This window comes from Bidens hawaiensis, unplaced genomic scaffold (assembly GCF_021521415.1).
Source record: "Bidens hawaiensis isolate Kalapana, Puna unplaced genomic scaffold, B.hawaiensis_p1.1 tig00012685_1, whole genome shotgun sequence".
Classification (NCBI taxonomy): Eukaryota; Viridiplantae; Streptophyta; class Magnoliopsida; order Asterales; family Asteraceae; genus Bidens; species Bidens hawaiensis.
The window spans coordinates 286,033-358,121 of record NW_027492050.1 but is presented as its reverse complement, the minus strand read 5'-3'; the positions used below and the strand labels follow the sequence as shown (position 1 = coordinate 358,121).

The 72,089-nt window shown below is 38.2% G+C and overlaps 1 pseudogene across 1 annotated transcript; it reads right to left on the bottom strand.

Annotated features, from left to right (window-relative positions):
• Positions 1-17,822: 17,822 nt before the first annotated feature.
• On the bottom strand, positions 17,823-38,216 carry LOC143541872 (protein DETOXIFICATION 19-like; annotated as a pseudogene). Its single transcript, XR_013136822.1, has 8 exons — positions 37,974-38,216; positions 30,106-30,650; positions 29,318-29,396; positions 29,209-29,216; positions 28,929-28,985; positions 28,599-28,837; positions 18,156-18,262; positions 17,823-18,061 (listed from the first exon to the last, which is right to left on the bottom strand). The product of XR_013136822.1 is annotated as a protein DETOXIFICATION 19-like (transcript).
• Between the last annotated feature and the right edge of the window lie 33,873 nt (positions 38,217-72,089).

Genomic DNA, 72,089 nt, shown 5'->3' with positions numbered 1-72,089 from the left:
AATTAGCTTAAATATTTCATTACTCATTAGGTCTATAGACCTTTTATTTCGACTCGGTCAAGGTATTTAAATATTTGGAGACGGCCCTCCTACTTACTCTCGAATAAAATATATATTCAAGTTTTAAATAAAACATGTTTTTAGGTTGAAGCTCTTAAAGGGCTTTGATAAAACATGTCACACAATGATTAGTTAGTGGAGACGTATATAAAAGGTTTCTTTTATTAAAGAGTTAGATGCACAAAAAAGTTTTACAATCAAGCAAGGTTGGTTATGTTTCGTTTTCTATATTTTTAATTAGGGTCATTTCCAGTAGTGAAGTTTGGGCTAAGTCATAGGGTGATTGAAGTCACTGAGTGATGAACCGACTCAATACCTATAAAACTTTTGCAGACGAAATCACGAAATTTTACCCTACGAAGTGGAAAAAAGAAAAAAATGGCTCATGTATAAAAATATTTTTCTCAAAAAAGTTATATTACTTATTTTCTTGTAGCATATATAAAGTTAAGCAATTAACAAAATTAAACGAGTTGAGCGAATCTTTTAGAATACTTTGAAGCAAAGTTGTTGATCAAACACTCACACAAACAAAAAAAAATGTTCTTTTATTGGCATCTTACCCTAGACGTCGTCCGAGATATGTTGGTGTCAAAGACATCCCTATTTTTAATTTGATGGTTTGTTTATATTTAAATGCATTATGGCATATTCATTTTTATATTATAAAATCCTAATTAACAAAAAAAAAGTTATGTTTTAGAGAGACATAATTATATTTACATCTTAAAAAGTAATTAAAGTAATTGCGCGATGTCTTAAGACTTCCAACTCATGTAAATAAATTATTAAAGTTTAAAAGTTAAAAAAGTATTTGTAAAGTAACTCATGAGGTTTAAAAGAAAAGAAATTAAAGAGGAATTTACTAACGAGGAGTTTCCAAAATAATAAATAAATGAAATTATAAGGGTTCAACTTGTTCAGTAATGGGTTTCGCAAAGTTCAGCGGGGGTTTAGAAAGTTTAGAACCGGCTTCCAAAATAGGCTTCAGAAATATAAATGGGGTTTATAATTGACTAGCACTACTATGTATTAACCAAAAATTTCAGATTTTATTTTGAAGGTACAGAAATCCACATATTAAACAGAAAAATATTAAAAGACGTGTTCAAAAATAAACAAAATGTCTTAAATAACTAGTTTTGTTAAACGGGCATTTAACAATTCGATCAATCTTTTAACACATATATACATATAAACTTTACACTAGTTAATATTGTCTTTAATATGAATTAGCACTTTTATCCATTACTATTAATATATTATTATTCAAAATGGTAACAATATAAGATTTATAAATACCTTAGTTGGTTGTGATGGTGACTTATCAAAATAGTAGCTTATCAAAGGTATGTATTCAAATAAGTAAACGTTATACATCTCATATTATACTTGTTTTAGTTTGCTGAAGCATGAAAGCATTTTGGTACATGATGTAAACGGGCAAGGTTTACTATAACAATTATGATATGTTGTGCGTTAAAATAGTATAGGTATATGGTAATCTATACTATATATAAAGAGAATCTTAAGGACCTCTTAATTTTTAAGAGGTCCTACAAACATTGCTAAGTTTGCAAGTCTTAATGCATGTCTTAACTTCTTTTTGGGGGTAAAGATGTCTTTCAAACAATACTTACATCTTTTGCCCCTCAATTTTTATCAAGTTTTGCTATATAAACAATAATTACATTTTTGGCCCCTTAAGTTAAACTAACTACCCCTCACAATTTTTTAAAGATCATAACCATTTCATACGTTAATATTTAAAAGAAGAAATTACACCATAAAAACGAGAATTTTGTTCTCTTTAATTTGAGTATAGTAATGTTATACTTTGTAATTTTAAAAAATTCACATGTTACATTTTACGACTGACAACCGGGTTCTGGCAAGGCGTTTAACGTCACCGGGTTACACCGACACTGGTTAAGTGTTCGATGTCAGGTTACATGCGTACTGATATCGGTTACAAGTCGGATGTCGCGCTACACACGTGGCGATGCTAGATTTCATGCGTTCAAACGCGGGTTATCCGTGTATCGAATCTGGTTACGCACCGGATGATGCATTATACGTTTATCGTCGTCAATTTACGCTCGTACCAGTAACGACTATGTGGCCGATGTTGCGTTCGTTACATGTGTATCAACATTTGTTACAAGTTTGATATCGCTTTATGCGTCATATGTGGGTTTGTGTGCGATCCAAAGTTGGCTAACGCGCATTACGAGCCTGACATGCATTATGCGCCTACTAACGTCGGGTTGTGTGTGCCATATCAGCCTATTCTGATCAGTTGAAAAATAACACCACCTAATTCTAACCCGTTTGAAAAATAACACCAACCCATTTTGACACGTACATAATCATGCAATATATGTTTGCAATTTTAAACATACTTAATTACGCATAAAGAAAAATAATTACACGCCTTATATGATAATTGCGCAACATATTTTCATAATTAAGCAAAACTATATATTTTTACATATTATACGCACAACACACCTAGGTATATAGAAAATCATTTTTTTTTCTTTGAAAAAAATAGTATAGCAAAAGAAAAAAGTAGTTTGTTTTTTTAGAAAAAAAATACTTATGTAGTTTTTTTTAAATGCTTGATTTTATGGTGGTGTTTTTTTATATAATAATGCCATATAGAAAACTTATCAATGTTTTAAAAGTCGAAGAATTATGCTTAATTAAGGTTCTCGTATAAGGAGGAGAAAAATATAAATGCATATAAACTTCAATAGTTTAAGTAAATACAAGTGTTAAAACACATTAGGAATCTTGTAAATAATTATATTTTTGTTTAACGTTAAACATTTATTATTGATTCTCTGTCCCATATGAATGGAGAAACAATATGGGAGAGACTATATACTCTATAAATACAAGTTCGGTTCTTATAACAAGCAACTAACTTACTCAACTATTTGGTTAAGTAAAGTCTTAGAATTAATCCATCGACATGATTAAGTTATATGTGTGATATTTATGATAATAAATTGTGAAGTTGAGCCAAATTGAGTCAATGAGAAAATGTATGGTCCTCTTGCACGATCTAATCGCATAACATGATACGTACACGAGACGATTATGTTAACAATATTTTATCGATTTACGTTAATGTTCATACATTACATACGTTAAACCTAGAGAGAATCCGGCATGGTAACATTACACGGAGAATAAATATGGCACCGATCTCTATGCATGTTCACTAGGAAATGCCTATTTATAAGCTACCCTCATTCGTTAATCATAACTAACGAATGATGTCTCTCATTCGTTAGACACACCTAACGACTAAGGCTCCCATAGCAAATGACCTCCCATTCGTTAAGCATCTTCAACGAATGGGCACTACATTAACGAATGAGCCTTCATTCGCTAAATCCCTTAGCGAATGAGCCATATTACATTAAAGATAAAGACTAAACTACCCTTAACTTATTTGATCAGCTGCGCACAACAAATCTTGCACTGGTAGTCAAGCAGACCATCACAAGTTTAATTTGAAGCCTAGCAAATTCAACTTGGAATGAAGTTCGAGTCCAGTTCGAGCTAGCCCTGGTTTGGATTAGATTAGCTCATTAACAACCTTTAAATATTTCGCCGCATCACGCGGGCACTCTACTAGTTTAAAACAGTATCAAAAAAGTATTGGTAAGAATATGTCAAACACTATTGGATACAAATAATTAGGATAGTAAAATAATTATGATTAAAAATGTAGTAATATATTTATGTTTATTTGATAGTAAAACGACTATGGTTAAATGATTAATAGAATGACTATAGTAGTAAAATAGTTACGACATATAATGGTGTATACGGTTATAAAACAATAAGTTAAAATTAGTTACCGCATTAGGTACTAAAATGGTTAAGGTGAAAATATAGTTTAATAGTTATTTAAAACGTGGTATAGTAGTTCAAGCAGTACATAAAAATAGTGGCAGTAACTTGTAATAGATAATCAAAGAAGCATCAGACTCGACATCTGTAAGGATAGGCAATTTAATAAAAATATTTAAATGGATTTGATTGTATCTTAATAAAAATATTTAAATAAAAGAGTTAGTTATTAATAAAAACTTTATAACGAAAAAAGTTGTGTGTGACTTATCGGTTGCAGAATGAATACTTATTTATTTATTAAGCTCGAGGTGTTTTCAAAATAATAGTAAAAGCACTGAACATGTTACCCTTTTCTTATAGAACATGTTTTAAATCCGTGAGCCTAGAGCGTTAACTTCTTCCAATTAAGTGTTTTATCATATCACTTATTAATTTCAAATTCAAAACCATTTGGTTACAATTTTAATATTATACAAACGTGGTTTGCAGAATCGAGGTCATGTGATATTCACCTACGTGAGAAAGGTTTGGTAATAGCTCAACGGTGGTTGTTACGGAATTAAAGGTAACAGACATATACTAGCAGAAACACGTGGCTATAATAACGAAGATGGATAAGAAAAGACATCTACCTAAATCCTAACTTATTAAAATCCCAAAATACCTAAGTCCTAATCTACCCATTCCTCACAGACTTAATTACTTTGTTTAAGTTTTCTACAGAAAAGAGACTTTGCTCTAATACCATAGTTGTAACACCCCGGCCCGGAAGGGCTGACGTGTCACAATAAACATGGTTTCTGAACAAAAGACATAATCATTATTTATTTACTTGTAAAAGTTATAATACGTTAGACAAGACACACAAGGCTAATTAACAATCTAACACGGTTAAAAGATATTTTATTAGGACCCAGATACTTTATTGTTCTCTCTTAACATCGCAGAAAATAAGTTGTGTACCTGTATACAAAATATAAATAACGAAATGAGCTGAATGCTCAGTGCGGAATTATAGGCTCAAATAATTAATGATTTAATGAAACGTAATTTAGATCGAACTTACGGTAAATGATACGATGAAAAGTAACCTTACTAAATATATTAAATCTATCATACGAATGTACCCATGAGCGAACATAAAATTGGACAATATACATGTGTCTACACCTGCATATTTATCATAGGAGATGGCGAGTTGGCATACCCATTATCCATCTCTTTGATAATTTATTCTAAGATTGATCCATACGCCTCCTAATAGCCATATGTACCACACTTGTATTTAAGAGACGTCGTGAACTGATCTCACAGTCGCGGTTGTTGCACATGTTGTCGATTCCGCAACAACATGCTCGTTGGACACTCCACGAGAAGCGAAACTCAGGGTATCAGAATATAGATGATCTTATTCACATAACTCATAGCAAATATTTTATCGTAACATATATCGGAATATGCGATAATGAGTATAATTAAACATAATAATGTCGTAAGACATGAAAACTAAATCCAATGTTATAATATGAATTGGAATCCAACGGATAGTCAAATGAGTTGATAGTACAAAGACTTGAGGTGTTTTAATATATATATATATATATATATATATATATATATATATATAAACTCAAACGGCTTTATATCAATTAAATATGAAGCAACTGTACCTTTTATGTTCCAAAGTGATGCTAACTTGTTTATGAGTAGTCTAATTATCTAAACACAAGTTATTTTCTTATTATAATTATATTTGGGATTATTGATAAAGTAATGAACTTGACAGTAAACGGGTTAGTTGGTTTGTTTCGGGTAAAACGAGTAGTGTTCGGTTCGTGAAAAGGACGGGTAAACGAAGTCGGTTTTGCATGAAACTTATTAGGATAGTAAATTGGGCCTTATTATACAAGAAAAATATAAACTTGAACGTAAACGAGATATTGGAATGAAACGGGAAATACGGATGACGTTTGGGCCAAGTTAAAGGACGAAAAAGAACTCGTTATGGCTCATAACCTGTTTTATCTTTTAAACGTGCAAAATGAGTCAAAAAGAAATGTTGGAAAGTGATAAGAATTGAAACCATATATGAATCGAGCACTTAAGAAACTTGATTCAGTAGAAAAGTAATCGAATAAAAAAGTATTCAAATAGAAAAGTATTTGAATCGAATAGAAAAGTATTCGATCGAATGAACAAAGTAATCGAATCGAATGGTCATTCTATTAGAATATGTCAGTCGATTAGTTGCCATTCGAATAGAACTGTCATTCGATTAGATATGTCATTCGATTAGAGCTGTCATTCGATTAGAACTATCATTCGATTAATATGGTCATTCGATTAGAATGGTCTTTCGATTAGGATTGTCATTCGACTAGAATGATGATTCGATTAGATGATATAGTTAGAGGTAGTTAATTGATACTTATAATTTTTACACAGTTAGTCGTGCCTAACTGAATAAATGTGATAAAATCAATTCCAAAAGAAGCAGGACCCAGGTGGGTTTCTAGCCCCATTTCCTTGTTATGTTTTCAGGGTTATGTGCATAATCAACGTGAATGTTAATACACTTACCTTAAGTGGTAAGTGTGATGTGATAGTTATACTTAATGATGTTATGAAGGAATGCTTGTCATGACGTGAACGATCTTCGAATATTGCACTTATTGTCAAGGAAAGTGACGTGTAATTATAATTATCGATGTTATGAACGAATGCTTGTCAATAAGTGAACGATCTTCGGATATTGCACGTATTGCTAAGGAAAACAAAGTGTAGTATGTATGGAATGAGTATGTATAGAATGAGAATGTAAAGAAGAGTATGTATGGAATGAGTATGTATGGAAGAGTATGAGAGAGTGAATAGATAGAAGGGACCAGACCCTAATAATATCTTAATAATATCTGAGATAGAAGGGACCAGACCCTAACAATATAGGAGACAGAAGGGACCAGACACTAATAATATCTGAGACAGAAGGGACCAGACCCTAAAAATATCTGAGACAGAATAGATGGTATGAAAGTGTGATAGTGTGATGATATGAAAGAATGTATGAATATATGTATGTACATATGAATGTAAGGAAGAAACCTAACAGGTAAAGTATTGAAATTGTATCTTCGGATACATATATGAAAGTATGTGTATGAACGTATGTTACCTGATTAACTAGAACTCACTCAGCGTAGCTAACTTTTAGTATGCACGCAGGTGAGTAGGATGAGGCAGCTGGCTTGAGGGGGACACGTGGCAGAAGAATAAGAAGCTGGCATCCGAAGACTTATGATGTATTTATGAATGATGTTTTATTAGGAAAGACAAAAGATGTTTGTTTAAGACAAGTTCTTGAAATGATGTGAAATGTTTATTGAAATTTTTATATTCTGTGAAAGTTTTAATTGACTCTGATATTTAGAACTGTGTTTATGAGTAAATACAATGTCCAAAGTGAGGCACCGGGACCGGGGCCTTACAGCCCAAGAAAGAGTAGCAGCATAAGTGTCTCATCCTTTGACTTGATTATGGCCTTCCCACCAAGTTTGTGCATCATCTTCTAGTTTGTAGGTGGCTAGTTTGACTTTGTACTGATCGGCAACTCCTAATATTTCAAATATATTCTCAATGTGTGCTATCCAGTTTCGTGCTTCCAAAGGAGTAGCAGCATGACTAAAAGATCTGGGCTTCTATTTTTGGAATCTATGGAGCCACACATGGATGCCTTCAGCAATGGCATTCTCGTCAATCACAGCTCCAGAGTTAGGAGTATTATTAGCGCGTCCTTCAGAACAAGTTTGTTGCATAACTGCCTCCACGGTTTGTGCAACAAGGTTCAGAAGTAGTCCGTCAAAAGCTTGATTAATAGTAGAAACCATGTTTTGATCAACCGGGGTTTCATTCGAAGCCGAATAATTAGTTGCGCGAGTGGTCTTGCGGGTTTGACGACGAGGCGGCATCTAAAAAGATGTATACATAGTTCCCCAAACCGGATGGGCTGACGTGTACACTGTACGGAGGTATACATAGACAAAAGACATAATTCCATTACTTCATTGGAGTCAAAAGTACATACTACTGATAGTTCAGATACTAAGTCCCAAAATACATGTTATTTACATAACATAAGCTTAGCATACATCTTCCAATTATTCATAAGTTTTAGGCTTCTCTCTTGATCCCGCCCAAAGTATCCTGTGAACCAGAAGTGTAAAAAGATTTACGAATGAGCCGAATGCCCAATACGGAATATTAAGGCTCAAAAGAAAGTAATAATTAATTGAATACATTATCGCAACATATTATAACATATAACTGATTAAAATCATATAACTAAAAAAACTGAATTGAGACATATTATATGGATGTACCCATAAGCATAACTGAGTCTAATAATATATGACGACATACAGGGAGGCCACTCCTATATGCCAATCACCCGAAATGGCTTAAGTTGGCATACACACAACCATTTCCTGAAACTGTAACTGAAACCGAAAAACTGAACTAGGATAAATTCATACGCCACCTAATAGATATGTACCACACTTGTACTGTACTTAAGAGACTCTGTGAACTGATCTCTCCGTCACGGAAGGAGCATAATATCGATGCCACAATGTTTTGCCCGTGGGACACTCCACGGGAAGCGAGCGCTCAGGGTAACAGAGTACTGATAATCTGAGTTATACAATAAAAATTCATATCTCAACAACTCACGGAACATGCGATAATGAGTACAATTGAATAATAAATATATCGCATGCTAACAAGTCAAATAACAAATCATAATCTGAACATGAATCGAACGGACGGCCAAATGAATCGAGGTGTCAAAGACGTTAGGAGTTCCAAAGGTATATAATATCAACAGAGTTTATAACAATCGAATATGATAACAACAGGGAGGGGTTAGGATCCGTACCTTTGTTGATTGGTTATCTTACAGATAAAAGTAACATAAGTGGCGCTCTTTTAATCAACCTACATCGTATGCATGTAGCTCATAAGGGTGTGTACGGTTTATAAAAGGTTAAAGTCGAATTTTATCTTATATATGAAAACATAAAGTCGCTTGATTAAGTAAGTATTGTTTAGCGAGGTCGATATCTATTACTTATATATTTTAATAATATCATTTTAAGTGTTAAAAATGGTGATGGATGAACTAGGTATCAAAAATGGTGTCATGAATGCGGTTTGAGCTCTTGGCCTATTGTTTATAAATGCAAGTACATAACCAGTGAACTAGCAAACAAAATGTATTAGCACTTGTTTTTCAGATTCATTCTACATTTAATAAGAGTAGTTTAATTTGTAAAAAAACAATAATAGACACAAGAAGCATGATCAGTTTGTTTATGAATAGATGTTTTAAGCAGTTGGACAACTCAATATTTGTTAAAAATTTCAGAAACAGTTAAACAAAGTATAAGAAGAGCTGTTAAACTATTTAAAAAAACGAATTCTGCCAAAGGGTTTCACACCTGCATCCTTCTGTTACATCCCAAACGACTTAACCAACAGTCAATTTTGTGTATTACTTGAGACAGTTAACTATTAAATATAGTGAGCTGTTAATTATTAAAAAGAAAACAGATGCAACAAACCGGTTTCGAACTCAAGACCTGCTGTTTAGAAGTGTTATGACAAAACCAGTTACACCCTTGCTTAATAACTAAATAGTTAATTATATAATAACTATAATCTTGTAAATTATAATCTTGTTTGAAGTAATGTTCTTTATGTTGACCACATTTGTAATTTGTGAATTGGGTAATTATGAATCAAGATTCTTGTGCTTCATATTTGTTGGATGATCACATTGCAATAGACAAACAATTAACATATTCAAAAGTCAAAACACCGAAAGAAAGGACGAAAATCACAGAATCAAACCCATGAATCATCATCATCACATTCTCACTTTCAATCTCTTTGAAGGTTCAATAGCATGACACTCTTGGCACGTTGTCACAAGCCACCCAAAAAACCTCCGGCAAACCCCCTTTCGACCGCCTGCGTCTCGCTTCCCTTTACCTCCCTTTCTCTTATTCGAAGTTCTACGGCGGTGCAACAAGGGTACCGGAGAAATAAACTGCCATCTCTGAGAATGCCCATAATCGTTAGGACAGTTACGAGTTTGCCAATCCTTACTGGCAATTCTTCTTGTGGTGTCTGTTGACTTAACCGCTATGGATCTGACATGATTAGTGGTTGATAACTTCTTTCTTGATGAAGCTGCACTAGTGCATGTCCGTGCACTACTGTTACTGCTACTGCTACTACTGTTATGACTGCTTGTGCTGTTACTCCTAGACGACATCAACGAACCGGCCTTGCTACTAAAACTGCTCGCTCGGGTTAATATCATGGATTTGGAAAGGGTAACGTTTGTGGGTTGAACTGGGAAGGCATGAATGACGAATTTTCCATTAGCGAATAACTGATCGGCCAACTCAGACTCGAAATCCAAATCATGTGACAAAGAAGGAAATGTGAACATGTCTCCGGTGGATTTAGCTTTCTGCCTACGGTGATTTGCCATAATGTTGGTCGTAAATTATATGATCTGAATTTATATTGGCATGTAATGAGGGTTGGGTCCGGTTTGAAGTTTGACGTCTTTATTTGGTCGCTAAAGTGGAGGTCATATGGGACCAATATCACAAGCTTAACGTGGCCAACCCGTTCTTATGAACTCGATCGGGTCGCTTTTAGATAACGTTTTTCTTATTTTATTTGAGGTGAAAAACAATAAACTAATTACCAAATTTATTAATAATAGCAATAAACTATTATTGCCGTTCCAAAAAGAAAAAAAAAATCCAAATTCTAGACACTAAATCTTAAATTCTACTTCAACACATTAGATAAATCAAACCGCTATTATGAAGCTAAATGTTGTGCATACGTATCTAATATAATCAAATTTTCCAGGTCAAGTTCCTCGCGCGAGTTTGATAATTTATATCTAGAACCAAAACCCGATCTTTATATGTCCCGGGTTCTTTGAGTTCGGGTTAAGGTTTTATCAGGTTGGATTAATTAGGTTTAGAATATATGACTCAAAAAACCAAAAAAAGAAAAAACCATAAATAAATAAATGCTAGATTTAAAACAACATTATCATCTCTTGTAATATAAACAAGCAAATAATAAACAACATAATTTAAAATCACAAGCCATAAAATTAAAGCAACCTTATTATATTCACATGTATAATCAAACGGACTTGAAATCAATTAGAATTAGTAGAATAATAAGAAATTATAACTTGGAAGTAGAATAGCTATAAAATTTTGAAATATATGGATTGCCAAACAAAGAATTTGTGGTAGAATACTAAACAATTGAACGCGTCATGCACTAATAGTATTAGGGTATAAAACGCATAACAATCTTTTTTAGTATACCCAAAATCTTTAAACAAGTAACCAGTAAACAAACCAAGTTTGAACGATTCGGCTTTGGTGAATTTGGGTCCGGTTCCATGGTTACGAGTACTTTAAAATTTAGGTTAATAGTTTCTCATGTCAGGTTTCGAGTTACAGATAAAAATAATAGGCGTAGTGTCTAGTGTAAATAACATTATTATGTCAAACTATTTGCACATGTAATTGCATAATACTTAACTATTATGTTCAGATTTCTTCTGGTCTAGTTTATATATATGTATATATATATATATATATATATTTTGTAACTTTAAAAGAAAGTTTGTATAATCTGTTGTCATTGTTCAGATTTCTTTGTAAATGCAAATTAGTCGTATGTGTATGGATGAGTGTTGGGGCTGTTTGACATGGCAACCTGTTTGAGAAGATGTCTAACTGATTAAAAGGTAATTTTGAATCAGTCAACATTTTTTTAAATATTTATTAAAAGACTTCATAAATCGTTAAGAAATGTCTTTTAAATGAACCAAACACACTATACCTTTAGGATGATGGGTGTGGTTAATTTAAACCATTTCCACTCATTCGTCACGTCTGCGCCAATAACAATTCAAATGTAGCCAACCAATAACAGTTTTACACTAATTATTAGGAATTATATTTGAATTATATCATGTAAATCAAATTGTACTGTAAATTGAATGCGTTGAATATAGTATCCATGATATCTTACGGGTCATGGGGAATTCAACTTTAAGGCTACCTTGTGCCATTGACCAAGCCATTGAGTGATAAGCAAGAGCCATTGAATTTGAAACACTAGGAAATCATTAGTGCAACAAAGTACCTTTGAATTATTAAAACATGCCTTATTGTTGTTATTTATTTTGCCTTTCCAAAACTGTTCATTCTTTGTACTTGAGTGGGCTTGTTACTCAACCATTTTACTACACCTCATTTTGTTGTGTAAGTTATAAAGTTATGTATCACAAAGAATGGTTAGACGAGAGTTATAAATTAAGAAACAACTAAATCTTGTCGTATTTCGATCATATTTCAATTAATGGTTGAAATCTCTTTCATTTGTCTTTTTGTGTGCGTGAATTGTGAATTCGTGATCATTTCATACCTTTTTTTATGATCGATGGCTAAAAGTAATTGTTACTCATTTCATACTTAGTTATTCTCATTCGAACTATACATGTTGAAACTTGAAACTTATACTTTCATTTTTTACATTAATGACAAAGATGCATAATTCTGATGTTTTATAAAAATATAATCGATTTTATATGTAAACAAAATGCTGAGCCTTAACATCATTTGATCAAAACTTGAAAGGCACACTTGTCATGTCACAAACCAAACTGGAGACAACTCAAAGTCCTAACATAGCCATTGTCACACTTTTGGGGCATAAATACTTTGTTCCCACGGGTTATGTGGCATGCTTTTTGGACCAACTTACCAACCATTAATGCAATTTCATATTATTTTTTATTCTTGACTTATACAGTTATACTATACTAATATTTTCTTTATATTTATTTTTTCATGAACATTTATAAACTTTTTTTATACATATCTATGACTAGAAATTGATTAACCTGTCAATATAATTTGTCCTTACTTTTATGTTTTTCTTTTTTTTATAAGTTAACAATAAGATTTAGTGATAGTGATATTATTAGGCCATGGGTACATATTCATACCCGTTAACTCTATGTAGTCATTACATAACTAACTTTATTCATTTTTCTCCATCTCACATAAAGAAAATAGTTTAATGACCTCACCTGACCAACCCCCACCCCTTCCCCCTTCAATTTAATTTAAAAATAGATTATAAAATTATTATGTGTGAGTGTAAGTTAACATTTTAACCAATCTTGTTTTTAACGTCCCTTAACTCATGAAGGAAGTGGTTTGCTTCTCGTTAACATTTACCGAATTAGTTTTAACACCATAAACGTTAAGGTATTCCCCAAGGCCAACTATGAATGTTATGTCAAAATATGTCTTATATTTATGATCTTTCAGTTTTACGATGTTTTAACACCATCAACATTTCGTTTCCTTTCAGTTTTACGATGTTTTGAAATTTCACTGGTTTTATTAATCAAACATGAAAGTTCACCTTACTGTTTTATTTGAAATATTTCTTATATTTATGATCTTCTGATTTTACCTTTAAATTAAAACTTGTACTTTCTCATAGAGTTATGTCTTTAAAATGTTTTTGTAACTCATATGATGAAATTAATTATGTGGACCATCCGACAATACAAGTAATTATTGTCTAGAACATAATTGTCCAATTCCTCGCAAGCACATCATAGTACGTACAATTGTGTGTCATAATTTAGAACCCAAAGTGGTTTTTGGGTAACGATACAAATGTTATGATCATAAGGACATGGTGGATACGCCACTGGTACATCCTATATATAAGTGCTCTTATCGGATTTTCATTTGGAGTGTTGCTCCGACTGCTTAAAGTTCCATGTTATGTTAAATTTATTTAAAAAGGTTATTCCTTGGAATTTAGTTATTTTTTTACTTATTTTATTTTTTACACTACAATTATGTTTTAGTTTTTCTTGATTTTGAGACGAAATTGCCAAAAGTAGGGTATATTGTAACATCTCGGATTTTTCGTATTTGAATTCGTATTCGTTTACCCAACTCGAGAAAGTAATTCAAATCTTTCTTATTTATAAATTCTTAATTTTATTAGTATTTAGCTTTATTAAACTTAATTTATATTCTTTTAAGTTTCAAACTCGTCAAACAACTGTTAAAAACCCTTAAGATCGCTTAAAACAACTAGAAATCACAGTTTTAAAAGTACATGGATTATTTTTGCCAAATATTGAAGTTATGAAACCCCCTCACCACGTCGCCTCACGCGTGGAGAGAGTCTCATGTAGGCCACATGACGTGGGCTACTATCTGTATCAACTTGTGTTTTCGTTTGACTCGCTTATTCATTTTTAATGCTAAATCAAGTCTATGTTGACCTAATTACGAAACTTAAGCCCCAAGATAAGTCCTATAATGTTATAATAGGTCCAAACTTGTTTTCTTGGTGTTAAAGTCAAAATTTCTAGGTTAATGGATAATAAGTTTATTTAGATTCCTTAAACGGACTATTTCCTAATAAACGATTTTGGTGTATAATAGTTAATCATAATGCATCCATAAACCCTAAAATCTTCTGTAACTCAACCACCACCTCTTCATATCACGAAATCCTTTCCACCATTTTCAGTTCCTTCAAATTTGTTCAAGAACTTTAAGCTTTAGTTTAACTTCGTTGTTCAAGACTCCTTTGACCTCGATTATTTCCTAGTTATAATTATTTTTCTGGTAAGTTGTCATCTGTGTTTTTTTATGCTTTCATTCATTTAACAAAAAACCTCAATCAATTTCAGTGATTGAGGAAGTTTTGATAGTCAGTTTGATCCCGGCTCATTTTAGGGCGTAATAGTCAAAACATTTTACTATTCAATTTCTCTGCCTTCTGTTCAAAATTAGCTTTCAGACCAGAATACTTTTATGTTTGTTTTAAAATTTTGAGTGTACTGGTCATAACCTGAATCCCGACTCAGTGTTCGTATTCTGAACAATACCAGCTCGCTTAAATATTTAAAACCTCATAACTTGAGTTTTGCACATTCGTTTGATCTGATTCTAGTGGTTATATTCTAGTCTTTAATTCTAGTTTGATGCCTTAAAGTTCCAAGTCAGTTCGTGTTAGATCAGTCAGCACGTTAAGTCTCAGGATTCGTTTATTATTCTTATTTTATTGTTTAGCTCACCAATCATTAAGATTAGTAATCACCTCCCTTTTTTTACTATTTTCAAACACAATTGGGGACTTTATACCTACTTTATACTCATTTTTTACATTAAACTAGCAAATCATGACTTGTTGTGCTGAACGATTAAATGCTAAATGCTTACTTGTTTATTTTATCGCATTCGGAGAAGTCCATTAGATGTCTAGTAAGTTAGTATGATCATACGTCGTCTTAGTGTCCATAGACCGATTCACAAGGCAATGGTCAACCGACACCATTGTTTGTATTTATTTCGTCTTAGTAGCCGTAGCCCAATTTACAAGGCAATGATCAAACAACATCAGTATTCGCTCATTATTTAATTGTTGATACTCACAACATTGATTTGCTTATTTATTTTTACATATTATATTCATTATCAAATTGTATGTGAAATTAGGTTATGATGCTAATTTACTCTCTCTCTCTCTCTCTCTAATACATACACACACACACACACACACACACACCAAATGAGAAACCATTTATTAGTTAGTAAGGGTAATATGTCACATCAATAATTACCAAACTAATATATGTATTAAGGTATAATTAATATTTGATCTATTATAATATAAATGATTATAATGACCATATATATATATACTAGTTTTTATCCCCCGTATTACGGGGGTTGTTTTATATTGTTTGTTCTAATATTTATTTGTTTTTTTAATTTATATTTTTTTATTGTATGAAAGTTAATAATATACTTATGGTTTGATGGTAAATTGTTTCACAAATAAATGAGATGTTATAACCCGGTTTAAAAGCTATATGGTTTTGATGAGACCCAATACCCATTTATCTTTTTTTACTATGAAATTGGTTTTTTAATTATAAATAATATTTATGAAAGTTAATAATATACTTATGGTTTGATGACACCCAAGACCCGTTTATTTTTTTTACTATCAAATTGGTTTTTTAATTTAAATAATATATATATATATATATATATATAGGGGTGGGTTAACGTACAATAATAGCTTATTGTACATTACGTACGCGAGAACCTGCACCACCTGATCCTAATTGCAATTAGAACTACGCGGTGGCATAATTGTAATTAACCTAAAAATACTTAACGCATACCCGTCAAAGTCCACCGTCACAACCATCGTCTACTGTCATGAGCACCACCATCGTCCGTCACCACCATCGATCGTTGGTCACAAGTCAGTTAAGCAATTTTCAATTGAAATTGAAATTGAAATTTTGATGAGCCTAATTGATCAATCAACCTTGAAATTGATCTAATTAATCATCAATTTGAAGCTTCCGTCGATCAATTTTGAGTTTTTGAGATCTGGGTTTTGACATTGAACGTATTAACATTAAGTTTATACTTTCTAATTATACGTTCTGTTTAAACGTTCAGAACAAAATCAATTAAACTTTAAAAAGTTCAGTACAAAAAGTTTATACGTTCTGTTTATACGTTTTTAAATACTGTTGTTTATAAGTTTAGTACAAATATTATGTTTAAACGTTCTGAAACAAAACTGAATACCTTTAAACGTTCTGAAAAAGAACATCTTTAAACGTTCTAATACATTCAAAGAAGATCTGGGTGTTAAAAAAAATGAACATATTTAAACATTCTAATACGTTCTAAGAAGTTCAGGTTGTTAAAAAAAGTTTAGAAGTTCTGATAAAATTTAAAAGTTCTAAGAAGTTCTGGGTGTTCAGAACTTCTAAAACTAACAAAAAAAAAAATAATAAACACCTGTAAACATGAAATTGAACACTGAAATTACTTCATATAATCTCATAATCATCAAACAATCGTCAATCGACCGTTAATTTGATCATTGATTCGATCATATGAACAAAATATAGAGCGTCTGCAACTGGGTTTCTCCAAAACTCAAAATTGATTAATTGAAACTTCAAATTGATGATTAATTGGACCAATTTCAAAGTTTAATTAATCAATTAGTTCAACAATTTCAATTTCAATTGGGCAATTTTATCAACTGACATGCGAGCAACGATTGATGGTTGTGTCCGAAGAAGATGGTGGTCGCGAAGGTGGATGGTGGACGGAATCGTTGAACGATGATGGTGAAGGTGGACGGAATCGACGGGAGAAGAGGTTGACGAAGGCCGGCTCGCGTAATTGTGATTTTAAGATTAGGATGGTTATTGAAGATGGACGTTCCAGATGGCCGCGTACGTATTGTACGATAAAGGATTTGCGTATTCTATCCTTTATATATATATATATATATATATATATATATATATATCTTTTTTTTAAAATAAATAAGATATTATTTTTTGTTATATCCTATTTTATAGGATTTTTACATAAATAATTTGGTGACAATAATTTTTAATTTAATGAGATGTTATAACCCGTTAAAGGAATATCTGGGTTTGGTAAGACCCATACCCATGAATTCGGGTCAAATGCATGAGAAGCCTCCATTTAAAAATCAAGCAAATCTGGTGACTCCAAAAAAAGGGGGAGCGACCACATTGCGACACGTAGGATTTTTATGTCTTCGTTTATATATATTATTATATATATATATATATATATATATATATATAATTATATATTTAATCTTACAAATTATACTCATTGTCCTTTGATATAACGAAATTTCATCTTTCATTCTCAACTTACGAAATTTCATCTTTCTTTCTTTTGGTCTAGTTATATGTCATACATATATAGAACAAACACGAATTCCTACCCAAAATCTTCTTTGTTCTTTTATTTTTGAAAGAAATACCGGTTTCTAGTCAAACCAGAAACTTGTATTCTAAATTGTTGAGGCCATTTAGTTCCGCTCGCGTCCACTTGTTAAGATACACGAGTAGTAGAAGACTACCTGTTTGACACGAGAGCCCGCATATCAAACCAACCCACAACCCCTACAAATCACATATTCAGAATATAATGTTAGAATAGAGATACGATCAAGCAAACAGGCATATTCTTGAACAATTTATATGATAATAGTATCACCTTCGTGTATAGTTTCAATAGAAAAGCTAGGGCAATGCCAATGAGATAAAACATTGCTAAGTCGATGAACACGACCAGATGTTGCCAACCACATCCCCTAGCCACTCCTGTAAAATATTAAATTTCAACCCGTTTACTTATAAATATATTAATGTATGTTTTATACTTTATAGGTTACTTTTAAAATAAAATGTGAAGTATAATGAATGGGTCGAATGGGTGGTGAAACATGTTAATAGGTAAAAAAGTGAAATGTAAACAATATATCCGAACAAGAAAACCAACGAGTTTGTTTTATATTTTCGTAAAATTGAATTTTTGGTTTGATTTTGGTTCTGCGTATCATTAAAACAGAAACAAACTGACCAAAATGTATAAATTTTCATTTTTACCTTTCGAATTATAAGAAATTTATAGGGATATTGGTTTTTAATACTCTTAACTTTTACTCATTGGACAATAACACTCTCAACTAACAATTTGTCTCCCACCACTCCCAACTTGTAACTTATTTCTTCTATCACTCCCGAACTTAACGGACCCTAACTCCGTTAGTTTTTTTTGCTGGCGTGACATGTTTTTGTAGATGTGGCATGTTATGTGGAAAATGACTTCTTTAAAAACAAAAATTAAAATAACAAATACTACATACATACATACACACTGCTACAAATATAATCATCATTCCATCACCACCTATCATGCATCATCATTCCATCACCACCACATCGGCCTCCAACACCGCCGGTTTCTACCACCGCCGCCATCCTCCGCTACCTTCACCATCACCACCAAACCCTACACTAACCCAGATTACTTTGCTAAATTCAATTCTCTTGTTTACAATTGAATACATTATCATAGGCCTTTTGATCGGAATAAAGAAACGAGTATAATGCACTGTTTATTACCTTGAATCGATGCTCTACTGTTAATGGCGGAACTCGCCTGAAAAACGCGATGGCGGCGACACATGAAGATTACTTATTACATTAGCATGTCGGCGATGTTTGTTTTGAACAACACAGAAACAAAGGATAATACAAGTAATGGAGATTCATAATAAAATTAAGGAGGCTGGCGATTTCCGCTGCCACAACGTTTTTCCAGTGACAACCACTGCTGGAGGTGGTGAAGACAGCGAGGCTGGCGATGGTGGTGAAGGTGGCTCCGGTGGTGAAGGTGATGATAGAGGAATGGAGTGGTGGAGGTCTGTGGTGGTGTACACAGTGGTTAGAAACATGGTGGTGTTTGTGTCTGTATATATATATATATATATATATGTATACGTTAGTGTATATTGTGTATGTATATATGTATATAGTATTTGTTGTTTTTAAGTTTTTGTTTTTATTTTTAAAGAAGGTATTTTCCACGTAACATGCCACGTCTGCAAAAACATGCCACGTCAAAAAAAATACTAACAGAGTTAGGATCCGTTAAGTTCGGGAGTGATAGAAGAAAACAAGTTACAAGTTGGGAGTGATGGGAGACAAATCGTTAGTTGGGAGTGTTATTGTCCAATGAGTGAAAGTTGGGAGTATGAAGAAACACTAATCGACCCCGGGCAGATTACGGATAATCTGGGGGTTAAATAGATGTTTCCCATGAGGGGTTAGATCAGGCAAAGATGGTTCTTCTGATAACCTGCAAAACAGACATCGTAAGCTCGTCATTGAGAAGGGGGGGTTCCTCCTTGTGACCACCCTCCGGCGTGAGAATCAGACTAGATTGCTCTTGAATATAAATGTATATTAAGAGATTGCTAGAGCAGATATCAGGTATATAATGTAAGATACAAGATAAGATGAGATGATCATACCATTTGGGGTATTTATAGCCGAAGGTAGGTTTCCAAGAGGGTATAGCCGGCTGAATAGTATTCCTGTTCTACCAACTGTGGCCTACGCACGCGCCATGCTGGCAGTTGGTGGGTAGGCAGCGGCTGACAATGACCAGGCCTGCTGTGTACTATTCCTTTTCCACCAACTGCAGGCTATGCACGTGGTATGACAGGAGTTGGTGAGTAGGTAGCGGCTAATAGTGACATACAGTACAAGAGCATGCTGCTCGCCATACTGTTGTCAATGGGCTGTCGTATCTCTGGTCAGATCTTTTGCCCATACCTCGTCAGATACAGTACAAAAGATCTTCCAGTATCGTACGGACTGGCTCATTTGGGCGGGAGTATTCCCCCTCCCGCCTTTGTGCGGGATTCTCCCCGGCTTTGCTCATTCCTTCAGGTGACTACTGAATTATTGAGAGCTAAGTGCCTTGTGCGTGTAGCCTTGCTGCGCGGGTGGCTTTCCCTGATGGCTTGTATCCGCAGCTGCGGGAACAGGCGGAGTACTTCACCATTGGGAGGCATTTCTTGCGGGAACAGCTTGCGTACTGCGCGTAAAGACGTCACGTCTCTGAGCATGGTGGGTCCTGCGGATCCAGTTGGTTTCTGCGCAGACGTCTCTCTTCAAGGTGAGTCCTGCGGGTCCAACTGGGCTCTGCTGGGACCTACCTCTTCAAGTCCCCCCAGTCCAATGTTCTTCTCATGAATGTTTAATAAAGTGAGGTGAACTTTTGGACTTAAGCAAAGGGTTCTGAAAAGGGTTTAGTTTTAAGGTTTTCCATGGGGATTCTTCCCGCGGAAGTCCTTATGTCACTTGCAGAAATTCCAGACTTTCCTGCTTGATCTTTGGGTATGATGCGGGTAGGTCTGTAACCTCCTCGCAAGTCAGGAGCGTTGAGTCCCACTTGTGTGGATTCTCCATGAGGTTTTGGTAGTTCTGAACATAGTGATCAATTATGTTAAAACCACCAATTCCATCTTGAAGCTTCAAACAATGTAGTTCTCGACGTTCCCGCTATGCGGGGATGCTATTCCCGTTTCCGCAAGCATTGCCCAGAGGATCCTTCTTGGTTTCAATTCCCTGCGGAGCGCTAGGTATGTGAAGGGTTTTGCCTTAACACTACCCGCACTCGTCTTACGGTTACTTTACTTCCAAGGTATTCCTGGCGTCAATTCCCTGCGGGTGCTAAGTATGTGAAGGGTTTTTCCTTAACACTGTACCCGCACCCGTCTTATAGTTACTTGGTTGCCGAGGAATTCTTGGCTTCAATTCCTTGCAGGTGCTAAGTATGTGAAGGGTTTTGCCTTAACACTGTACCCGCACCTGTCTTACAGTTACTTGGTTGCCAAGGTAAGGGGTATTTTCCCGCTTTTAAATTTTTTTTTTTTTTTTTTTTTTTTTTTTTGAAATTTTGAAATTCGAAGAGTTGGTGAAAGGATAAGAACAGTCCAAACTACTGAAACGTCGTCCGACGGTTTCTTCTGACTGTGTCAGGACGTGCAGGAAGTTATGGCGACGTGACAGTATATGGTCATTCCAGGCGCTTTTTCAGGCGCGTGGGCGCGAATTTTCGGGCGCGTGGCCTCGAAATTACTGGCACGCGTCCTTTCAACAGCTGTTGCCAGCTTGTTTTTTGCCACGTGTCATAGTTTCATTGCACCTGCGATTTCTCTCTCTTCCGCATTAAATTTATCGCATTAATTGCGATTAGTATATAAAGGGGGAGAGGGTTCTTTGTAATCCACACTTTCACTTTTCTCTTCATCTTCAAAACGATTTCCGGCGAATACTCACCTTTTCAGTCGAGCATTCTCTTGAAATCGTTCTCTTCTTTCATACCTGCAAGATGTCTTCTCACGATCTTGAGGCTACAGCCCAGGAGGCTGGGGTGTACGCCGATGACAAGAGTACTGCTGGCGAGTGCCAGTGTGCTCTGCCTGTCGATCTATATCAGTACATCGTCAGGAAGTTCATGCTCGAGTCTCTCGAGCCTGAGTTTCCTGAACCTCATCAGACGGTGTATGATGCCCCCATAGGCAAGATCGGGGTATATGCTGCATTCTTTGTCTATGGGAATCTTAGGTTCCCGTTGACAAAGTTTGTGTACCGTGTCCTAGAGAGGCACGGTGTACACCTGACCGAGGTGCACCCGATGGCGATCGCGAAGATTCGCCACTTCGAGTGGGTGTGCCGGATTCTGGGCATTGAGCCCTTCGTCGACCGCCTGATGACCTTCTACTCTTGGAGGAGCATCCAGGGGTCGTATACCCTGATAACCCGGATCAAGGGTTTGAACATTTGCGCAACCGAGCGCAGTCTTCGTTCATGGAAGCGGGAGTTCTTTTTTATCTCCGCTCGCGCCATCCCCCTTGCCATGAAGGTCAAGAATGGGCAAGCACTCCCCAGCCTTCACGCCTCCAACTACCAGGAGGCGGAATGGTTCTCGAAGATATCCCGAGTCCAATCTCCGGTTTACCGCTTTGCGGAGTCCGGGATGGTGATGCTCGGGATGAGCCGGGTGTGGAAGGATGCGGATGCGCAAAAGATCCCGATCGTCCTCGAATACGGTTTGAACTCTATTCCTTACGGTATGCTCTGTTTACTTTGTTTATATAGGTTTGTCTTCTAACTGTTTTTCTTTTATTTCAGAGGGGAACGACTTGCAGTCGCTCCTGTATCCGAGGGAGGCTGACAGTCCCGCCCGGATGGGTACTCGTGCTCTAGATGAGAACGAGTTGCCCATCCTTGAACAGACGGCGGAACGGTTCGTGGAGGTCTACCCGCCAGGACACGAGATCCTGAGCGCCAGGCGGCCAGGTAAGGCGCTATTCAACCCTTGACCCCTCAATGCTGAAACCTCTGCTGGAATTCCTCTAATCTTGTGTTCTGATGAGGAATACGCAGATGGTCCCCCGTTGGTGCGGAAGAAGAAGGCTGCCGGCGGGAAGGGGAAGGCGAAGGTGGCCTCCACAGCCGATCCGGTGCCTCGGTCTGATTCAGAGACCGAGAGCGAAGAGGTGGCGGGGAACCCCGGTGGTGATAAGACCACTGCTCCGGAGGCTGCGACGATTGTCACCTCCGGAGAGCCCAGGATGACAACGGTGAGCGGCGTGAAGAGGCCGGCTCCATCGGGTTCATCCCCGCCTGTCCGCACTTTTAGGCTCAAGAAAACCCGTAAGTACAAACTTTATTTTTAACTTCATAGCTTTCCCTCATTAATACTTGTCTTCTTTGTGCAGGCGTGAATGCTACCGCATTCCAGGGTGGAGCGGGGAGGAGTACCTCCCCGCCCATAACGGTAGGCTTGGTCAGCCTACCTCAGGCGACGACCTAGGCGGCTGCGCCTGCGCCTGCTTCCGCTGGTTCAGTTGCTCACTCCGTTGAGCCAACTGTTCCAGCTGTGATGACATCACCGCCGGCTGTCAGTGCCATATTTACCGCATCTTTCACTGAGCTGGCGGTTACTTTTGCTGCGGACTCCGCAGCAGCGACCGCGGCGGCCTTTACCATGCCTCCTCCGTCATCGGCAACGACGGCCGATCCTTCAGGTATGCATGGGGCTTCTCGCCAACCTCTGCCTCCTTCCCATCTACCTGACCTCTTGGACGGATTTCCCTTGGGTTCAGGTGATGGGTTTGGCGGCTATCGGCCTGTTATTGACCCTACAGGTGCGTAGGGTTCTTTTGGCCTTTTTTTTTTTTTTTATATATCATCTTTTCCTAACTGCTTTTTGTTTTTGCAGTGTCGGATTCCAACGAAGTGTATGTTCCACGATGGAACATCCGCCGAGGAACAACCCTTTGCACACCTGTGGAGTGCGTGGAGTGGGCTCGTCACGCAGCTCCCAGTGGTGCGTTGAGGGAAGCCATGGCTAGCTACCAGGAGGGTAGGCTAACCAATGAGCTTCGGGTTCTCCTGGCCCGGATGCAGCCGCGCGTCGAGCTGCTTTGTCGTGAAAACGACAAGTTAAAAGCAGCTCGCATTCAAGAAGTAGCTCAGGCGCGGGCTGTCCGGGAGGAGAATAGGAGGCTCTCTGCCGCGGTTGCGGAGAAGGAGAAGGCGTTCAAGGCCCTTGAAGTTGAGGTTCAGGCCCGTCTCGAGGCCCGTTCCAAGGCTGCCCAAGCTGTTAACGAACAGCTTCGGCTGGCTAAGGAAACTGCTAGGAACACAACTGAAAGGGCCACCAAGGCTGAAGCTGTTGCTGAGCCTCTATGCCTCGAGAATGAGGAACTTAAAGCTAAATTAGAGGCGCTCCAACAGGCTCATGATGCCTTGGCGATGGAGGACGCGAAGAAGCTCCAAGAGATCCTGGACCAGAGGGGCGTGCTTGACCACACTGAGCGGAAGCTAAAGGGCGTTGAAGAGGCTGCTGCAAAGGAAGTGTTGCTTGCCAACCTCAATAAAAGTGAAGCCGAACGCGCCTGTAACCAAGCTCAAGCCGCCCTCCAAGAAGCTCTGGTTGCCAAGGAATGGCTTCTTCGAGAAGCGTTGTCTCAGGTAAGCTTTTCATGTCTTTACGCTTTTCTTTGTAAATAGAAAAGGTTTTGATACTTGTATTTTTTCTTCTTTGTAGGTTGTGCATCGGGTCTTCACGGAGACGTCTTATGACGATGCTATGAGCGCAGCCCTCAACGCTTCTCATGAGGATGGGGAAAAGGCCGGCTTCCTGCTTGGTCTAGGGTTCGTTGAGAAAGGCATCCCGCCTTCCAACTTCCCTTTATTTGATGTGGATACTGAAGCTGTATACGACCAAGCAGTGAATCAGTATGCCGCCTTCCCGCATCCGGTGGTGGAGAAGGTAAACGAAGTTGCCGCTGCTGATGATGGGCTAGCTATCCTTAAAGCTTTCCTTGAACCGCCACGCTCTACTGATGGTGCGGGTCCAAGTGGAAGTGGTCCTGAAGCATGATCCTGAAGATCCCTTTCCACCATTATAGATTTTTGTTTTTGTATAGCTTCTTTTGTATGCGGGTATGTACCCAGCAATCTTTGTAATAATTGAATTTCGATGGAATAAAGATTATTTGCCAATCCTTTGCCTTGTTTATTTCACGCATATTCTGATTTAACTTAGCAACTTCTTTAGTACTTAGATAATTTAACTTTTCAACGTGGTAGATAATAAGTTAAAGTTTTGCGTCCTCTTTCATGATTGTGCGGATAAGACCGTCACTTGCACTTAGTAGGATGGCTAAACTTTACCTATATCTGACCTGCGTGGAAGTTTTCCTCATCTTTTCCTTTGAAATTTTCTAAGTGTTTAGAATAAGTTAACCTTTGAACGTGGTAGATAATAGGTTGAAGTTTTGCTTCCTCGTTCGTGATTGTGCGGGTAAGACCGTCACTTGCACTTAGTAGGATGGCTAAACTTTACCTATATCTAACCTGCGTGGAGGTTTACCGTTTTTTGGGTTTATGCGGGTTTTGCCGCCTTCCCCACGCAACGACTTACTACATAATTATGCGGTGAGTACCGGCATCAGTGTTGAATAAATTAACCGTTCGACGCGCGGTTGTTAATAGGTTGTGTTCAGTTTCCTCTTATCATGATTCGTGCGGATAGACCGGCACTTTCATTTAGTGGGATAACTGAACTTTACCTTTAACTGACCTGCGTGAAGGTTTGCCGTTTTTTGGGTTTATGCGGGTTTTGCCGCCTTCCCCACGCAACGACTTTCCCCGTAATTATGCGGTGAAAACCGGCACATTCGTGTGGAAAGTTCATAAGTATAAATGTAAAATCATCAGCGTCGATGTTCTAAGGAGAATCATTTCCATTAGAAGTGGCTCTGGGCCTTTTCTTTACAAATTTGGAATTGATCTACATGCAAACTGTGTAATTGAGCTCCCTTCCATGTTGTTGGGATGGGAGTGCCATCGAGCCGATATGCACCTGGTTCGGGATCTCGTTGTTTACGCAGTATGTAGTCTCCAACATCGAAGCTGCAATTTTATTCGTGTTTTCCCCAACTGGGGTTCTACACGCATCAGCCTGCTCAGCGTTCATTGCGCCACGAGGTGTGCGAGCGTCCCATCTCTGACAAATGCTTCGACCATGTCCTTTACGTCTGTGCATTCTTCAGTGTTGTGGCCTTTTGTCCTGTGAAAGTCACAGTATTTGCTCCGATCAGCACTGTGACGATGTCGGATTATTGGAGCCTTTGGCCATGGGAGCTCCTCAGTGGCGAATATCTCGGTGACGCTTTTGGTGAGTGGCGTCCATCTGGAGTTATGGTTCGACTGTACGTTATCCCTTCCGCCTAACCGATGTTGCAAGCCGGATGAGGTGTCAAAGTTTACCCTTGACTGCCAAATGCCTAGCTTTCGCTTTTTGTTTAGTCGGGCGGCAAGGACGTTGTCTTCTCTTGTTTTCTGGGTGTAGAGGTTTGTGCTCTGGGGGAGATCTCTACCCAGTTGCTTCTCCGTTTCCACAAAGCGTTTTGATGCTGTCATGATGGCATCCCATGTGGATGGCATGCCATCTTTACCCGTTAAGGTGCGGATGAGCTCTGGGTCGTTCGCACCCTGGATGAAAGCAGCGCGAACAAGATCTTCGCTGATATTACCCAGACTTAGCTTCTTTGAGTTGAAGCGAGTGATGAAGTCTGGCAAAGATTCATCTTCCTCTCGAATGCATTTGAGGATTGTCCATTGCTCCTCGGTATACTTTCTTTGCTGGCTGAAGTGTTGGCTAAACTTCTGTTGGAAGTCTGCCCAGTCGTAGATGTGGTTGACCGGTAGACGATCGAACCACGCTCTAGCTGGCCCAACAAGCGTCATTTGGAACATGTAACACCACGTAGGTTCCGTCCAACTACTGACGGTTGCCCCCGCTATGAACCTGTTCAAATGATCGTCTGGATCGGATATACCATCGTAAGTGCCGATGTTGGACATCTGTTTGGAACTTTTTGGGACGATTGCTTCCGCAATGTCCCTTGCGAATTTGGACATTCCCGCCTTTGCAGCAGCTGGTGTAAATGTTTTGGAGAAGTCACGTGGGTTTCCACCCACGTTTTTTGGTTTGAAGGTTTCTCCAAAATGCCTTCTTGGTTGGGAGTCAGTTTCCTTACGCTTCCCTTTCGCCCTATGACGAGGGTTTGCGTCACTATCGGATTCCTCCGAATCATCGTCTAAGTATTCTTCGAATTCCTCAGGCTGTTGGAGTGAACGTAAGCGTTCATCCAACTCAGCTTGGAATTCTTTTTGACGTGCTTCCGCCCACGCTTTGACTTCATCGAGTGTTTGGCGAGGGAGCCTCGTTCTTTGTCTCCCTAACTGGGTATCGGTGAATCCCAGTGAGCGATTATTTACTGCACTTGCCCCAGCTTGGGTAACTAGGGTAGTGTTCGTAAAATTTACTGCACTTGCCCCGGCTTGGGTAACCGGGGTAGTGTTCGTAAAAACTGTGTAGTCGCCGGTATTCCCCCCAGTAGCTGGGGTTGTGGTTACCGGAGTTTCTTTAACCATCTTTCCAGAAGTTTGAAAAAACTGAAAAAAAAAAAATGAAGTTCTAGCTTTTATGCACGGATGGCGCCAATGAAGAAACACTAATCGACCCCGGGCAGATTACGGATAATCTGGGGGTTAAATAGATGTTTCCCACTAGGGGTTAGATCCGGCAAAGATGGTTCTTCTGATAACCTGCAAAACAGACACCGTAAGCTCGTCACTGAGAAGGGGGGGTTCCTCCTTGTGACCACCCTCCGGCGTGAGAATCAGACTAGATTGCTCTTGAATATAAATGTATATTAAGAGATTGCTAGAGCAGATATCAGGTATATAATGTAAGATACAAGATAAGATGAGATGATCATACCATTTGGGGTATTTATAGCCGAAGGTAGGTTTCCAAGAGGGTATAGCCGGCTGAATAGTATTCCTGTTCTACCAACTGTGGCCTACGCACGCGCCATGCTGGCAGTTGGTGGGTAGGCAGCGGCTGACAATGACCAGGCCTGCTGTGTACTATTCCTTTTCCACCAACTGCAGGCTATGCACGTGGTATGACAGGAGTTGGTGAGTAGGTAGCGGCTAATAGTGACATACAGTACAAGAGCATGCTGCTCGCCATACTGTTGTCAATGGGCTGTCGTATCTCTGGTCAGATCTTTTGCCCATACCTCGTCAGGTACAGTACCAAAGATCTTCCAGTATCGTACGGACTGGCTCATTTGGGCGGGAGTATTCCGCCTCCCGCCTTTGTGCGGGATTGTCCCCGGCTTTGCTCATTCCTTCAGGTGGCTACTGAATTATTGAGAGCTAAGTGCCTTGTGCGTGTAGCCTTGCTGCGCGGGTGGCCTTCCTTGATGGCTTGTATCCGCAGCTGCGGGAACATGCGGAGTACTTCACCATTGGGAGGCATTTCCTGCGGGAACAGCTTGCGTACTGCGCGTAAGGACGTCACGTCTCTGAGCATGGTGGGTCCTGCGGATCCAGTTGGTTTCTGCGCAGACGTCTCTCTTCAAGGTGAGTCCTGCGGGTCCAACTAGGCTCTGCTGGGACCTACCTCTTCAGAGTATTAAAAACCAATATCCCAAATTTATAAGATCTTAAGAAGCATTATATGTTACAACAATAAATTAGGATTTATGCACACCTGATAATACTCCTTGGATGGAATCAAGAACGATGGTGATCATCAAGAGGGGAGTCACTGACGTGTATTTATTTATGATCGTGTGACTATCACTGAAAAAACTGGCCCAAATATCATGACCGAATCCCAATGCTAAAACAACAACAAATGCAAGGATGATAGAAAGCTTTAGGGTCACAGCCATGGCATGCTTAGCTCTATCAATATTGTTAGCTCCCAGCTCGTTTAACACACGCGTGCTGTCAAGTTAATAATGTTGCTAAATTAGGCTGAGTTTAAAAGCTGAAATGTTGATTCCTATTTGGAACGAATAAGATCACTGCATCTAACCTTGCGGCAGCACTGAGCCCGTAAGTTAACATGTATGCGATTGCTTCTGTATTTACGCTGACATGCAAACATTTGATCATAGATGTGTGGTTAGAAAGAATAAAAATCAAATAAAGAGTGAGCAGATAAAAGTATATTAATTCTAGACAATAAGATATCATAATGATTAAGGTTCAACATAAAACTGAATAAATCAACACCTTTTTTACTCTTTACATTTGACATAAAACTTGATTGAGTTTATTAACGAATGATTAATCATACGAAGTTTCCCAATAACCAAATTATCTGAATCGTTTGTAAATGAAACCGAGTTATATATATGAGCTATAATTTAACTGAACCATGCTCACGCCTAATAAGCATACATAATCAAGACATTCTTATGCAATCAAGGAAGTTGTTATTTCTGAATCGGGCAAAACTCCTGCTAGTAACACAAGTAACTCAAAAGCACAATACTCCAAGCTATAAGAAATAAACACAAACAAAAAGATGTCAAATTCGGTGGAGACGAACAAGGCAGAAGGATCGTTTGTTCACGGAATTCAATGAAATTTGAATTGTGTGTTTGGTTTGGATAATTTGTTGGAATTGTAATCTAAATTCCGTTTTTAATTTTCTGATTCTTACAATTTGTTATTGAAATCTAAATTTAAATCCCTAAGAGCATTCTCATCATATCCCCAAAAATTATGTGAGGGGGTTTACAAATTATAGGGTGAGGTTTTGAGTGGTTGTGAGTGAAAATTATATGATGAAGAGAGAAAAGGTAATGATTTTTTTTTGTAAATTTGGGCAAACAAAGTTTGCTCATATTTATTTTTTAATATTTGTTGAATTGGTTGCGAGTAGAAAAGACAGAAAACAGTAATGATAAAAGTATAAAAAAATATTATTTAATTAAAAAAGAGAGAGAAATGTAGTGTTTTTTAGTGTAATTATAAAAATAGAGATGAGGGTTAGAGATGAGGGACAGGTTGAGAATGCTCTAGGCCATTAAAATTATTTCAAATCCTTTTTGTCAAATTTCAGTATAAATCAAATTATTTCAATTCCAGTTCCTTTTAACATATTTTAATTTCTAAAAAAAATATGGCCAACTAAACACACCCATATATTCATTGAATTACATGCATGTGCTTTGAAAACTTTAAAAATTTAAGAAATTATTAACCAAACCATAGCAGTAGAGGGAAGAGCCAACTTTAAAGTGGCAAAAACATGATCAAATGACTCCATGGAAAAACCTTGCCATGTTTCCTTAAACCTTCTGCTAAAAAGCGCATACCCTGCCAGCATAACTACCGCGATCCACAAAGAAAAAGAATCACCTATTCCCGCTCCAGTGAAAGCTAGAGACGTGTGATACACGAATACATAAGTTATACCGATATGGAGGATCAAAGGGATGAGTGAACACAATACTAAAGGGTATACAACAGATTATGTTTGGAGAAATCTTAGAATGTTTTGTAAAACCGCGTATGCAAACAGTCCAGGGACAAGATGTTTAAGGTAGATAGCCGCCATTTTGGAGATTTGAGGATCTTGATGGAGTAAAATGAGGATAGGTTCTGTGAAGAACCAAAGGATTGAGATGAGGAAGGAGAAGAAGATGGAAATTAAACATGATGATTGGAGATATATTCCTAACATTTTGTAAAGTTTTGCTCCAAATCCTTGACCACATAATGTCTCTAGTGCACCACTTAGACCAACCTGATCAAAGAAGTAGCAATTAACTCATATATCAATTTGTGTATCTGAACATTGTTGGGGGTAATTTTGCCTATGAGAAAACCCAACAAATATTTTATCCTATATGGGTATTTTATTATTATTATTATTATTATTATTATTATTATTATTATTATTGTTGTTGTTGTTGTTTTAATTAAAAAAAAAGAAAAAGAAAAGAAAAGAAAAATATGGCATGCATCCATCCGTCTATGTACACACAAACTACCTTGTGTAATTTTACTTTGGGCCCATTCAAATATATGTTAATGGGTATTGTGTGGGCTACGTAACTTGCTCAACAAACAAAAAGAAGGTATTATTATTGGGTGTTTAGTATTCTGCCGACACAACAATACATACGAAAAGTTATTTTGTGGGGTTTTCTTCCTTTTGGTCGACATCAGCAAACAGAAGACTATTAGTGCTTCATGTTTTGGTTGTTTTGAGAAGATAAGAGACACGCCAGAGATCGATTCATTCTCTCGTTGGTGATACCTCTTACTCGTATTATTTTGTAGTTTGATTCCTTATACTTGAAGTTAGTTTGTACCAAATATATGATGATTTGTGTATGCCTCTAGTTTTATCTAGAGAAGAACTTTGTATTGCTCATTTTTGGTGATAGTGAATTTGAAGCGGCTCTAGTAGTCCCGTGGTTTTTTACTCTCGCCTTGAAAGGTTTTCCACGCTAAAATTTATTGTGTCACTTTTACTTTTGAATTACCCTATTTTTTGCATCCTCATTGGTTCATTTGGGTCGGGAAAAAGTTTAGCCAAACGAAATTTAATTCCGCACTTTTTTGTATACCGTTCGTGGCTAAGTGGTCGTTTTTCCCAACAGAGTGGTATCAGAGCTTCGGCTCTTGTTATTGGGTTTAGACTTGATTGAACGATGAAAGCTAATACGGGTAGGATGGTGAGTTTGAATGGTTTTAATTATCATGTTTGGAAAGGCAAGATGGAACACCTTCTTTATGTGAAGGATTATTATTTGCCTGTTTTTAGTACCGATAAACCTGAAAATAAAACTGATGAAGAATGATATATTTTGCATCGGAAGGTTTGCGGGTATATTCGGCAATGGGTTGATGATAATGTTTTGAACCATATTAGCGGGGAGAGTCATGCTCGTACTTTATGGACCAAGCTTGAAGAGTTGTATGCTCGAAAGACTGGGAATAATAAGTTGTTCTTGATTAAACAGTTGATAAACTTGAAATACCGTGATGGAACTCCTGTTACTGATCATCTGAATGTTTTTCAGGGTGTTATTAATCAGCTTGCAGGTATGGGTATTAAGTTTGAAGACGAGATACAAGGTTTATGGCTTCTTGGTACTTTACCGGATTCTTGGGAGACTTTTAGGACATCGTTGTCCAACTCCGCGGCTAATGGTATTATTACTATGTAATTGGCTAAAGGTAATATTATAAATGAAGAGATGAGAAGAAAGTCACAAGGTTCCTCTTCACAGTCAGATGCCTTGGTTACCGAAAGTAGGGGAAGAAGCCATAGCAGAGGTCCGAGTAATAGAGCAAAACACCGCAGTAAGTCCAAAGGGAAGTTTGAAGAATATGAGTGTCATCATTGTGGTAGAAAAGGGCACACAATAAAGTATTGCAGACAAGTGAAAAAGGAGAACAAGAAGGCTAATTACAGCAATAAAAAGAACAACTACAAGAAAGATGACGGTGATGAAGGTACTTCTGAAACTTACACTGCCACCGAAGAGTTTTATATTTGTTGTGATTATGATAGGGTGAACATTGCACGTGATGATTCGAGTTGGGTTGTTGACAATGGTGCTACTTGTCATGTGACATCACAAAGGGATTTTTATTCGTCTTATACTCCTGGTGATTTTGGGAATGTCAAGATGGGTAATAATGGGCTATCAAAGATCGTTGGTGTTGGGGATGTTTGTTTGAAGTTTGATACTAGGATGGATTTGGTTTTACACAATGTGAAACATGTTCCGGATATTAGAATTGATTTGATCTCCGCAGGAACATTAGATGATGATGGTTTCCACAGTACCTTTGGTGGTGGAATTTGGAAACTCACTCGTGGTTCGTTGATTGTGGCAAGAGGTGAAAGAACTTCAAAGTTGTACATGGCACATCCAAATATGTCCAGAGACTAGGTTAATTCATTGACGAATTCTGATGCGACTGATATGTGGCATAAGAGACTTGCTCACATGAGTGAAAGGGGGATGTCTATTTTATTGAAGAAAGATGCCTTATCCGGTGTGAAAGATGTTCATTTGAAGAAGTGTTCTCATTGTATGAATGGTAAGCAAAAGATAGTTTCTTTTCATAGTCATCCGCCTCATAGAAAAGAAAGTATACTTGACTTGGTGCATTCAGACGTATGTGGTCCTATGAAGACTAGAACACTTGGGGGCTGCTTATATTTTGTCACATTTATAGACGATCATTCGAGGAAGGTATGGGTTTATACTTTAAAGTCTAAAGATCAAGTATTTGATGTGTTTAAGCAGTTTCATGCCCTAGTTGAGAGACAGACTGGGAAGAAGCTCAAGTGTGTTCGTACAGATAATGGAGGTGATTGGTCTTTTCAATGCTTATTGTAGAGAGAAAGGAATTCGACACCAAAGGCCACCTCCAAAGACACCACAGTTGAATGGTTTAGCAGAACAGATGAACAGAACCTTGGTTGAATGGTTTAAGTGTTTGCTCTCACATGCAGGGTTGCCTAATTCCTTTTGGGGAGAAGCTTTACATACAGAGGTACATGTTATTAATCTTACTCCTTGTATTCTTTTGCATAATGATGTTCCAGACAAGGTTTGGAGTGGCAAAGATGTTTCGTATTGTCATTTGCGGGTCTTTGGATGCAAAGCATTTGTGCATATTCCCAAAGTTGAAAGATCAAAGCTTGATGTGAAGTCTAGACAATGTGTATTCCTTGGTTATGGGCAAGATGAGTTTGGATACAGGCTATTTGATTCGATTTCAAAGAAGCTTGTTAGAAGTCTTGATGTTGTGTTTGTGGAAGACGAGAGTTTGAAAGATATTGAGAAGACACAGGTAGTTCCTCAGTATATTGATGATCTCTTTGATTTGGATCCTATTCCTACTCAGAAATCTGAGCCACAAGACGAAGATGATATTCAAAATGACGAACAACATGGTACCGATAATGTTGATAATCAAGAGTAGGTGGATTTGGATGAGGATATTCATCCCGAATTACCAGTAGATATGTCTGCATTTGTTACACTCAGGCGGTCTACGAGAGATCGTCAACCTTCTACTCGTTATTCGGCTGGTGAGTATGTCTTACTCACTGATGGGGGAGAGCCCGAGTATTATAAAGAGGCCATGGAACATAAGCATAAAAGAGAGTGGTTTGAAGCCATGCAAGATGAGATGAATTCCTTGTATGAGAACAATACCTTTGAGTTGGTGAAGTTGCATAAGGGCGAAAGATCTTTGAAGAACAAGTGGGTCTACAAGTTGAAGACTGAAGAGCATACATCACGGCCTAGGTACAAGGAAAGATTGGTGGTCAAAGGGTTCAGTCAAAGAGAAGGTATTGATTTTGATGAGATTTTTTCTCCAGTTGTGAAGATGAGTTCCATCAGGGTGATCCTTGGTTTAGCTGCTAGTTTTGATCTTGAGGTTGAGCAAATGGATGTCAAGACAGCATTCCTTTATGGTGATCTCGATAAGGAGATCTATATGGAGCAACCTGAAGGTTTTCAGGTTAAAGGTAAAGAAGATTATGTTTGTAAACTTCATAAAAGTCTTTATGGGTTGAAGCAAGCACCGAGACAGTGGTACAAGAAATTTGAGTCAGTTATGGGGAAGCAAGGCTACCGAAAGACTGCGTCTGACCATTGTGTTTTCTTTAAGAGGTTTGGTGATGAGGATTTCATCATTTTATTGCTTTATGTTGATGATATGTTTATTGTTGGCAAGAATGCGGAAAGAATTGTCCAGCTGAAGAAAGAGTTAGCAAGTCGTTTTCTATGAAAGACTTGGGGCCAGCTAAGAATATTCTTGGTATTTGGATTACTAGAGATAGAGCTTCAAAGAAGTTGCACAAGTCACAAGAGCAATACATTGAAAAGGTGCTTAGCAGATTTAAGATGTCTAAAGTTAATGTGGTTAGTACACCTCTTACTCCCAACTTTAAGTTAACTGAAAAAGATTACCCTACTTATGAGAAAGAGATTGAAGAGATGGATGGTGTTCCATATGCATCAGTGGTTGGAAGCTTGATGTATGCAATGGTATGTACACCGCCTGATATTGCCCATGCTGTTGGTGTTGTTTGTCGGTTCTTGTCAAATCCGGGTAGGAAGCACTGGGAAGCAGTTAAGTGGATACTTAGATATTTACGAGGTACTTCCAAATTGGGTATAACATTTGGAAATGGGGAGCCGATGCTTGTTGGTTACACGGATTCTGATATGGCAGGAAATAAGGACAACATGAAATCCATTTCTGGATATTTGATGTTATTTGCAGGGGGAGCTGTCATGGCAGTCAAGACTGCAAAAGTGTGTTGCTTTGTCTACCACCGAGGCAGAGCATATGGCAGCAACAGAAGCATGCAAAGAATTATTGTAGTTGAAAAGATTTATGCAAGAGTTTGGCTTTATGCAACAGTGCTACATGGTTCTTTGTGATAATCAAAGTTCTATTCACCTTGCTAAGAACTCTATGTATCATAAGAGAACAAAACATATTGATGTGAGGTATCATTGGATTAGAGATGCTATTGAAGACAAGTTATTTGAACTTGATAAAGTTCATACCGATGATAATTGTTCCGATATGTTGACCAAAACTTTGGCAAGGGAGAAGTTGAAGATATGTTGCTCACTCGCCGGGGTGGTGAGTTCTTTCTCATAGACAAAAAAGGGGAGATTTGTTGGGGTATTTTTGCCCATGAGAAAACCCAACAAGTATTTTATCCTACATTATTATTATTATTATTATTATTGTTGTTGTTGTTTTTTTTTTTTTAATTAAAAGAAAGAAAAGAAAAGAAAAATATGGGATGCATCCATCCGTCTATGTACACACAAACTACCTTGTGTAATTTTACTTTGGGCCCATTCAAATATATATTAATGGGTATTGTGTGGGCTACGTAACTTGCTCAACAAACAAAAAGAAAGTATTATTTTTGGGTGTTTAGTATTCTTCCGACACAACAATACATACGAAAAGTTATTTTGTGGGGTTTTCTTCCTTTTGGTCGACACCAGCAAACAGAAGAATATTAGTGCTCCATGTTTTGGTTGTTTTAAGAAGATAAGAGACACACCAGAGATCGATTCATTCTCTCGTTGGTGATACCTCTTACTCGTATTATTTTGTAGTTTGATTCCATATATTAGTTTGTACCAAGTATATGATGATTTGTGTATGCCTCTAGTTTTATCTAGAGAAGAACTTTGTATTGCTATACAAAGTGTGGCACTAGGTCACGTGCTATTCATACGAACTCGTAATGTCGAATTCGCATTACAGTACGTGGGTGTAGCTGGGATAAATGAATTCCGTAGGCAGTTAATACCTTCATAAAGAATTTCGTCTAGGGACGACGAAAATTCCCACAGGTAAAATAATTGGCATAAACAGCCATTTTACCAGGGGAGATAAACTGGCTATGGAACCGGGAGAAGGAAACTCCGGCTCCCACTCTGGTGGAATGCCATACGTCTCTAGCAATTTCTCGTATTCTGAATAGTTCCATGAAACTTCTATCTCGTCAATTTCAGTTTGAACATTCGACATTATCGAAGGATTTGATAAGAAAATATGAGAAAGTTTAGTGATTTATCAGAGAGAAATCAAAGGAGATAATCAACAAATAAAGGCGATAAACTCTTAGTCAGAAAATTTCTCTCCCTATTTATACCCATCGCAATTAATGCGATGGGATATGAACAGTGGAGAGAGAAAGTCATCGCCTAATCATCAACCGCCACGTCACGCCGGAAATTCGAGAAAGAGAAAAAATTGCACAGTCGGATACAGTGACAGCCGTAAAAAACGTTCCATCACCGATTCACGCGCCTACGAGTGGCCAACTTGTCCTTTTTTCATGATTATCTATACCAATAGAAGATATTTTCTACCTAACTTCAAAATTCAAAAAACCCCAAAATACATTAAGTCCAGAATTTCACCCGCATAAAGATTTCACACGGAAGAAACACTGGACTGGAGGACTTATAGTGGTAGGGTGCCAAAAAGACCCAAATACCCTTAAGTACCACCCGCGGGTCATAGAAGAACCTCTTACATATCACCCACAGGACATATGGATCACCCGCATATCACGGTAGAGGAAGAACGTCCTCATACCACGCGCAGAAGCATCCTGGCACCCTCAGAAGTCGTCCGCAGGACAAGACATTGGTCCGCCAATATGACAAGAGGGTAATGCCAATTAGACAGCTGTCAATAACTAACTACACTCTAGAAGAACGTCCACGATTGTTACTTGAGGAGTACGTGACTTACCCACCAATGAAAGAAGGACACCTAGCCAGTTTGTTATAACCGTGCACATGGCCAGGGTGCAATTCGTCCTATCATTAGGTGACATGTGTCCAGGTTTTTATACCCATGAACATGGGACGTATAGCTCAAGCTATCATAAGAGGACACGCGTCCAGACAGTTATTAAGATATTTTGGAAGAGGACAACTGGCCCAATCACCTTCCTACATCATTCGGCTATAAATACCTTGTCAACCTGCATAAGGTATCCATTCACATTCACTCACCGGTATTCTTACTTGCATATATTCTGACTACTCTTAGTCTGTGGTACTCCAGTACTTCTCTCTTTACGAACGTTACTGATTCTCACGTCGGAGGTGGTTACAGGTAGACCCCCCCTCTTGTCCTTCCTGTAACGAGACTCACGGTGTCTGTTTTGCAGATTTCAGTCATTGGACTTTGAGAAGTTGTGCTCATACTGTGTTAGTAGTTATCATATTTTACCCTGTGGAATCATTGGATCAAGGACCCATATCAGGGGATCGGATCCGTATTTCTTCACAACCGAACACTACCGAGTAAGACATGGCATCTAAAACTTAATTATTTCCCTGTTAGTCTTAATCACCACCACTAATTAATCACAATGCTAATAGATGATTTTAATATCTAACTCTCGTATTAGACCAATTCCCTACAAATCCCACGAATTGGCTGGCATATAACAGTCAACTATGTTATAAAATTACACATGACTACTAGTTCATGTCTAGCGTGTTTTTATACAGATAATATCTGAAGATTAACTAACCATGAAGGAGAATCCGGTAGCGGTGGCCCACGAGTTGGCGAGGTTAGCCGCAGCTAGCTCAACTTCACCGAGGTGGCCGGAGAACATGACGGATACTAGTGGTATCGCATAATAAGCAAGATTGGTTAGTATCATAGGCAGGGAAAATAATATATGAAATTTAGCCTCTTCACAATCCACCACCTTCTTCCACCACCGATCACGACCGCTGTAGAAACATGAAATGAATCTGACCTGATCCATGACGATGTTCCCGGTCTTCGAGATGAACGAACCACGACTCGATCTTCTTCTCCGGTAGCTTGAGATCTGCAATGGTTTTTGGGGGTGTGGAGGTGACTGCTAAGAAATCTCGAGGATCTCTTGTTTACAGACACAAAAATGGTTATATGGTGGTGGCTCTTATTGAGGACCTTTTTTAATAATGAGGTGGAGACTTCCTTATATAGGGAGCCTCATGGCCACCATCATGGTACCCTAATGGGCCTAGCCCAGTTAGGGTTACCTCCACAAAACCCCCTCAGCCCAATAATATTGTATTAGTCCATATAATAAAATAAGCCAAACACAATAAATTAAGGTCGTAAGCCGGGTTTAGTACCATACCCCTACAACCCCCCCAAGTCCAGTGTTGCTCCAGTGTTGCTCCTAGGCGTGCAAGCGTTTAGGTGGACTTCATAAGGTGTGTTAGGATAGGAGGCGGTTTTTTCCCCTTTCTTCGGCCTTGTCTTTATTGTCTTTGAGTTTTGAGAGGTTTTCTCCATGATGGTGACATGTTGTGATCCTTATGATAATAATGGTGCACTGGCATGAATAAGATATAGCGCGCATCATAACAACAGTGGCGCGGGGCCTGATAAAAGATAGAGTGCGCATCTCGATAATAATGTAATGCAACTTGCGTGCGAGGCAGCTTACGAGCTATAAAAATAATAAAGCTTGCGCGCGAGGCGACTTACGAGCTATTAAATAATGAAGCATGCGCGAGTTGCGGCTTATGAGCTATAATATGATGATAATGACTGGCCCAAAAGGGCCTCTTCTACGCAGGATGACTATCCCGGCTTGTCTTTAAAATAATAATGTCATAGGTGCTTGTGCGACTCGTAGCCGAACCTGCAAAAACATATAAACTAAAAGTGGATGTATTACAAGGTTCCCATCCTCGGGCAAATTATGAGGTGTGCCCAACCTACGTTGGCGCGTGGCCGTTTGGGATATTATTAGGCTCCCGACCTTTATGTTTGGCGCGTGGCCATGTGGGATATTATTAGGCTCCCGACCTTTATGTTTGGCGCGTAGCCGTGTGGGTTTGAGGATTCCCAACCTTTAAGTTTGGCGCGTAGCCATATGGGTTTATGAGGATTCCCAACCTTTTAGTTTGGCGCATGGCCGTATGGGTTTGAGGATTCCCAACCTTTAAGTTTGGCGCGTAGCCATATGGGTTTATGAGGATTCCCATCCTTTTAGTTTGGCGCATGGCCGTATGGGTTTATGAGGATTCCCAACCTTTTAGTTTGGCGCATGGCCGTATGGGTTTATGAGGATTCCCAACCTTTTAGTTTGGCGCATGGCCGTATATTTATACATCAAGAAAACACCATTCATCATACGAAAGACACCCATATCGCTTCTTCAGTCCCCGATGATGGTAGTGAATTTCATCCATGCGGAAGCGTGACGAGCCCCGGTAGTAACCCACAAAAGTTGTTTACGGACGCGGAATGGCACGAATCAATCCGCTATGGAACTCTCTCGTGATCTGCGGGAGCCAGAAATGACCCGCGATACATCCATGATGGCTGAAGTTAACTTGTGGGAGTGCGCATGATGCCTGCGGGAGGTGTTGATACGCGGGTCGTGGCTATGATCCGTGGGTGGCGTTGCCAACCCGCAGGTGTTGATGGCATTGCCAACCCGCATGTGTTGATACGCGGATTGCCTTCCCGCAGGTGTTGATGGCATTGCCAACCCGTGGGTGGCGTTGCCTTCCCGCAGGTGTTGATGGCATTGCCAACCTGCAGGTGTTGATACGCGGATTGCCTTCCCGCAGGTGTTGATGGCATTGCCAACCCGTGGGTGGCGTTGCCTTCTCGCAGGTTAACTTCTCTTCCCGCAGGTGTTTCCCGCAGGTTAACTTCTCTTCCCGCAGGTTAACTTCTCTTCCCGCAGGTGTTTCCCGGAGGTTAACTTCTCTTCCCGCAGGTGTTTCCCGCAGGTTAACTTCTCTTCCCGCAGGTGTTGATGGCATTGCCAACCTGCAGGTGTTGATACGCGAATCGCGACTATGATCTGTGGGTGGCGTTGCTAACCCGCAGGTGTTGATACCCGTATTGCGGTTATAAACGGGTTTTTCCTTCGCACGTGTATAAACTTTCTTGGACATTTTATACTTTGTAAAATTTGCTTTTTATCAAGCGCGGTGCAGACAAGCGGACTCCGTGGATCTAACAAGTTAGAGGCGCGGCTCCTCGGCGGAGGTGGTGGGTGATCCTAAACGGTGTGCATGCATGGAAGCGGAGACTTGATCTCCGAAATGCCTTTGCATGGCGGCGGAGTGGTGACTCGCGGGCGCGCATGCATGGTGGCGAAGTCTTCTGCGCAAAACCAAAGGCTGCGGAGTGAGGCTGCGGAGTGAGGATCCGCGGGCGCGCGTGCATGGCGGCGGAATGATGATCCAAGGTCGCATATGCATGGCGACGGAGTGGTGATCCGCGGGTGCGCATGCATAGCGGCAGAAAGTTGGGCGCGCATGCATGTCGGGAGTTGAGCGCGAATGCGTGGCGGAGAGTTGAGCGCGCATGCATTGCGGGAGTTGTATTTTCTTGCTTGCCTCCAACTGTGGAGGCGGCCTAGTATTTATAGTGCTAGGGTTTCCAATGATTGGGCTCAGACCCAATTAGGGCCTTTTTGGCCTCCTCCTATTGCTTCGCGCCACGTGTACTTAGGACACCTGGTGCTCTTTCGTTGATTATTCTCTGACCAAGGTATTTCACCTGACCCATGTGCCATCACGTGGTGGCACATGGGCTTTGCTGAGTTGTCCACCCTTCATTGGCAGCTGTCAACATCAGCACATTCTTTATTCCTTAAAAGATACCTTCCGGAAGGTTGTCTGATGAGTACAATCATGGTTGTCCTTATCCTGATTCGGATTAGGCTATTGTCTCATTTGTTGTGTTGCTTACGCGCGGCCTTTATGCGCCCATCCCGGGGATGTGCATGTGATATGCGCTACGCGCAGATGTTTCATGCGCTTGCGCATAGGTTTTGGCTTTGTGTCTTCATGACATCCTGATTTCAAACCTCTTGTCTATATCTTGTGGGTTGACCCGCCCCGCTCGATGTTAAGGCGGGTGCGTACCCCTTCAAGCCCCCTCAGTCTAATGCGTGTCTTGTCTCGCGCGAGCGAGGTAAGATAGATATTAGACTTAATAGTTTGCTTTTTCAAATAGGGCTTGTTTTTCCTTTTTCTTTTCTTGTACACGCGTTGCGCGAAATTCCATCCCTTTGGTTAAAACGAATCGTCAATGCACGTGGTTGGTTGGTGTTGACATGCATCAGAGATGGAGACGTTACGTGTCAGACCTTTCGTGTGCTCGAGGTGCTATAAGCTTGATCCCCGACAGTGTGCTGCATGGCAGGGGAATCTTGATCCTCGGCAGTGTGCATGCATGGCGGTTGATCCGCGGGCGCATGCATGGCGGCGGAATCTTCTGCGCAAAACCAAAGGCATAGAGTCGTCTTCCGACCCACATGGTGGTTTCTGCGGGCGCGCATGCATGGCGGCGAAGTGATGACTCGCGGGCGCGCATGCATGGCGGTGGGGTCTTCTGCGCAAAACCAAAGGCATAGAGTCGTCTTCCGACCCACATGGTGGTTTCCGCGGGCGCGCATGCATGGCGGCGAAGTGATGACTCGCGGGCGCGCATGCATGGCGGTGGGGTCTTCTGCGTAAAACCAAGGACATGGATTCGTCTTTCGACCCACATAATGGTTTCCGCGGGCGCGCATGCATGGCGAAGGGTTGAGCGCGCAGATAGCCGCGCTTGCTTACCAGCCCGATATTGGCGCTTTAAAGAAGTTACTTGAATGTGAAGGGACTGGTTGCAATGATGACGGGGCGGGCAACGCTACCTCTGCCAGCGGCTCTGGCGTGGCCAAATGACCTACTCCTGACGCCATTGAAACTTGATCAAGGCTGTAAGGAAATTATTTTCTTAATCCTTAACAGTTGCCATATTTCAAGTTATTTTGCGATATTCTGAATATGCTGACTCGTGCCTTGGCATTTCATTATTCCTCTTTTGCACGACGTTATCGTGCATTTATTATAGGGAATTACGAATGAGTTTTTTAGCCTTTACGTGTCAGTATGTGTTATTCTGCCTATATCCATTATAATCTCATGCGCGGCCCCGACCTGAGACCTTAACAACTATGCTTTAGCATGTGCTTTGCCTTAGTTGTGCTTAGGTATTTTTATGGTCCAGCTGCGCAATACGTAGGATGGATGCTATGAGTAATTTGAGCTAAGGCTCATATTATTGGGCTAAGGCCCTGACGTTTTAGAGTTAAAACTCGTTAACGCGTCTGAGCTTGAAGCTCGCGCATGTATGTTTTACTTCGTTTTATTTTTAGTTTGATGTCAATACAATGTTGTCATATTGCTCACAATTAATAAAGGGAAGTGTGAAACATGTATGCAAAAGGTAATAGAACGCATATTACGAAAAAATATAGCGTATCATTATTCATAATGGCTTAAAAAGCCTTGATTACGAACTTGACAACTTTTACATGAAACATTTTCTAAGTTGTGTTGCGTTCCATGTGCGCGGGATGGCGATCCAAGGTCGCATATGCATGGCGGCGGAGTGGTGATCCGTGGGCGCGCATGCATAGCGGCAGAAAGTTGAGCGCGCATGCATGGCGGGAGTTGAGCGCGCATGCATGGCGGGAGTTGCGTGCGTATGCATGGCGGAGAGTTGCGCGCGCATGCATGGCAGCGTATTGATGACCCGCGGATGCGCATACATGGCAGCAGAATGCTGATTCGCGGCGCGCAAGCATAGATATTTCCGTAGTGGCGGTGTATGGAACCGCGGTGGCGCATGCGTGATGGCGGTGTATCGAACCGCGGTGGCGCATGCGAGATGGCGGTGTATCGAACCGCGGTGGCGCATGCGTGATGGCGGTGTATCGCACCGCGGTGGCGCATGCGTGATGGCGGTGTATCGAACCACGGTGGCGCATGCGTGATGGCGGTGTATCGCACCGTGGTGGCGCATGCGTGATGGCGGTGTATTGAACCGCGGTGGCGCATGCGTGATGGCGGTGTATTGAACCGCGGTGGCGCACGTATTGAGGCGGAGTCTTCCACGGTCGGTGGAGTGTTCTTTGCAAAGCGAAGAAATGGAGTCGTCTTACGACCCACATAGTGGTTTCCGCGGGGGCACATGCATGGTGGCGGAGTGATGACTCGCGGGCGCGCATGCACGGCGTCGGGAGTCTTGTTCGCTAGATTTATAACCTAGATCTAGATCTGTAAACCAGATCTAGATAGATCTGAAGCTCGGAGTGGAGAGAATTTAAAACCATCACAGATCCGGAGGCTTGACCGTCCGAATCCGGTAGTTTCTTTTTTGGATCTACAAATCATTTTCAGCTTCATTTTTGCACAGATCTGGAAGCATCTTTTAGATCTATGGATCTTTTTGATCTTTAATAGAACAAATCTTGAAGCATCTTTCTGTAAACTTCCAGATCTGGATTTTTCTTGGATGAACAGATCTGAGAACCGAGATGAAATCGAAGGGTAGCTCGTTGCCGTCCCACGGATGGCGCCAATGTAGAAACTTGAAATGAATCTGACCTGATCCATGACGATGTTCCCGGTCTTCGAGATGAACGAACCACGACTCGATCTTCTTCTCCGGTAGCTTGAGATCTGCAATTGTTTTTGGGGGTGTGGAGGTGACTGCTAAGAAATCTCGAGGATCTCTTGTTTACAGACACAAAAATGGTTATATGGTGGTGGCTCTTATTGAGGACCTTTTTTATTAAGGAGGTGGAGACCTCCTTATATAGGGAGCCTCTAGGCCACCATCATGGTACCCTAATGGGCCTAGCCCAGTTAGGGTTACCTCCACAAAACCCCCTCAACCCAATAATATTGTATTAGTCCATATAATAAAATAAGCCAAACACAATAAATTAAGGTCGTAAGCCGGGTTTAGTACCATACCCCTACAACCGCCATTATCATCTGCTATCAATGGAGTAGTGTTTTCCGGCATCTCCAGAATTATTAGTTAACGAAACATGTAAGTAGTTGGTATTTATTATTATTAATAATAAGAGGGATAATAAGGTAAACGGTGTTGTGTGGCCAATAGAACCAATCAAATGAACTTGCGTCTTTCTTTTATTTATTGCATGTACCTGACATATTCTAGGAATCGGTATTTATTTTATTTTCCTTATCCTCTCTTTAGATCGTATGGATGGAGAATGCCCTTTACTTTAGTAGATTCAAAAAACAAACAAACAAAAACAAACAAACACCCACATATATATACCCACACTAGTTTGATCCTCCCGTGTAACGGGAGTTTATTTAAAGTTTTTTGTTTTTAATCGTTTTCTATTTTATGATGATTTATTTTATTTTTAACGTAGTTTTGTTTTAAATTTAATATATATATATATATTAGTTTGTTATTATATTTTTTAACGTTTGGGTTTTATCAGTTGAAATGTTTAGGTTTTTTAGATTTTTAACGAACAAACATAAACGAACACGAGCATGTTGATTTTTTTAAACGTACAAACATGAACACAAATATTTGTCTAATGAAAAAAGAGGCGTTGATGTAGTTGACGATGGTGGGTAGTATCGAAAGTTAACCGAAGATGGAGATGATAGATCAACAACGAAGAACATGTAAAACAAATAAATTAAATTAGGGTTTGATAATGAAAGTGTCAATAAATAAGATCTTATAACTCATTGAGGGCTAATAAAGTTTGGTAAGACACATAACCCGTGAAAATTATTCTTTGATAATTAAGGGGTATCTCACAAATAAATGAGATGTTATAACCCGTTTAAGGGTTATCCGGGTTTGGTGAGACCCATGACCCGTGAAAATTATTGTTTGCTTATGAAATAATTTACAAATAGATGAGATGTTATAACCCATTTAAAGACTATCCGGGTTTGGTGAGACCCATACCCGCGAATTCGGGTCAAATACATGATAAGCCTCCATTTATAAATCAAGCAATCTGGTGGCTTTAGAGAATGAGGGGAATAACCTGAGAGCGACACCTATGATTTTATGGTAAACAATTATATAGATAATTATATATATATATATAGGATTTGGTTCATTTAAAAAATGTTTCTTAGTGTGAAAGTGCAAGAAGAGATTATAACCAATCACATGATTTTTTTTTTATTTATGATTATTTAAATACAAGGGTATGTTAGTAAAATATAAAATGTTTTGTTTTGTATTAATGGTTTAATTAATAATAAGTTACTACCAAATGGAAACTTATTATTATTATTATTGTTATTTATTTATTTCATCTATATTTTGAACCATTAAAATCCGTAGGATCTAAAATCATTTTATTCTAACAAATGGCTAATTAATTTTTATTTGATCTCAAATGTGAAATTTTTTTTGTTCGATTTTATACAACTAATACAATGTAAGCTTATCTCATGTAATGTAGATATAGTTGCGTAATGTTGTGTATGTACACTTTTAAATTTTGCGTAGTCATCACTATTGTAGTGTAGACATATCATATGTAGTGTAGGAAAAACTAATGCAATATAGGCTCTCATCCAAATGATGTGTAGTCATAACTAATTAGTGTAGATCTATCAAATGTAGTGTAGGCAAAACTAATGTAGTGTATGTACACTTTCAAGAGTTGTATAATCATAACTAATGTGGAGTAGACATATCATATGTAGTGTAGGCAAAACTGATGTAATGTAGTCTCACTTTCAAATGTTGTGTAGTCATAATTAATGTAGTGTAGGGAAAACTGATGTGGTGTAGTCACACTTTCAAGTGTTACAAAGTCATAACTAATGCAATGTAGATATATCTAATGTTTGTGTAGGCAAAACTAATGTAGTATAGTGTAGGTACCCTTTCAAATGTTGTGTAGCCATAACTAATATATTTTAAATATATCTAATGTAGTGTAGGCAAAATAGTGTAGTGTATGGACACTTTTAAATGATATGTTATCATAACAAGTGGAGTGTAGAAATATTTAATGTAATGTAGGTAAAACTAATGTCGTGTAGTCACTTAAGACAAGTTAGTATATGTTTTTATGTGTCATGCTTATGTATTAAACTAGTATATGAGTAAATCAACTATTCTATTATGAAATATAATAAAAGAATTTAGCCTTGGATATTATTAGTTTACATACAAATAAAATTACTTTGTAATCAGAATAGAATTCAAACTAAAAAAAAAGTTGTTTTCAAATGAATAAGATCGTGGAAGTAAAATACATTAGTGGCTGAAAGTTTCAAGTTAAAGAAATACTAAGAGACAGTTTGAAGTAAAATAAGGGATTGTCATTAATAATATACTTTTTATATTAAAATGTGTGACATTCGTGACAAAACGAGGTATACCTTATTCATTACGTAGCGAGTAAACGATAAATCGGTTAATTCGTAGCGATTAAGCGAGTAACCGACCGATACTAATTATGACCTGTAAATATACTGAGGGGTCATTTATGAGTTATATATGTATTATAGTGGCTAACATATTGATATTTAGGCCTCAGTACGTTTAAAACCATTTAAACGAAGAAGGTTTCGTTTATCGATACGCTATGAGTTTAAACGCAATCGTTAACATCAAAACGAGCATTGTAGCATTCGTCAAGCCAAAAAAGATTTATACAACATGTTATAAGTAATCCATGAAAATATTTTGGATTTTTACAACAAGTCATTATGTTTTTCTTATTTTACAAAAATGGGCTGATAAACACTCATTTTCGCGCTGTTTTTCGCACTCGAACTAGTTTTCTTATGAAAAACCGAACCTGAATTAAATTTTGGACAGATGCTTACGCGTGGAACAGAAACCAAGGCATTAATGGGCCAAAAGGAGGCCCAAAGGGCCCCTTATATGGGCAGGCCACAAATGGTGGAACTCCCCACCCTTTCTAGTTTGTTGTATAAGTTAAAGAAATAGAGATATTTTGGCACCAAAATCAATCAAGTTCATTCTCTGCTGATCTTCTTCATCTTTCAGCCAAAATTACCAAGGTAACAATCAAATTTTCATAATATTTTGCTTGATTAACAAAGTTTAAACATGGAAAATTAAGTCTTAATTAGTTTTAAACATGTTTAACCATGCAAAAACCATAAAAATCAACTAAGATCATGTTTTGAAGTTAAACATGTTTACAAAGCAGAAACATATAGATTTTTGACCAAAAACATGGATTAGAACCTGAGTAAGTCATTTTTACGGTTCAAAAGTTCGGTTTGAAACCAAAACCGAAACCCTAATTAACAAGGCTGGTTCATGGATGTTTTATGCTTGGTTTTGTGTTATATGATTTGTATATACAATGAGTTTGTGACCCAAGACATGGAGAGTTGTTTAAACCATTGAAAACTACCGAAACCGACAAGGTATTACCGCATTACTCGTTTAGGGGCTGTTTAGTATAAGGTTATGACGTTCTTGTTGTTAGCTTGTGGAACTTTTCAGGGACATTAGAGATCATGTAAATGAGTCCCTGTTCAAATATGCTAGTTTTTATATGAACGGAGAATATTTGGCGAATTTATTACCGTTTATTGGCGTTTATTTGGGAAAAATAGTTAAACCTCTTGAAAAATTATGAAATTTGGCTTGGAACTTAGTAATGTTATTTTAAGATTACTGGCAAAATTTGGGATGATATGGAGATGTCTAAGTATTTTTTGTGCAATTGTGTTTTAATCGAGTTTTAACAACCGAAAAATACGCAAAAAGCATTTTTTCCAAATAATTAGATTCTGGAGATTTTAAAGGAGCTATGTCATGGTATTGTGACCACTTGGAAAAATTATCGGAATTTTCAGATGTCGTTTGGTATAAACGAGTTATTTATTACTTAATTATAACACATTAAATGATTTTTTATAAGTAGGTAATTAAGAATAAAAATTCTGAAAATATTTCAATAAAATTATACATATTTTAATTTATTTTTACAAAAATTCTCATAATTTATATAGAATTGCATAAATAGTTATGAATATTTAAAGATTTAAATTATATTTGTTTTAACGAAACCGGTAGTTTTGTGTTTAATGAACTGACTGGTATATCAAATCGTCAAAAGTCGTCAAATATTGTATTATTGGATGAATTTGATAAAAACGAACTTTTTACGAAATTTCTGGACAATTCAGGTGGATTGTATGCGTTTTGTATAATTAAACCCGTATGAAAACGGAAACGAACCCTGTGATTAATCCAGATAACGAAACTTCAAAATTCTTTCATAAATCAAATCATTTCATCAATCAATATGTTTACTTAAGTTTGTGTGATCTTACCTAATCCCGAAACGTATAAATGATCAACTTGGCTAGGCTTGGAAAACGGTGAAACTGAGACAAATCTGGTTTTGAACATTTCATAGTGTACAACGTCACAATCTAAGACTATGGCCATGTTTTGGGCCTAACATCTATACCCAGACTAGTTATACAGCCCGATTTAGTTTAAACATTGTACTAGTATTAACAGTACTATACCGGTTATAGGACTCAAGCTATAATCGAGGCACTCTAGTTACTGATACGTACTACCATCTAGAACTACACTAAGGTGAGTTTCATGACCCCACTTTTTAAATTGTTTTACGAACTTTTGTGGTGGAAAGCGTGTTTACATATACGTACATACTTGAAAACTTGTGATGATATGAATTATCTAAGTACTAACACTTGAAAGTCCCCACAAACACAAATGATTAACTTCGCGTCGGTGACGTGTGGATAGTACTATCGGTTTGACAAACCCAACTGACAGGGCCGGAGGGGTATACCGGAACATGTTAACCCAGTTGCACAGTGTCATTTAATCTTATTACATTCTGCTATGTGGTGTTAGACATAGTACATACTTTGGGGCAAAGTGGCTATTAAATGCCAACGGGAGTGCATGGGCAGGGGTGGCCATGTGTTTTAGCTCGTTTCGGTTTCACTTGTGGCTTAGTATAAAAACATCATACACCTACATACATACATACATACATACATACATACATACATACATACATACATACATACGTACATACATACATACATACGTATTGTAAACTTTACGAACTCGTATACTGATTTTCGTTCGTACTCGTGAAACTTGAAACTCACCAACTATACGTTGTAACATGCTTTTCAGGTGAGCCTAAGTTGGAATAATTTGCTTATGTGCTCGGTGCTAGAAGGGAAGTGAATTGATGTACATAGACGCTAGTATATATTAACGAATAAGCATCCACAAGAACTGGTTATGTGATTTTCATCTAGTTTGTAAACTTAGTACATACCAATGTAATATGATGTAAATTAGTTTGTTAAATTTCTTTATAAACAATGTGGTTGATACCAGAGTAATCTGTTACATTCCCGTATTACGCTTCCACATTGACCTAGTCGGGGTGTGACAAAATGCCTACACTTGGATGACCGAATTGCCCTTTTTATTAATAATCTTGGACTCTTTCTTTCATATTTATTAAAAGTTTGTCACTTTTTTTATAAACCATTGATTGACATATTGAATGGTTCAGATCTATTTTCTCACACTTCTCTCTATAATATCACTTCTCGCACGATCCATCCCCTATATATAAGATCAGGATATGTGAGAACTATTTTGAAATTGAAAAATTTGAGAACCATTTTAGACCACAAAAGACCTAAAAATTTTAAAAAATCAGAAAACAAAAAAAATGCAAAAATAAAAAAGTAAAAAACAAAACCAAACTTCTTATTTATCATCCTTGTTTCATAAAAAAACTTCTCTGTTTAGCTAAATTATACACATATGTATAATATGTACATATATGTAGATACATGTTTTTTTAATACACATATGTACAATTAAAGGTAAATGATAATGTACATATGTGTACATTGCGTAACTAGAGATTAAATGAAATTATACACATGTGTATAATACAATTTGTTTTATGAAACCGGAATAAAATATAATAATTTTGGTTTTCTTACTTTTTAAAAATTTTTGTTTTATAATTTTATAATTTTTTTGAGGTTTTTTTTTGTGTCTCAAAATGGTTCTCAAAGTTCTCAATTTCCAATGGGTTCTCTTAGGATCCTTACCATATATTTATATATATATATATATATATAGGGGAAGGATCAAAAGAGAACTTCTTATTATGGAGAGAACTAGAGATTCCTAAATAGATGGTTATTTTTGTAAATATCCCCAATAAAGAACAACTCGTGTCATCTTTATTCCACACACATTCCCCTGTTCAACAAACTCAATATAAACCCTAATTGAACATAAATTAGCACTTGCAAATCACAAATCATGACAACTCGGTTATTCTAAACCTTAATCAACGATTATTTCAATCTTTAACATGTTAGTTGCAGGTTTTTGTAATCCGATTGATGTCTTCCTTACTCATTCATGATTTTTAATTGATTTGCAATTGTATCATTGCTAAATCGATTACACGAATCTATGTTAAAATTAGTTGCTAATCGATGAATGAATCTAATTTGTTTGATCAGAGTGTTCATATGAGTTCATCTGTTGATATTGATCTGGCTATTCTATTGCAATCTGGTGGTTTTGATCAACAAGGTAATATTTTATTATATGCTACATATATGTAATATAGCGTTGAGCAGTATACATATGCAATATATATGTAACTGTATCCAAGTAATACATATTAGTTGCAAACAAATGCAAATACTTGGAAGGTATTATTGAACAAGTTTGAGATGATAGGTCACTTTTTGCTTATATTTTGTATTCGTTCATCTGATATTTGACTGTCAGTTGTAACTTTGTTTCAGGTAAAGTGATTTGATTTGCTTTTTTTTCTTTGGTGAGTTCTTTTGTTTTTTTTTGTAGTTGCAGATGCGTGTATTTTAATGGTTTAGAAGTTGCGACTTTTCTTTTGTGTGTCGTTGTTTGCTGCCGTTGACGATGGTTTACGGATTACACACCAGGTGTTTGAATAAATGGCTAGTTGGTATTTCTTTATTGAAACGTGAATGTTGGAGTTGTTTTAACTGCCGATGCCTTTATTAATGATTTTGCCAAAGTATGTTGCAGATGTATGTATTTTATTGGCCTAGAACATGTGTTTTTTCGTTTATATATCGTTTTTGTTTGTAATTGATGACGGTGGTTTACGAATTTCACACCAAGCGTGTGACTAAATGTCTGTTTTTTTTGTTATTGAAGCGTGTGTTTTGGAGTTATTTTTTACTACACGTACATTTTTTACTTATTTGCAAATGCAAAGCGTTCTAATCTATTACAACCAACGTTTTATACATATAACATTATAGATAGTGAGTTAGTTTATGGATTGCATGCACGATGTTTGTTTAGTTGATTTTTTGTTATTGATGCGTGCGATTTGGAGTTTTTTAAACTGGTCATACCTTTTTTTTATTATTCGCAAATGCATGTTGCAGGTATAAAATCGTAGATAGTGAGTTGTTCTTTGTTGTTGTAGACCCTTGCTTTTAGGGTGTTTTTTTAAATTTCCGCATACAAGGTGTTCGAGTAAATGTTTTTTTGTTTGAATTATAGTTGTTTTTTGTAGTAAAAGTGTTTGTTATTTGTTTGGGTACTTTAGTTTATTGCTTTGGTGGGTCGTCAGTTTCTCTTTGAACGTGACTATAGTTATTTGTCATTCTTTACCTTTGTGCTTAACTAAAATAATTCTTGTGTTAGTTGCAACATTTTGCAGGTCTTGGTTATGCAGTAATCAACATAGAAAACGAGAACCTGTGCAGCGTAGCGTGGGTAAAACCACTAGTTAATCGTTATTACTCAAAGTGAAGACCATTTTCAGTTTGATTGGAATGCCCAATCGAGCTCTGATGTTGATGTTGCTTCAAGTTCCTAACAATTTAACGTGTAATCTCTTGCATTTTATTTTGGTTGAATATATCTATTGAAATTAGTTGGTGTTGAAGAACAAGCCAACAAGAAAGTCATGTACTACACACATGTAATACTAAGAATTTTTGTATGTCTACTTTGTGTAATTATTACACAAATTTAATATTACTTATGTTTATTTCATAACTAGGTTTTCAACCCACGCTTTGCGCGGGGTTGTTGGTTTGTGTGCATGTGTGGTTGTAACTTGTAAGCTAGTAGTAGAGTTGATATAAGCCAATCAAGTTTTTGCGGATAGTTTAGTTACACCAATTATTTATGTACTACATGTGTTTTGCTTCTACATAATTAGAGTAGCGTCATGCCTATCCGCTATCAAAATATTTTTCACTTGCATCTTCTAAGCTGAGGTGATTTTTGCAAAGCTGTTCAGCTGTCCAAAATGGCTGTGTAGCGTCATGCCTATCCGCTATCAAAATATTCTTCACTTGCATCTTCTAAGCTGAGGTCCGTGGGTGGTTGTCCATCACTTTGCATGGGTTGCCAAATTGTAGTTGCCGTTTTGTGGGGATTGGGCCAGCAACATCTGAGAACATTATTTACAAAGCATTAGAATTTTCGTAGTCATGTGAGTTTCGTTCATCTAAACGAATTATTTATTTGGTTTTTGTTTATTAAAATAGTACAAACATAGTTTTTTTAAAGTATTTACCTGGGGTGTCGATGGTTGCATGAAGTTTAGGCGTTCCCATTTGTGCTGGTGTGGTTGGTGGCGGGGTTGGTGTGTTTGTTGCTGGTGAAGTGCTCTTTGGATCTGGTGGGGCTACTGCGTGTGCCTGTTCAGCTATAATGGTTTTGTTCTTGCTGATGTTTTCTGCAGGTTATAAGGTTAAAATTAAAAAATTACTTTTGCAATATACTCATTTAGTAATAAATAGAATGTAGGAAGTTAAATGGTTTAGAGTCAATTCTAATTTATAAGAAAGTATTTCATAAAAACAAATTTCAAAACCTTTACAGCACAAAATCACAAATACATTTAAAACTCCACAGCACAAATACAATTAAAACTGCAGTCACATGATTGACTTGTCAGGAAAAAAACAAAAAAGTAGTAGTAGCTACAATAGTTAACTCCTAGAATATAAACATAATAATATAGTCATAAAATTGTCTGTTGTGGTTTTGACGGTTTTTAGGTCAAACCGTGAACCAAACCTTTAATAACGATTTTAGTTATCAAAAACCAAAACCAAATCATTGAAATTTAAAACCGAACAAAATCGAATCGTTAACAACGGTTTGGTTCCGGTTTAGTTTCACGCTTTTGATAAAAATTGTTTTACGGTTCGCATTTATGGATATGGCACTTCTTATTAAGCTATAGTGTTTCTTTATTAGTTGGTTGCTAACAATCGGCATACATTATTCATTGTGTTAATGCCATTAAAATTACTACCATGACTCTTATTAACTTTTTTACTTATTTTATCTTCTTGTTTTCATCCATTGCAAAAATCATTTTTAGTCTAAAGATTTTTATTGATTAAAAAACAGAGAATCCAATGTACAACATCAAATGTTGGATAATTTGCTTTCATGAACAAAAGACTTTTTATCAAGTAAGTGTTGTGGTAGTAAATAAAAAATATATAATTATGTATAATTTTTTTTAAAATCATCAAAATTTATGATCCGGTCCAGTCCAAACTGTTCGCTACACTTTGTCATTTTTGAAATCGACCAACCACCAAACTAATGAACAGTTTGGGCGGTTTCACGATTTGAAACCGAACCGTGAACACCCCTAGCGCACCGACATTCAAGATTTATCTTATGTATAATAATAAAAAGTAGACAACGACAACAATAGGTATCGTGTAGTAGGTTTGAATGTTAGAATATGTTACCTTGTAAAAGTGACTCCGGTAGTTCGGTAGTTGGTGCGTCCTGCTGCAGGACTTGCTGGAGTACAATTAGATTTTTAAGTACTTTGTTGCACGTAAATCTTGTGGACCTTGGGTCAATGCGGTTGTTGAATTGGAGTTGAAACATTTTAGTCTGGCCTATTATTACTTGCAGTGGGGTCAGGTATTGTTTCTGGGTCTTCAAATGCTTTTTCGACCACCATTGTCTTTGCATCTGTGCGTGCCAATGAGAATACAACTTCATCAAAAAGTGTAACTGTTGTCATCTCTGTTTCATCCTCGATAGTTACATTCAAGCAGTACCTATATTTTAAAAAAAATTGTCAGCTGTTTTTTTTAGCCATCAAGGAGGTTGTTGTTGTTGATGTTCTTACATTAATCTTTGTTGTTGTTCATTTGGATGGCGACCACACATCCATCCGACACCTCGTTTATGTAGTTTTCGATTACATTGGACGCATCCTCGGTAAAACCATTTCCGTCCATGGATGAGGTTTGTGATCCTCGCAATGCAAGAAAATCTTCGTTCCTGTTGTTGTTAACATTTAGTGTTGACGTTGTGAACTGAATGTATTGTAATTACAAAAGTTAACGCCTTACAAAGTTTTGTGCCGGATCGATCTGCAGTCACTGTGCGATTGTGAAACGACCTCTTTGGTTTTGTGGTATGTTGGCATACCTAATTGTGAACCTGTAGACAATAAACATACTATAAAAACTCACATATAATAGCACAGTTACAAAAAATATTGATTTTTACCGTTCTATCAAATCATCGGTTTCTGGGACCTGTGGGTTGATGTAGATTTGTGTTAGAGCACTTGACTCAAGCTGTAATTGCTGGTGTTCTGTTACTTTCATTGAAGTTACAGCTACTATGCATGGAAAAGGTGCGTTGGTGAGTCGTTCTTTGTCAACCATATTAGCTATATCTCCCCAAAGAGCCACTTCAATGAACTTTTTATTCAAACTGTATCATTATATTTTAAAATGGTTAGTTTAATAGCAGCACCTATGAACAATCAATAATGTATGTATTGTGGTGTATGTGTTCGCTTCTTACTATGCGTCTTCCAAAATAATTTGAAGAGTCTTCTCCCTGATGCGGTTATTCTATCCACAGTTATAGAGTCAAATAGCCCAATGTAGTCTGTAAAGTAGATGTTTGTTAGTAGTATATATATAATGTGTAAGTTGATATGAATGACATGTGTTTCTTTAGACTTGTTAACTGTAAGTTCACATTCAGACGACTTCTTAGAAAATGAAATGGTGCGAAGCTGAAGTAGTGTAATGGAAAGCCCGATGGTTCGATTGGAGTGAAGGAGGTTCCTCAGACAAGTTTATAGTGGCGTCTTGAGGAACAACCTTGTGGCTGTTTCTTGCCTTTTGTGACACGTAATTAGAAACTCTATAGCAACCTTGAAGTTCTATTTTGTTTTCAAAGTGCATTTGGTCTCGACTATTGCCACACGCTTCAATTGCATGCCCCTACATTTTATGTTAACAGTAAAAATTGTAGTTATTATGATAGTAATTATAATAATAAGCTTTGAATGTATCGTAACCACTTGGAAAAGAAGAAAATGTACCTCTTTATCTACGAATAAGTAGCAACACTCATCTTTAAACACAAAAGATTGCCACTTTCTTATTAGACGAACGTCTATAGGTTCTCCTCCGTCTTCGTTACTGATGAGGGAAACACCTCTTGATGTCATCCTAGTTTTCATGTAGCGAAATAGTCAGAATTGTAACAGTTTATGTACTATGGTAGTACATAGATGACACACACACATACTACTTCTAATGAATAGAAAGACATATAAATTACATTTACAGTTACAATTAACAATTAGAAGCCTAAACCCTTTTTAAAAGTAAAAGATTCCATTTGCTATGGCCAAAATAAGACACATGAAAACCCAAACAGAAGCCAAATCAGACACATAAAACCCAATTAGAAGCACAAAACCCTTGACTAACATGAATAAAGAAGACCGGTACCACCAACTTTGCAGCCCTAACTTCGCAAAAAATTTAATTACAACTAACAATAAAACCTAAACCCTTTCCAAAAGCCAAAATCGCATATTTAGGCCAAAATTGAACATAGCAAAAACCAATTAAAAGCACAAAACCTATACATAAGTCCGTGTTCTAAATATGAAAACCAAATGAAGGAAAACTAATCTAAAAAGTGTTACCTGAGATTGATGAAAAGCAGGAGATCCGGAGATGAAAGGAATCAATAGTAATGGAAACATAACCCTATAAGCCTTCAGATGTGTAAAGAATTTAGACGTGTAAAGAGTTGCTTGAGACAACAAAGAACTCCATGGACACGTGTAAAGAGCATTACCAAAGATGAATGACAAACAAAACCCACTAAAAACTTAAATTAATATAAATAATATAACCACAGCAGAATGTATGAGGTACAAATAAGAATGCAGAAGGTGCAACCCTAGATGCATAGTAACCTTTGAAATTGTAACATATATAATTGTTGCATTCTGTTATATTAACTTTTTTAAACCCAAATGCGTTCATCTGTTTAAACTACTTAACTGACAATTCTAATCGTATTTTTGTTGCAAATTAATGGCATCGATCAATGATGTAAAATTTTATTTTGTATACTACATATATGCAATATAATTTTACACATACTTAATATATATGAAATTTACCTGTATTTGGTTAGAAACAATTATTACTCCAGGAAAATACCATAAATTGATTGAATAGAATGCCCAAGCGAGTTCAACATACGTTTCACATATGCAATATAACTACGACAGCCTCGTCGATACCTATGCGTATGTCAAATTTGATGTACCGAAAAACACAGAAATAAAACAACGTTGCATTAATATTATCATCACAGTAATTCACACAACTATATGAAAGTACCATAATATTCATATTGTCTTAACACGCTCGATTCCAAATCCTAATCCTCTAACAACATCTAATCGTTTATTTTGCATCGCATTAACACCATTAAACAGTTGTTGTGGAGGTGAAATAGTTCATATTTCAAAGCCTGTATTTTTTCACGCCTTTGGTTTTTTAAACTCTAGTTTTTTTTCCAACATCTTGATTTCTATTTATTGATACCTCCTTTGCTTTATGCTCTCCACCACCTAACTATAAATTAAAAACTATAAGTTAACATTATACAATAGTAATACATATATGTAATAGATTAGTACAATAGGGTCGACCTGAAAATAACCTAAGAATCCATAGTTTCACCTGATCTCGGATACAATAGTAATACATATATGTAATAGAATAGTACAATAGGGTCGACCTGAATGTAACCGAAGAATCAATAGTTACACCTAATCCCGGGCATGTCCTATAGTGTACATGTTATTCTTGGTCCTCGGTGCTCGGCAATTCGGTCTTGGGACGAGTTTAGGTATCATCCCATGAAAACACACCAAAAAAACACACAAAGACTGAGTTGGCTACAATTAATAAAAACTGAAGGATTAACATAATTTTCAAAGGGAATATGAATAGGCATTGAGGCTTTAGCCATATATTAAGCATGATATTGAAAAAGTAACATGCAATTTTAATCATTGGCAACATAAAGTAAATCAGACTCTATATGATTTGCTAATTGTCATTTTTCATGTATGTAGATACGCACATAAGCCCTCGCTATCACAATATTGTTTTGAGAAATATGATGTCTTTTAACATTATGAAGCAACATTAACATGACACCATGTTATGATTCAAGAATCAACAACACGAGTTTATTTAGACATTTCATCAAACAATTGGAGGGCAAACCGAATCAAAAGATTAATTAAGCTTATAGTGCTCTGCTAAGCACCAAAACTGAACGATCATAATGCAGTATAACTGAAATTAACGAGTTCATTTACAACAGACTATATATGTAGGTAATATATTAGTGTTGCATATACGTGATAACTACTGCATATATGTAATAGATCAGACATGTGCTGCATATATGTAATACAACAAGCCACGTATCCATTTAATAGACAAACATTTTATACATTTAATACATCAGACTACATATGCGTATCATATACAAGTGTTGCATATATGTGATAAAACTGATTGTACATGTAATTAATGGACAGGTGCATCGGTAATGCACGGGATATGTGTAATACTTGACAAATCAAGTAAATACACAAATTAACTGATATCAATACATGTATCATTCATAACTTAATCAATGTACAAATTAATGTTCGTCGACACTCTAGTACTACGTTCAACACAACATATATGCACTAACTTGAAATATGTAGTAAAATACATTATTTATGAACTATATATATATATATATATAATACTAACTAAACATGTAAGACACCTAAACTGGTATCAACATCTAATGATTCAAATATGCTTGTTCATAACTTTCATAAAAAAGCAGAGTATCCACACTATATGCATGTAATTCACCTAATTGACACTTATAACATGTGAATTGAACGACTACAAGCATATACCTTTTAGAATTCCTCAATTTTCTGCTTTATTTCACAATTAATTGGATGAATTAGATGACCGCACGATCGACACCTATGTGACACTCATAATGTTTGAATTAATCGACAATCGGAACTATGTATATGTAATGCATATATGTAGTACATTATAATTACATTTACGAAATGCATCAACACTGAATCAACATGTAGTACATTAGTAATACATATACGCAATACTTGAATAATCTTGTACAAATATACGAATCAGTCAATATGTGCATTGTTCTACAAATTAATGTTCAACTATGCTATATCTTTATTCTATTAAAAAGAAAAGGAAAATACAGAGCCATCAAACGTGATAACCTCTTATATGTGCTCGACCGGTGTATAATACCCCCAATCAACACTGAAATATGGGAAATTGACGGTTACGATCGTTTACCTGTTTGTTTTCTTTAGATTCATGCTCGATTTTGCAGTCAATTTGGATGAACCAGACTATAGTAGAAGATAATTGAAATCCTAGATATGGGAATGAGCAGGGGTCGACATGATTGAGGGAGAAGAGGAAAGAAAGAGCGCTTGTATTTTGTCAATTCGAATATTACCCTCACTCTTTGAAAAAAAAAACACCTTTTGTTTTTCCCTTTTCCATTGTTTTAGCCAATGATCTAGTAAAATCAATGGTGTTAAGAGGAGTTTTCTCTTGATCCCACCCAAATATATGTATATATATATACATATATATACATAGAAAAGAGTTCAAATAAAAACAATTATTTTTTAAGAAGTGTGAGAAGACTTTAAAATAAAGTACACAACCTAAATAGGACATTATATCATGTAAATAGGAAACTATACAACTTTTAAAAACTACCAATCTCAACCACTAGATCCAAGGATCTACATATATACTTATACTTCTAACAAAACTATTGTTTTTTACGTTAACCCTACCATATATATATATTTATATAGGGTAGAGATACTGTACGATAATGGCTTAACGTACGAGAGGTACGCGAGACTCTTAAAGGAAAAAACCAAGGCAAAAATACTAAAGCGCTAAAAAAACGCTCACCCGAACCCTAAACGCTCAGCCAAAAACCTAAAACGCTCAAAAACGGTTTTCATGAAAAAAGTGAAAAATTGATCGATTAACCATCCAAAACTGTTTTTTTCGGTGAACCAATAATTAATTGGATATGTATTGACGATTCCGAGATGTTGGGATGTGATTTCATGGATCGATTTCGTGAAAAAATGGATTCACATACCTATTATACGTTAAGGTATTATTGCATTGGATCTTTTCCATATATATATATATATATATACACATACTAGTAGGTACCCGTGCTATGCGGCGGAGCCAAAAAGTTAAAATATGATACCATCACTAGATATTATCATCTGATGACTGAACTCAGCAACTATTCAATTGCTTACAAAGAAGATGAGATAGTTGAAAAGCTTCTTGATGCTCTCCCACCGAAATGGGAGATGTATACTGTGTTGATGAGAGAAGATAAAGACTTTGCTGACTATGACCTGGAGACAGCAGTTAACAAGCTAAGAACGTTTGAACTGAACATGGTACGAAAGGAGACACCTACCGATCAGGTTCAAGATCCGGGTATGTATGGTGCAAAGGTTAACTCTGGATCAAGTTCGAAAACTGAATCATCTGCTTATTACTCTAAGGGAGAGTCAGGCGCGAGCTCAACACATGAGGGACATGTATCTCTCAACATGAACGGTGATGTGTGCTTTGTAGCTGGAGGATCAAATGCTTCTCAACCTCAAGCGACCAAGAGTAGTTTTACCCCAAGTGTTTCAAACACCAACTACTCGAAGATGCCCATGAGTGTTAAATCTGCTGAACAGCAGTTTGCTATCTATGCATCTTTTATTGCTTCGTATGAGAACTACATTCAGGGTAAGATTGTTGATCATGCAATTTTGGATGAAGATTATGATCAGATCGATGCTGATGATCTGGAGGAGATGGATCTGCAGTGGCAGATGGCTATGATTGTCAGAAGGGTGAAGAGGTTCATGAAGAAGACTGGCAGGAAGTTTGTCGGAGAGAGGCCAGGGTTTGATAAGTCGAAGGTACGCTGTTACAACTGTCAGCAGAATGGCCACTTTGCAAAAGAATGCAAAAATGAACGTGTAGAACGCAGTCAAAACAGATCTACACAGCAAAGTGGTAGTGGTAATGACTATAGAGCCATGATTTCCAGACAGAATGAGGAGTATAACTGGAATCTGCATGTTGAAGAAGTATTTGAACAGGCAAATTTGGCAAAAATCGAAACTGCAGATAGTGAGAAGGGAACTGGCGAAAATGAAGCTTTCATGGCAGATGTAGCAGACCAGCTCTCCGAGGTAAGTACCGAACTCCCTTGTACTAAGTGTGAACATCTGTCTGAACAATTGACAACTATAACTGATCAGTTTGTTAGTTTGGATGCGCAATTTAAAACTTTAAAAGAAGATCATCATTTCACTAAAGCTAGAGAAAATAGTTACAAAGTAAAAATTAAAGCTAGTGAGAAAGATATTAAAAGTCTTAAAGCAAAGCTTGCTGAAAAAATTCAAGTGATTGATCTTAGCTATGAGGTTCTAGAAGAGAAAACCAAACTAATAGCTGATAGGGAAAAACAGATAGCTGATCACCAGGTAAAAGTGGTGGAACTTAACAGGAAACTGGAGCAATTCAGAAATTCCTCTGCTATACTTGATCACCTCGTTAGTGATCAAGGTTCCCCAAAAAGGGGAGGAATTGGTTATCATGAAGTTCCACCACCTTTCAATCATAATTACACTTATGACCCTAGTAATCAGAAATCTGTTGATGTTGACTATGGTCAGACAGTTCCAGTTCAAGTTACTACTAAAGAACCAGAAGTTAGTAAGCCTGTTGTAAGTGTTAAGATTTCTGCTCCGAGTCCTGTCTCATCTAACTCAGACAAGTCCTCTGAGTCGTGTGAGACAAAACAAGAGGAAGTGTTACCAAAAAGTGGAGAGAAAAATAAAACACCTTAAAAGAAGTCTCCACTAAACCCGTATGTCCCACCATATGTGAGACAAACGGGCAGTAATACGGCCTCAACATCTAAGACAACTTTTGATAAGAAAGTTGGACACAGGAGTTGTTTTAGATGTAATCAAATAGGACACCTTGTTGCTGATTGTCCTCTGAAACAAAAATTCAGAGGTGTGAGGACTTCAAAATCTGAGAAAAGAACTAACGGTAATCAATATAATGGTAAAAATGAAAACCCATCAACTTTCAGAAAATGGACTAATTCAGGTTTTCAAAAAAATAGATCTCAGTTTTACACTGCTAACAACCAAACCTTAAGTAATAATTCTTTTAATTCACGAAGGTTTGGATGGCCTCATAGACAATTCACAAGAAGGTATCCTGTTAGGACTCACAGAAATTATTATGATACTAACTTTGGACAGCCAAGGTACGGAATGTATCGACCCAAGACCAATCGGTCTTGGGTCCCCAGATTTTAATCATCTGCTTTAATCATGCAGGAACAGTTGAACAGGGCTGCCAACAATCAATGGGTTGTGGATAGCGGCTGTTCCCGGCACATGACGGGTAACAAGAAATTGTTACACGACTTGAAACCTGTTCAAGGAGGAAGGGTGAGTTTCGCAGGAGAGAGCGGTGGAAGGATTACAGGAATAGGGACGGTGTCAAATGGAAAGATGACTTTGGAGAAAGTAAACTTTGTTGAAGAACTGAAGCACAATCTGCTGAGTGTTTCGCAGATTTGTGACAAAGACTACACCGTACATTTTACAAAGAATGAAGCGATTGTGTTGTATCATGGTTTTAAGATACCAGAGGATTGGATTGTTATGAAGGCTCCAAGAGTGAAGAATACGTATATCATGGATATGAGATCGACTGAGATGACCACAGAAGAATCGTGTATTCTGTCAAATGCAACTGAATCGGAGTCCGAGTTGTGGCATAGGAGAATGGGACACATTCATCTTCGGAAAATGAACTACCTTGTCAAAAATGGGCTTGTGCTGGGTGTTCCCTTGAAGAATTTCAACTTTGAAGACAAATGTTTATCATGCAAAAAGGGAAAGCAACACAAGAAATCCCATCACACCAAGAAGGTCAATTCAATTGTCAGTACCCTAGAATTACTTCACATGGATCTCTTCGGTCCCGTGAATGTAAGAAGTCTAGGAGGAACATCGTATTGCTTGGTGATCACTGATGATTTCTCTCGATATTCCTGGGTATATTTCCTGAAGTCAAAGGATGAAACAGTGCAGATGGTAAAGAATTTGATTACCAAGGTGGAGAATATCATGGGGAAACGGGTTAAATTCATCAGGAGTGACAATGGAACTGAGTTCAAGAACTACGAGATGGAGATCTTCTGCTTACAGAAGGGGATAGAACACCAATACAGCGCACCGTATACACCGCAACAAAATGGAGTGGCTGAGAGGAAGAACAGAACCTTAATTGAAGGAGCCAGAACTATGCTGGCTGATTCGAAACTTCCCGTGGTGTTCTGGGCTGAAGCTGTTGCAACAGCCTGTTATATCCTTAATAGAGTGTTAACTGTTAAAAGATTAAATAAAACCTGTTATGAACTTATGCATGGGAGAAAACCCAACTTGAGTGGTCTTGAACCATTCGGGTCCCCATGTTCGATATTAAAGACCAATTCTAAATTTGGTGAAGTAGCCGACGAAGGAATCTTAGTCGGATACGTTGTTGGGACTCCCAACAGACGGGTCTTTAATACATCGAACAGCAAGGTTGAGGTGGTGTGTAACACTGATATCACAAGTTACAAATCACCAAAACCAAGCTCGGGACCCGCTGGGGTTTTCGACTATGATAGACTCTTTAAATCTTTTAACATACCTTATTTGGATTTTGCAGAAGTTGAGGAAAGAATTGCTACGAAGATGATATGCGATGAGGAAGACACTTTGGTGCAACGACCACAGTATGATGAATGTCAGCCTTCCTCGTCAAATGCTGTCAATACCCCTGCTGCCTCTACTGAAGAGGAATTCATCAATCCGTTTCACTCTCAACATCAATCACCAATTGATGAGCTTTCTTCGAACTTGGAAGATAATCTGAATGTCAGCTTGGTTCCGACTACTAGAATTCACAAAGATCATCCTTTGGAGAACGTGATAGGTGATCTGTCCGCCGGTGTACAAACAAGACAAAGCTTGAATGAGCACACCTGTGTTTACACAAGCATTAAAGAATCAGGCATAATCAACGAGTGCTTGTACACCTGCTTTATCAGCCAGATTGAACCAAAGAACTATCAAATGGCTCTTAAGGACAGCTCGTGGGTCGAAGTCATGCAAGAAGAGTTAGCTCAGTTTAAGAAAATGGAAGTAAGGAACTTGGTTGCAAAACCAAGAAATGTGCATGCGATTGGCACGAAATGGGTCTTCAAATGTAAGAGAGATGAGAAAGGGATTTTTATCAGGAACAAGGCGAGGCTGGTTGTTAAAGGCTTTAATCAACAAGAGGGGATTGATTACAATGAGGTGTTTGCTCCTGTGGCAAGATTGGAAGCCATTCGGCTGTTTTTGGCATTTGCTGCTCATAAGGAGATAAAGGTTTTTCAGTTGGATGTGAAGAGTGCGTTCCTAAACGGTAAAGTCGACGAGGTTGTGTATGTTGAGCAACCTCCGGGTTTTCCTGACCCTGACTTTCCCGATCACGTGTACAAGCTAAGTAAAGCGCTGTATGGACTACATCAGGCACCTCGTGCCTGGTATTCAACCTTATCAGATTACTTGCTTGAGAATGAGTTTGAAAGAGGTAAAATTGATAGCACATTGTTCTTCAAGAGAAAGGGTAGCGACTTTCTGCTGGTGCAAGTCTACGTGGACGACATTATCTTTGCTACATCAAAGGTCGCCATGTGTCAGGAGTTTGAGGCCGTCATGAAGAAGAGATTTGAAATGAGTGCTATGAGTGAACTAACTTTCTTTTTAGGATTGCAGGTTGATCAGAAGAAAGACGGGATGTTCATTCATCAGACGAAGTATGTCCATGATGTTCTCAAACGCTTCAAGATGGAGGACAGCACTCCATATGATACTCCAGTCTGCGTCAATCACAAATTGGGTGCTGATTCAGACAACGATGCAGACGTGGACCCAACCCAATATCGGGCTATTATAGGTTCTTTAATGTACTTAACTGCTTCTAGGCATGATATAATGTTTGCTGTTTGTCTTTGTGCACGCTTTCAGGCAAACCCAAAAGAATCTCATTTGAAGGGTGCGAAGAGGATACTGCGGTATCTTAATGGGAAGCCGAAGCTGGGGTTGTGGTACTCGAGAGGAGGAGACTTGGAGCTAGTCGCTTACAAAGATTCTGATTATGGAGGGTGCAATCAGAGTCGGAAGTCTACAACTGGTGGATGTCAGTTTCTTGGTGGCAGACTAGTGTCGTGGCAATGCAAGAAGCAGACCTCAGTCGCAATTTCAACCTGTGAAGCAGAATACATGGCAGCATCCAACTGCTGCTCCCAGGTTTTTTGGATTCAACAACAGTTGCGCGATTATGGTCTGAATTTCTCACTTACTCCTATTTGCATTGATAACACTGCTGCTATCTCAGTAACTAACAATCCCGTGAAGCACAGTAAAACTAAACATATTGACATAAGTCATCATTTTATACGGGATTGTGCTGAGAAGAAGCTGATTGAGCTCGAAAAGGTTGACACGTTAGATAATTTCGCTGACTTGTTCACGAAAGCGTTTGACAAAACTAGATTTCAAAACCTTGTTGAGCTGAATGGGATGATCAATCCCGAGTAACCATGTCATATGTTTGTGTTAAAAAAAAAAAAAAAAAAAAACGTCACTATCGCTTAGAATTATGTCGGTTGCCTCAGTTTGAAGGACATGTCTTCGGATATGTTTGGTCCTCATTTCTACTTGTAGAATATGAGGATAGCCATTAACCAGATGACTGAAAGTGACCGGGGCGGTTTATGATGAGTTTTTCATTCTTTCGCTGAAAATTAGTCGATCATACTTAGTTAGAAGGACACATAATAGTATGTGGTCGGTCCAGCTGATCCATTGGATCTTCGGGATAGCCGTTTCCCTGAAGACTTTGAGTTGGTTGGGGCGATTGATGTTAAAATTTTTCTTTTCGGGAGATGAAATTATTTTTCAAGTCTACTACTTCGTAAGAAGTTGCTTTACTATGATTAACAGAAAATTGATCCAACCTTGGAAAATGATAGATATATTGATTCTGTGTGCTTAACTAGTGAAGTTATTAGGCCTAAAAGACTTTAGAACAGTCATTGTATGTCATGGTAGCTTTTTATGGTGCGTAAAAGTAGAAGTGATACTAACTAAATCTACTCGATTTTATGTGGAAACTCCTTAAGAGTTGTGCTTGTCTTCATACATATCTTTCCGAATGATAGGCAGAAAAGCGATTACCCAGTCATACACGAGCCCGTGAGTGTTCTGATTCCCGTGAAGATAGCGTGTCAAGACGCTGCAGTGATCCAGATTCGGGACTTGCAGTTATTTTCTACTTGAAGTTGTGTATATACATATTAAAAAAAAAAAAAAATTTCTAGAGTTCATAATGTTAATGATTATCAATCAAGACGCAAGAAGGTGAACGGGAAGCAGAGTCTAAGATCGAAGAGTAATTACTACTTAATCAGACACTACGGGTCGAGGTCAATTCGGGGTGACTTGGGGAAAGCCAAATACGCCTTGAGAATAGATATGAGGCATCATAATCTCTGAGTTGTTGCCCACTTAAGTTTTGAGCTTAATTGAACCTAACTCGTATCACAGAAACGATGAAAACCATGTTAAGTAGATTACCTGCTTACAACCTGTTTCTTTATGTCATCATACAGCTGAATACGGATCTGTGTGACAGTCACGGAATTAGTATGATTCCTGTTCGGATCTTTTCTAAAACATGGTAGTCCCTGTCGAGACTGAAATTTGATCCCGTGTACTTTAATTTTTCAAATTTTTGTTACTTTTGTATTTGTTTGATTTTATACCTGGTTACTTGGTCTTGATCGTATCATTTAACGCTTTAAAGGATGTTTTTAAAACTTTATTGAAAATTATTAAAAGTATAGGGGTTTGTTTTGTAATTACAGGCGAACTTGTTTATAACTTCGCCTGGAATAGGCGAAGTTATCGATAACTTCGCCTGTACTAACTTTGACCCTATATAAAGAAATTTAAAGGTCAAACAGTTTCATTATTTCAAAATCTCAGCGAACTTATCCTCTGAAACTTCAGCGAACTTATCGATATCACAAATCTGTTTTTGTTACTTCGATTCTAATCAGATTAAAGGTGTGTAGGGTTTATAGTATCGTATAATCAATGTTTTTGACGTTGATCATCGGTCGTTTCAACTCGATTATCGACCTCGTCTTTCGAAACCTTAAACACCCGATTTCAAACTTGTTTTTACGTGATAGTAAACTACTTGAACGTCTAAAACTTCATAAAATCATGTATTTCGGAGTCCTCGATCTCCGAAATCATCATCTACACGTCGTTCAAAATCCCTAACTGTTGCCGATTCAAATTCGGCGAAGTTACAGTTTAGGCAAAGTTATCCGTAACTTCGCCTGAGGTTTAACTTCGCCTGATTATTGATTTTGAAACAGTTTATGAGGCGATGTTGTGATTAGGCAAAGTTATCAGTAACTTCGCCTGGACCATTTTACTTAACTATTATCAGACGAATTTCAAGTTGAAGCGAAGTTGTTTCCTAACATCGCCTCACCTTTAACTTCGCCTATACAGAATTGATCACAACTTCGCTCATGGTAACAGGCGAACTTGTGATTCGCTTTGACGTTTATCTAACTTAACCTGTTTGTTGCAGATATGGCTGCTGTTGCTGGAGCAGGTGGTGCAGGCGGTGATGACGGAGGTGATCACCAGAGACAGTTCTTCCCGGGTCACAACATGTACATAACATTAGATCCGGAGGCGAGCGGAGTTGATGATTTCCGCGAAATCATCACTTTTCTTTTACGCTCGAGGATATTCCACGCAATTACAACAACTCTGCAAATATCCTTGCCCAATATTGAGGATTTCTGGCAGATAGTGGAATACGACTGTAGAGTCGAGCCCCCGGTGATGCGCGCAACCGTCAACAATCATATTGTTCAGTTCTCTTCTGAACAAATCCGGGCGGCTTTACGATTTGGGAATGAGACAAGGGATGACCCAACAGAGTTTGTAGCTCCTTTCCGTGATGGAGCGTTTTTGAGAATGGGATACTCTGGTCCCTTGGGGGATACGCAGAGGAGGAAAGGCTTTTTACTTGACCAGTGGCGCTTTCTCATGCATGTTATGATCGTTTGCATGTCAGGGAGAAAGGCGGGCACTGATGGCATTGGCGCGACCATGCAGTCAGCGATGACTGCTCTGACATACAACAAGCGATTCAGCTTTAGTCAGATGGTCTTTTATGAGATTGATCGTCAAAGAAGAGCGATGGCGCGTGAGCGATTCATCATGTATCCAAGATTTCTACAAATGATCTTGAATCATGTTGCTCCAACGCTTCCTCAGCGCCGTCCGATCCGATACGTTGAGAGTGTGAACAAACGGATCTTCGCCCAATGTAGATCCTCCAGTGCGAGGAGCAAACTTGAGCTCCGTCCTCGACATACTCCACTCTTTGGGTACTTGATCAACTCGGGGTATGTGCCTGCTCGAGGGGACGAGTTTAGGGACCCGGCACCACAACAGGCAGGAGCACCTCAAGCTATACCTGCTGCTCCTGTTGTGTCACCGGAGGAGAACGTGGACCTTGATGCAGAATTTGGTGGTCAAGGCTTTTTTGATATGGATTGGGTGGATCCAGAGGAGAACGTACAGGTCCCGGTTGAACGTGCTTCGACTGTGAATGTTACTAGGGCAGCTACAACGGTAGCTGGCTCAGATTCTGATGATGAAGTGGCAGAGGCAAGAAGGATTATGGTAACTCGAGAAAGACTACATGGGAAAAGAAAGAGAACAGATGATGATAGCGAGTCTGATTATGAGGAAGAGGTACAACAGTTGATCCGAAGGTCAAGAAGGGAACGGATAGGTGCAGGATCAGGAGCCGGTGAGAGCTCTAGGGTGGTACGTTTCACTCCACCAGCACTATCCGGTATGACAATGGTTCCCTCATCCCTACAGGTTATAAGGCCAAGCGCTACCGGTGTTCCCGTGGTGGCTACCTCGTCTACTTTTGGCCTCCCACCCACTACCTTCCAACTTTCGACTCCTGAGATCGTTTCATTGCCGCCTCCGACCGTTACTCCATCGGAGGTCGTGGCACAATTTATAGAGTCGACTGTTGTGGCCACTGCAGGGCTATCGGTGACGATACCACCTGCGGTTACGTCTATTTCTACTTCTGAGGTCCCGGTGACATCGGAAATCCCTCCTCAGTACACTCAAGATATATCGCATATGAGGTTCGATTTCGATGCAACCCTATCAGACTCAGAACGAATAGCAGCACTGGAACGGGTCGTGGCAGAGCAGTCAAGGATTAATCTTATCCAGACCCAGGCTATTCAGCGCCTAGTTACAGAGAATCAGATGCAGTCGTCCCTCCTGGTACAACATGGAAAAATCATAGATGCTTTCAAGGAGTTCTTGGCATCTCAGGGGGAGATGAGCTGTAAAGGCGACGAGTTGAGGACCAAGAGACGAAATGATAGAGACGATGATCCCAATGCATCGAAAGATGCAGGTGGTGAGTTGCCAAGAACTGATCAAGCTCTTGGAACTTCCACAACTCAGGGGGAGTCGACATCTGCAGCTGGTGGTGATGATGTGGTGGTGGTGGACGTAGAGGAGATGGATGATGTTTTGGTTGGTGATGATGATGTACTACCGAGTGATGTGATAGAGAAAATTGGTGAAGAGATTGTGATTGATACAGAGATAGAAGAGGGAAAGATAGTAGAGGAGAATGTGGAGCATGAGATACCGCAAGTCGAGAACGTAGATATGAGTCAACAGATTGGGAAAGATGAGTCTGAATGGGAAGAGCAGCCTAGTTGGAAGGAAGGCTATGCTCAGTGGTTCGTCAAAACGAAGAAACCGGCGGTCCCTACAATGTTTAAGAAGAGTTACAACATTAAAGGCTATGCTGAAGCGAATAAAGGGATTATATGCTGGATATATGATGAGCAGTTGAGGCTCTTCGTGATTAAAAGGTATGACGGTGTTCAGTACTTTAGAAGGATGTTAAGATCGTTGAATACACTGCCAGAATGTGAAGTGAAAGACTTAGCCAGATTGGGATTGATAAACAGAAGTGACGATAATATGGCTAGAGTCATTGGGAAAATTGTGTGGAAAGAGAGTATAAAAGAGAAGAAATTTGAGCTGTTGAAGCCACAAAAGGGAAAACTTGTTGAAGACAATGATAGAGGTTTGAGAGCTGATGGAAAGCCTAGGATGATTATGAAGTATAAACCGATCTGGTGTTTGAAAGAAGTACCGATGAAGCTAATGCCCAAGGATGTGCTTAAAGACCTGAAGTGATGGTTTGTAGATTGTGAGACAGCTGAGGCAGTGATGGAAGACGAAGATGAACAAGAGCTGCTTAGAGTGTACTTTGCAGGTGTTGAATGACAAGAAGATATTTTATATTTCTGCTTGGAAAGACGAAGCAAGGAAATATCAAAGAGTTGTCTCGGTTTGTGTTCGAGAAGGAGTGCATGCTTGAGGATAGAAGATTGAAGATTACAAGACACATGTTTGAAGCTAAAGAGATGAATCTACTGCCAAGGGGGAGTCTGTTGGTGCATGATGTCAGTAGTTCAGTGTCGAGTGTCTGTAATCGTGTTAGTTAGATTTGAGTTTTGTATGTAAGCGAAGTTACTAACAAGTTCGCTTATATGGGCGAACTTGTTAGTCAAGCGAAGTTAGGGACAACTTCGCCTGAACATGCCAGGCGAAGTTGTCGTGTCTATATAAGCCATTTGTATACGGCTTATTCATAGATGTTAATACAATCAGAGTTTATTCGTGTATTTCGAGTCAGAGAGTTTTGTATTCAGTGATTATAGTATCACATGCTTACGGTTGGAATACAACGTGTGTTTGGTTATCGTATCGTGTGTTAGCTCGTATTGTTTTCTATACTCGTAACGTCTTACGTAGGGATTCCGCACCTGCGTAGTACGCGATATCTCGTGTAGATCCGGCTGGGAACCTACAGTCTTCGAGTTTGTTATCGCCTCAATCTTAGCTGGGTCCACGGTAATCCCTTTAGGATTGATCACGCGACCAAGAAACTGCACCTCACGCAACTAGAATGCGCATTTCGAAAACTTAGCATATAGTTTATCTTCCTTCAAAACCTCCAATACTTCTCTTAAATACTTAGCATGATCAGAATCGCTCTTTGAATAAATCAATATATCATCAATAAAGACGATGACTGACTTGTCTAACATAGGCCGACATACCCTATTCATCATGTCCATAAATGTTGCAGGAGTATTCGTTAGACCAATCGACATCACGAGGAACTCATAGTGTCCATACAGTGTTCGAAACGCAGTCTTAGGGATGTCTGCCTCCCTCACTTTCAGCTAATGATAGCCCGATCTAAGGTCTATTCGTGAGAACCAACTCGATCCTTGTAGTTGATCAAACAATCATCGATCTGTGGCAACGGATATTTGTTCTTCACCGTAAGCTTGTTCAACTCACGATAATCTATGCACATTCGCATTCTTCCATCCTTTTTTTAACAAACAACACCGGCGTACCCCATGGGGAAACACTCGGTCTTATAAAGCCTTTATCGAGGAGTTTTTGTAGTTAGGACATCAATTCTTTCATCTCAGACAGCGCTAGACGGTAAGGTGCTTTTGCGACGGGCTGGGCTCCTGGTATTAAATCTATCTGTAATTCTATCTCACGCTCCGGTGGCAACCCCGGAAGGTCCTCAGGGAACACTTTTGGATAGTCGCACACGATAGGAACATCTTTCGTTTCTTTCCTCTTGGCCGTAGCTTTGACAACATACGCCAGTTAGGCACCGCACTCTTGCCTTAACAATCCTTCGGCTTTTATTATCAAAATGACATTAAGCCTTGAACTTTCTTTATCACCATAAACCGTCACCGTACCACCATCCAAGGATCTTAACCTTATTAATCTGCACTTACACACTATGTGAGCCTCAAACTCAGATAGCCAATCCATTCCCAAAACTACATCAAACCCTCCTAAGGTCATAACATACAAAGTAACAGGGAACTCATGTCCCTCTAATTCTATCTTACACTCCTTAACCATTCTCAATATTCTAACCGAGGTCTCACTCGCGGTTTCTACTTTAAAAGTTTCAGGCACACGAAAACATTTCATCTTTGCTAACTTACTAAATGTCGTAGCTACAAAACTTCTATTAGCACCCGAATCGAACAATAC